Here is a 72,089-nt window from a genome sequence, read left to right on the forward strand (position 1 = left end):
CAACTTTTTAATGTAGGATAATTTAAGTACAAGTAGATCTCCTACCTTTCTTTTACCGACTAAAAAATAAGAAAAACAACAATCATACCTTAGTGATCATGGCATGGAAGGGTAAAAGTAAAACCAAGATTTCATAAATCAATATCGAGATTCGTATTGATTTCTACTCGATACAGTACGATACGATATCATATCATATTGATCCGTATCGATATTAAAAAAATAAAAAAAAATTCATCCACCACCACTAAAAAAAGAGAAAAAGAAAATCATACTGAACTGTATCGAATCAGATCCGTACCGCATCGAATCGGACTGAATCATCTGGTTTCACACAGTTCGAGCCTGTACCATACCAAACCGACCGATATGATCCTGTTCGGATTATATACTGAAAAATCGATCTAAACTGTATTGATTTTCTATCACTATAATACGGTGCAGAGTGTACTGATCGATTCGGATTAATATAGAATATCATGAGCAAAACAGTAGAACAATAATTGAATCCTATTCTTCTTCGACCTTTCAAATGCGAGCTGACTTCCAGGTTTACTTCATCCTTTCAGTCAATTTGCAACCTTGTGTGGAAACACATGCTTCTGGACTTTACCATCAACAGAGACGGGATCTAAATCATCTACTAAAGAGGATAATTTCAGTAGCTTTAGTTCCTCGATCTCAAGCACTGGTACTCTGATGGGGGGAAAAGAAAATGAGCTATCATCTTAAACGTATGACCTTCAACAACCAGTCACTAGTCACACTGCCATCGGCAGCAGAGTAATTCTAATGGTGAATATGGTCGCATATTGCTTCTGTTTGAGTCAGATCAACAAGAAGAATCTGTATTTTCTTGCTATTCAATAGGTGAGAGGAAAACAAAAGACTGAAAATGAGATAAGAGTTCAACTCCTTTGTATTTTCATAGAAAGCTCACTAATCAGTCACAGCGACCCTTCAAGGTAACTTTTCATTTTCAGATCTCATTTCTATCCCATCATCCTTGACCGACTTATGAAGAGAAGGCTCTGTTTTATTAGGAAGCCAAGTATTTCGTGAGCAAAGATTCATAAGCTTCTGCATCTGGATGGTCAAGCTGCTTTAAAATCTTACAAAATGATTCCACTCTGTCCACATCTTTTATTTCCTCAAATACTTCAAAAATTCATTCACCAACTCTTTCTTTGGTTTCCTCCCTTTTTTTTTGCCAAATTTGCAGCATCCTCCAAACACTTTAAAGCCAAATCCATTTCTTGGCTCTTCAAGTAGTAACTAGCAAACAACTGGGAAGTCCAGAAATCAGAATGAGCACTCTTCTGCATAGCCTTTTCCCAAAGAGTTAAAGCTTCATGGACCATCTCCTTCCTTAGGTAAGTCCCTATCAAGACATTCACCAACCTCACATCATAAGTAACACAAGCAGATTCCCACTCCTCAAAGCATTGCTTCAGTTCATCAATATTATCTAGTTTATTTAGACCTGCAGCATGATAAGATAGCTCATATTGGTGGTCCTTGTGAAGGCAACCTTCAAAGATTTCCACACCCTATTGACCCAATATCATTCATGGCAGCATAGCTGTTCATCAGCATACGGTATGTAAAATCATCTGGAGAGATATCATTTGCCTTCATTTCTTTGAATAGCTCTATAACCTTCTCGTGCTGGCCTAACTTAAAGTACAGGGTCATTAGATTGTTTTGTACCGGAGTAGTGGAAGCAAAGTTCAGTTCTTTCATCTTCTCATAGAGAGAAATAGCCTTGTCTGCTATTTTTCCTGGATATAGCTGTTTGGCAGAGCTCCACAGGTCTGCTGGTTCCTGGCCGAGTCCGGAAGACTTGAAAAATACTCCTCTGCTGTATCTATCCCCTTTACTTTTGATATAATATTCAGACGTACTGCATGGTCACCAAAAGAAAACTTCATTCCTCTACTTTCCATCCAATACATCAGCTGTGAATGTAAGACATTTAGTAATACGAATGGTTGTCCAAGCAGATAAAGTTTGCAGAATTACAATCATCGCTCATTGAAGGCAGACAGAGCAAAAGAAAATGATAATTATAGCCTTCTACAAGTTTTTTGTCCTTTTTATTTTTTCCTTTCAATTAAATACTGTTATTTGAATCAGAATGCCATAATGGAGGAAACAAAAACATAAATTGATAGGACCATTTTCTTATAAGAACATTGATTATCAAATTAAGTCATGTAAACATGGCACTGGTCCAATTTACTATTGGCATGCATTAGGAAAGACAAACCCATTCATATGGCTTGGGTTAATGGAGCATGATAAACTCCTCTAAAGTCTCAACATGTTTTACAACAAGCTCTTAACCCAACACCAACAATCTATAAATTTGTATCCAAGCTGTAGAAATCTAACATCAGCATATAGCACAAAAATTGAACTGTATATTAATATGGATCATTAAAGGAAAAATCTAAAGCCTTGGCTAAGTATAGATAGCTTTAATTTAAAAAAAAAAAAAAGACTAGAAAATGCTATCGAAATCCACAAAAATAGATGAGTTGTTCAAATTTTTTGAAGTCATAATTTTAGGGACAACATTTTAAACTAAAGAATATGAATAAAAAAAATATTAAGAAAAAATTATAATGACATCATTTAAACTTTAACCTATTTACATTTGAACATAAAAAAAAAAAAAATCAAATGAACCTTAAAACTTTAAAAATTACCAAAAAAACCCAGCCGTCTGTCTCAGGCCTAATAATATTAACAGAAAATATAAAATGACTAAAATATCCTCAGTTTACACTGATTTTTTCGACAACGTTCTCTTTTTTTTTCATTCGAACCTTTCTCGAGCCCTCACGGATGCTATCTCCTCCCTACTCTCCTCACTGCCACCTTCCACCAGTCTTCGCGTCGCCTTCCTCCCAATTATCCCCGGTGTTGGCCTTTCTGAGCCCTCTCAAACCCATCCGAAGCCCTCGTGGATGCCTACTCCTCTTTGCTCTCCTCACTGCCACATTTCGTCGGTTTCCGCCATCGCCTTCCTCCAATCATTACTAGCGTCGGCCTTTCTGAGCTCTCTCGAAGCTATCTCAAGTCCTCGCAGACACCCACCTCCCCACTATTCTCCTTGCCACCTCCCACAGGCTCTGCCGTTGCCTTTCTCCCAATCATCACCGCATCGACCTCCCCCCTCCAATCTCCTCAAGTGTTTTCCTTCCCACAGATTTCTGAAAAATAGAGACATCGACCTCCTCCCTACTCTCCTCGCCGCCACCTTTCGTCGGTCTCCACCATCGTCACCGACATCGTCCTTCCTCTCCGATCTCCCTCGTGTGCTTTCCTTCCCATAGATCTTTGAAAAAAAAAAAAAGAGAAGAAAAAAAAAATGATTAATCTATGTGGAAAAAGGTTATGCCTTTTAATTTTTCCACTCTTCTTTTGTTTTTGTTGATTTTTTTATATTTTTTTTAATTTTTTCACTATTTTTTCAGTCTCAATCGGACCACATGTTGGGCTCTACACCCCAAAGTCAAAAAATTTTGGAAAAAGTATTTATGACATTTTATAAAATTTAACCTCTCATCCTTGCGTCATAGTGTTGCCTAGGGAGATTGACGGTTAGATCTCTTTGCAATATTCATAAAGTTTTAGGAGCCGTTTGAAATTTTTTTTTTGGAATGTAAATGTAAAAGATCAAACTTTTAAGGATGTCGCTGTAATTTTTTTAAATGTTAATTTTGCCATCAAATATCAAATTGATGTTGTACAAAATTGCGGGGCACATTTAACAGTTAAAAAACAGATTTTATGGTATCAATATGAGATATTAATTTTACCTCTTCAGCAAGATTATGAATGTTGAAAAAATGTTAATTGAAGAATACTACGATGATGAAATCTGTATAAGCAAAAGTTACACAAAAAAATTCCAACAATTAAGATGAAATCAAAGTCATGAGTCATCCCGGAGCTATGGAAGGAAATGTTTAAACAATGATTAAGAAAAGTATCTACGCTTTTATTTTAACCCACTGGGCTACATGCCAGGTTGATCAGCTGACCTGTGTTATTTTCATACAAAATGAAGCCCGTCATGGAAAACATAAATGATTGAATTTGGAATAGCTTTTAAATGAAATCAAGAAAGACCATATGGGAATATGAGAAAGAAGGGTACGAACATATATGATATGGTATAGGACCTGTATGCAGAACCAATGGCATCTGCGAGACCTACCAGCACAAAGTAAGAGGAGTTTCCAAATGCAAGAGGCTTGTGCCAGGTACTGTACGGACTATAAGGACGACCGGTGGCGCGTGTTTTTAACAAGTGATATACCGGTGTCCAAGACGGAAGGATACACACTTTAAAGAAGTATTCCAGGAAGAAGCTCTAGCAAAAAAAAAAAAAAAAAAATCAAGATCAGCCAATTCAAAGAAAAGCAGAAGGAAGCAATGCTAATGGGCATTTGCCGGAGGATGTTAAGAGACACAAACCCAGAGTATATATATTGGAGTATTTGTCTCTCTGAAACAAAATAATGGAGATTCGCTATTGGAATCACCGACAGGGATAAAATAAGTCAAAGTTTACCCATGACAATTCGGTACCTCGGTTTTAATTAACAAGCATCGTACAGACTCAGACTTGTTTGGAAATTTTATTCCTCCATCATCAACTATGATAATATGAGACGTAGATTCTGGCGAGCCCATTTACGATTTGGAAGAAGGAAAAAAATAGGGAATTTTTGGTCTGGAGATGGTGAAACGGTGGGTGGAACTCACCTCGAGGGCGTGCTGGTGGCGGTTGTACCTGCGGAGCTCCCTGACGAATCTCTTGATCTCCGCGACCGTCACCACCCATCCCTCATTCAGCCATCCGTTCATCGTCTCCGTCACGCTGCCTTCCTGAGCGTCGCCCAGCGCCGACAGCCGCCGATACAATGGCCTCCACATTGCCAACCCTCCGCCCTTCGTTCCGGCTGCCGCCGCCGCTGGGGCCGTCCATTGCCTTGTCGCCACCGTTATACCCCACGCTATTGCCCGGATCAACGGCTTCGCCATGATCGATTAATCACTGGTTGTAGGGCTTACGGAGGGTTGGAAAAACCTGTAAATTTGAGGATATATTCTTTGTGCACCGCGGGAGAAATTCTTTGCGCACCGCGGCGGGCGGTGCAGAAAATCCGACTGTTATTTCGTCGGATTGATCCACATAATCATCATTTTTTAATATTTATTTAATATTAATAAATTAATTTTTTTATTTAAAAATTTTATATGATAAAAATATTTTTATTTTTTGAAAAAAATTATGACATCCCGTAACATATTATAATCTACAATATTATAATATAATTCAAGATATCACAATATAGAAGAAATATTTTTATCTAACAACTTTCTAACGTATATTTAATATATGCAGATCGACTTTTTTATTTAAAAATTGTGAATGATAAAAAAAAATTATTTTTTAAAAAAAAATTATGATACATATTATAATATGGATATAGAATATCATAATTTTATCAAAAAATATGAATATTTTCATCATATAAAATTTTTAAACGAAAAAGTCAACATGTGCATATTAAATGTGCAATAGAAAATAGTGACTATATGGATCAATCGGACAAAATAATGCGCTCTACATCGAATTTTTTACACCGCCTGTGATGCACAAAAAATTTACAAATGGATTATGGGGTTTCCATTCGGAATAGCTATGCGTTTGTTTTGAGGAGGCCCAACTCAATCCCTGAGGAGTCTGGGGTCAAGAGAGAGATCAGTCAGGCTTAGTCCACAAAAAAATTATTGGTTAGAATATTTTACCACATGTATCTCACACCATTTTTTTTTTTTTTTTCTAACTAATAATTTCTCAACAAACAATCCATCTCTGAACAAATAAATTGAGCATGCGGCCATACGCCTGCAAAGTTGATATAACTTTTCATTTTTATTTTTTTTAATATTAAAAGAATACTTAATGAATTAATGTTAACTATAGTTTAAAACAAATGTGACATGATGTACATACTTTGTATTTCAGTCTTGTTTATCTATTTTGTTATTGATATAAAACTTGGGTTACCAATTTTGCTCCTTTGACTTTGTAGCTTATATTTAGAGTTGTTGCTTTCACCTCATTCAGTTATCATCAATGTAATCCAGTGAAGTGATTATAATATTGGAAAAGTTGCACTCTATTTTTCTTTTCACCATATAACTCTACATAAAGCACATGCGCTGGATCCTAGCAGAGACAAATATTCAATTGCATATAAGAGAAAAAATAGATAAATGTGATTACCATCTAAATTAAAAATTTCATTTATTATTTAAAATTTGAGAGACATAATTTCACTTTTATGCAATGTGTGAGAGGACTCATGTCCAATCCATTTTTTGGTGGGGAGCTACTGCCATCGCTGAGGCAGGCGGAGAACTTGTTTGCAGCTAGTAGATCAGAATGCACTTGAGGAGCTTAATAGAGAGGGTGTGGAATTGGAAAACTACATAGGTATTCGTTTGGTGAAAGAAAAATTGGTAGACCAAGAAAGTTTAACATAACACTATTCATTAATAAAAATAATGGCATTTGAAAATACATCCTACTTACTGTCCATAGCACCTTATATTAAATTTGACATATATGTCAAATAGACTATCTGATGATAATTTAAATTTTTTTTTTCTTTTTTTTTTTTTTTTGGAAGAAGAAGAAGAAGAAGAAGAAGAAGAGGTGACCGGTTCACCATCATTTCATTAGGGGGTCAGTATTATGTCATCAGAGTAGTAATGAAATGATGAGAAGAAGAAAGAAGGAGCCACAGCAACAAACGGCTCTTTCAAAGCCCAAAAGAAGCAGCAACAAAACACAAATGGCACTTTTTTCCATGTATACAATATGCAGTTTCATCATCTAAGAAGTCGGAAGATCACTCAATTATTTAATATAATTCAATTCATATTTTAACTTAACGTTGCAGTAATTTATTTGACTTGTAAGAAAGCTTATTGCTTATATTTAGAGGAGAATTTGGAAGAAAGAGGGTCTCTGTTGGAGATATTCCGTCGAATATCTCACGGGCATATGCCAGATCAGAACACTCAATGTACACGGAAATTAGGATATTTAAGATGAAGATGTCAGCATTGAAGTTGTGGATGGCGAGAGCCTGGGAATCAGTAGCGGATCTATGTTAAAAAATTTAAGATCAATTGTCTCCATATAAAAATTTAAAAATATTAAACATATATATATATATATATATATATATATATATATATATATATATATATATATATATATATATATATATATATATTATTAAAAAAAATTAAAATTGACCTCATGAAATTTATGAATTAACTTCATAATTCATATAAAATTTTGAAAGTAGAGAATAAAAAAAATTATATAATAAAAATAATTATGACCCACGGTTTTTCTTTTTAATAACTTAATATACCACTATCATGTACCATTTTAAAAATATAAAAAGTCGTAGAGAATAATTGTAAAAATAAAAAATTTTAATGTGTTTTTGTTGATATAGAAATAATACTATACTTTATTTAGTTTTTAATATTTTATTATTTATTATTTATTTTATATTGATCTTACAAAATAAAATTTTTGGATCCGCTACTGTTGGGAATGGAGCTTAGCGCCTGAGAGGGAATGAGCAGTGGTGTAGGTCTTGAGGAGAAGAAGATAAAAAAGTAGGGTGAGATGAGGGGGGGCATAGCGGGCCAAAGGTAGTGCATGGCATCATAGTGGTGAAAAGATGGGCGATAACACAGGAGAAGGAGGTAAAGTGGAGGATGGCAACACTATGAATCAAGAGGATTTCGAGGAAAGAGTTGGGCGAGGGACCTATGCAAAGAACAGGAGTTGATAAGTGTAGGGTGGAGTAGTATTCGTCAAGATGGTGAGGGAGACGGTGCGGGTGGAGAGAGAGGAAGATCTTTGTTTTTTTCAAAAAAAAAAAAACTTATTTGAGAGTGTTACAACTCTTTCTATGACCATTTCAAACCGTAAATTTATTTAAAAGTAGATTGGTCTATACCTACAACTGGAGCTACGTATACTCCACTTGTAAGATTATAAGCAACTGTCTCAATACTGTACTAAAGACGCAAGCACTTCTTAGATATATATCCTGTAGAGGTTGCAGTTGTTTAAAATCTACTTTTTTTTCTCCTTTTCAATTTTCTCCCATTCTCTATTTGTGTGTGTATTTCGCATCTTTAAAGTTGACATAATTTTATGTTTAAATCTTTTACTAATAGTTATATGTTTTATATGAAACAGATTTGTGACTATCCACATCCAAGGGATCATGAATTCAAAATTTCAAGATATGCAATTATTTAGGTGTCATCATTTTATTGCCGCTGAGGATCAATCTAGTTCAGGTTGTTGACATGGAGCTAATGATTGAGAGGTGCAGATGGCTATCCAAGAAGTTGAGAAGCTCGCTGCAGGAACCAGGGGAGTTTATAGTGGTCAGATCTGCCGTCGGATCTCTGAGAATATTTTGAAATATCACAAGTAAAAAAAAATCTACTTGCTCGAGGTTTTCTAACAAGAGAATCTCCGATGCTTAAGTTAGTCTTCTTCAATGAAATAGAGAAGATTTTGAGTGAAAATATATGAAGAGAGAGAAAAAAAGGGAAAGCCAGAGTCCATGTGGGAGGTTTGAGTGGTGGTTAGAGAGAGAAAGAGAGAACTCTATTAATTTAGGAGAAGTTGATCCCTCGAGGACTCTGCTTAGCTTGGAACTATGAGACCTTTGAGAGATTTCTTCTGACACTCGCCCCCTTGAGCTCACGAGTAGGACTCAGTGATTCGGTAAACTTCAAACTCAATAGACGTCAATTTAGCTTGAACTCCTTTGAAAGATTTTCAGGAAGTGGTTTATATAGGCGAGGGCCTGAATCCATTGCGATCGATGTCTTAGGATGTGCGATGAAGTTTGTTGGAGATAACTGCTCGCATGTTTAAAAGATATAATATGATATAGTGAGATGCAGAGTTCACAATTAAAGAGACCATTCTGCCATTTGTGGGCCAATTATTATCAAATGGGAGAGAGATCTCGACCTCCGCCTACCTTTGAAATGACCATGTGGTAGAAATTGATTCGTCGAGGTGAAGGACTGCATGGCCGATTCAAATCAGGCTGGGACTGCCATTTCAGATGGTTCAAATCTAAGGTGCATTACCATCTATACATTCATGTTTAATGCTTTCACAACTTGAGCTTCTGTTGTGTGGGAGCCTAATTGGGGAGCGACATAAGCCTTACCCATATGGGGATGAGCTGAGATGTTTAAATTTAAGGATTAAGTCAAATGAGATTGGATTAGATTGAGACTGATGCATCAAAATCCATGCCTTGTTTTACCAGTTGAAAAGTTTTACCACCTACCAGAATGAGTAAAATAATAGGTGATCTAAAACAACACTTAAGATGTCCTGAGGTGCGTTTAGATGTATTAAAAAATCATGAGATTTTATACTTCTGAAATTACTTATCATTGACATGAGGTGCTTGACTCGAGTCTGATCATGTAACAATTGGATTTGCGTTGGGTAAAGCATGGTAGGGAAAAGAATCGAATTCGTCGGTACGATTAAAACTGGATCGAGGTCTTGAGTAAGTGCTATTATTTTCCATCTAATCTCAAACTTAATATAAACCACTTTGTCAATAACCACTTGTGCAAAACCAATATTACCAGATTTAAGCACGTGACGTGCACCTGAAAATTTCGCGCTACCATGAAGCAATTTTTTTACCAAAAACATCAAGAAAGGGTCCATATTAGCCTCCATTATCCGTTGTGGAAGGCGGCTCTAATGGAGACCCTCGCTATCCTTCGCGCTCCTTCTCTCCCCGTTTCCTCCCGCTCGCCTCTCGAACGCCATGACCGCTCCGGTGGAAACCGTAGGTTTCGTGTTGCCTGTTCTCCTGTTCGATCTCAAGCGGTTCGTTTCTTTTGTCCCTCCTTCCATCCCATTGAGTGATTTCTTGATGGAAATTCTCATCGTTCTCTCCTTTTCCTTTCAGATTGATACGCCGAAATCCGAATACAAGCCTGGTATCTTTGATGATCTGCTTCTGGTGTATTTTAGGAAGAAAATGGTGGAGGTGAGCTCGATACTCTTGCAGGCGATGTCCGATTAGAATTCCTCAAATTTTGAATTAGATCTGGAACTATTTTATGATAATTAAATAGATTATGCTTTCGTAATTTTCTCTGTATGGTAGGATTTCGGATGTGAAGTTTCGAATTTTTGAAATCTATTTTTGTTCAAAATTTCTACACAATAGACACCCTGAAAACTATCTTCTACCGTGAAATTAAGGTCCGAGTTGAGTACCTTTCTCGCAGTAATGTTTGCATTCTTATTTCATTAAATGTAAAAAAGTGATAGACGGTAACGAATACGAGATTTTGCCCCTTCAAGTGGATTATTGGTTGAAAACTAAATAAGCAAACTCCACATCAATTAGAAAACTAATCGGTTTGCTGGTATTCTCATTTTGGGATAGCGTAGTGGTTCCAGGACAACATGTCCATTTAGTTTTTTTTTTTTTTTCCCATCAATTGATAGCATTTCTGGACTCATCTGCTGTGCACAATATTTTACAAGATTGTCTCTGACCTGTACATGGTCTGTCGTAGTTGGCACTCTGCATGATATATGTTTTCTTTGTGCTAATACCTTGCATGCAACTACATGGGCAGACACACAGCCTTGTTAATGGATATTCTAGCTGTAGGAATATGCTGGGGAAACCTTTTTTCCTTCTAATATAGAGTATCTAGAATTCCAATGTATTGATGAAATATGCATTTAAGAACCTTCGTTTACAGGTTTGACCCATATAATCACATCACATAGAATCTTGTAAATCATATTTTGATAACTTTTACTGGAACAAACAGCTTCATGTTAATAGCTGAAGATCACAAACTGATATCTAAATATAAGTATGAAGAAATGCAATTATACCAAAAAAGTATGCATTTTACAAATTTTAGGCCTGATAAATGTAAAAAATTTAGTCGCCAGAGCAGTATCTGCCAATTAATGAACACTTACTGATGCATGATCTCCTAAGATATGCAGATAGGTCATGCCAGTGAGATCACTGCATCATTTTTGTGCTACTATTTCTAAGGCATGGCACATACCTTTATGTTAATCTTGATTTTCATTCCATGCAACAAACTACGATTCCAGACTTTATTTCAGATTCTGTATAACCATATCCAGCAAATTCATGTTCACTCCATGAATGCAAATACCTTATCAATGGCTACTCTCCATCATCTAAGAAACATAAGTTGAAACCAAGCATTGTGAGGAAGAGAGCCAAAAAATACGAAAAACTAAATTTTGTGACTAGATAAGAAAAGAATAACTGCTTTGAGCAAGACTTGTTTATTTGATGTTTCCAAAACATTGTATTCAGGAAATTATTTTTGAAAGGATGCGAGCTGTTGTAGTTGGATTTGATTGCTATACTTTTGAAGTTGTGGCTGCTATATTCAGATTCTGCAAAACTTTAGTTTCATTAGGTTGTCTTGCTGTTGGTAGGGTTTTTCATTGTCACATTTCGTCTAGAAGAAAACCTTTGCTACCATCATCATAACCAGATGCCACTTTAAATTTCTTAGAAATTTTTAAAACACATATTTGAAATTGATCTTCTAGGGGGCATTGTTGAGCTTAATTTATTGAAAGCATATAACATTTGAGAAGAATGAAAGGGCATTGTAAAGCTCTAGGCCTATTATATGGCAACAGGGATTGTTAAAGATGCTTTTCATCAGAAAGGGACACTAACAGAAACTTTAGTCATCATCTCTTATTTAGCATAACCTAGCCAAAGGAGAATCCCAAAAAGAATACTTATTTCATTTTTGTCCCCTTGTTTTACTTGTGATGGCATTTTTTTAGTTTGATTTTAGGTTAGTCTATAAAATTCTCTTCAACTGTTCTAGATATTGCAACAAGGTGTTATATATTCTTTCATGTTGGGAACACAAGAAATGAGTTGCTGTACAGTATATAACAGCAGCCACTCTATTTCTTGTTTGCTAACTTCTGTTTCTCTGGGTTATTTCCTTGTTCTCTGCAATGTTTTTCTTTGTTATGCAATTGCATATGCTTGCTGGTAAATTGAGGTCATGCAACCTTTTTTCTTTTGCCTTACCTCTGAAAATAAATGATGGTCTTACAATGTGTTCATGTTTTAAAAGCTGTAGGAGGTTGGATGGGATTCTGAGAAGCCTGGATATGCTGGACTGATTGATGTTGCAAATCGTCTTATGATGAAGGGCAAAAGCAATTTGGAGACCGAGCAATCAACGGTATTTCAAAAAACTTCTCTCTCTCCTTCTATATGTGTGCATATACATGTGTATATGCATGCGCATATGTTTATGTAACATGTGTATATGCATGCGCATATGTTTATGTAACATGTATCCATCAATCTATCAATCTAGCTGTCCTATAAGCATGTTTATATCAATATATATGCATGTGCATGAGCATTCACGTGCATGTGCGAGTGTGTGGATGAAGCAAAAAATATGTTATTTCTGCATGTGATGTTTATGTAGGTCTTTACTCAAACTTTTGAATGCATTTATGATTAGATATTTCTGTTTTAACACAAAAACAGACCAATAACTTCCCCTGCACTCTTACGTACTTGTGCATACATAGAGGCATTTGCACGCATACAAGCATGAAATAATGCACGCTGCCATGCATAAATATGTGCTCTCTATTTCAATGAATGATATGCTAGAGTCATGCTTATTTTTTTGTGTGTATTCACTTCACTGGTTTTATAAATTTATATTATATATCAGGCACGTCTTTACATATATCACATAAAGTTTATTATATATCAAGCACATTAAATGATAGTCAACTAAATGTTCACTTGGTCTTGACGAGTTATATAATTTTTTGTTTTGCCACTGTTTTCCCAACATGTTTATAAGTTGGTTTCATGTTTTCAGATGATGATGAGTGCTTTCTTTTCTGAGGTACTTTAGGTTTTTTTTATTAGTAGTATTAGGTTTTTGAGATAACAACTGGATCTTGGCACATTTGAGGGCTTGTTTGAATGATTGGATGGAAAATCTAATGGGATTCGTGAGCTGGGACAGTGCAACCAGCAAAATCATTGGATTATAGGCCGGGCTAGGCCTATATTCATAAATATTGAGCAGGTCTTTTTTTCCCCCTATAGGATTTGGGCCAACCCACTCCAAAGGTACTCCTAGATATTTATGAATATAGATCTAACCAAGCCCCCAATTATTTTAAAGATTATACTAGCCCAACCCATGAATCCCGTTGGATTTTCAGCCCAATTGTCCAAACAAGCCCTGTGATGCCATGAAATCCTAAATCATTTAGCAATGCCCAATATGATTTAGAATATAGAAATTTAACCAATACATAGACATGGATTAGGAGGGTGTTAGAGGATAACTTGTAAAAACCTTTCAAATTTCCTTGTATATTTGCTTTTCATCTTAGTGACAGTCTTAGTGAGGAAGATGTCTTTAATTTCTGGTTGATGGTTGGAAAAAAAAATAAGGAAAATACTTACGAATGGATGGATCTTTAGTAACAAAAAATAATTTGGACATGTTAGCAATTTGAACAGCCTGGCATTAAACAGGAAGCATTAACTTGGTCAGTATCTGGTAAAGCTAAACCCAGCTTAATGGTTAGGGCCTTTTGCTTCCATAGATATGTTATGGGCTAGATGCTTAGAATAGTGGTAAAATATTAAAAATATAGCATGCAGACTTGTGGTAGCATGGTAAAGTAAAATGGTCCAAAGAGCAAGGGAGAAAAAAAGGAAATTTGAATTAGCAATCTTGTACCTTGTACTGAAATTCCACATAATGATAGATTTTATCCATTAAGACTTAATGTTTATATAGAGAATAGCTTAAAATTCATCTTGGAAAAGCTTTTGAAAGAATAAAATCAATTTCATGTATGTCAAACATTGCAAAAAGAGGGTTTTGTGGACATCCATTAAAAGAAGTTTAAACAAACAGGGAAAATGTTGATTTACCATATGTATCAATAGAAGAAGGAATATGTAATTTAGAAAAATTGGGGGAAAGAAGAAAAGAAAGAGAATAATTGGAAATATTAGGTACATGATATGTTGACCATGTGCTACCATGAATGGGTAGAGTTGGGAGGTACCCTCCCATTACCAACTAAAGGCTACACTAGACAAAAAGGGTCGAGCACTAGCAGAACGATAGATGCTTGTCATGACCGGTATCTCCACTGCTAGTCTCAAATGAGTGATGTGCTCGACCAGGTCTTTGGTCCCATCATGGATATATCACTAGGGCATAACACATCCAAATGAAGACGGACGAATGCAGTGGTAGTAGGTCAGGTTTATGATAGTCTTGGTTAGGATTGCAGCCTAACACGTCTCATTCTCTTGAAATAATCTTCTGGATTTTCTACTCTCTTAACTGAGTGTTTGGAGGTTAAGGCTCATCCAGCTATTCCATGTCGCACTTGCCCACCCACCTAGGACCTAAGGGAAGAGGGGTGTATCAACTCTCTCTCTCTCTCTCTCTCTCTCTCTAGTGCACCTTTCTTTAGTTTTGTTCTTCTTCTTCATCCATTTGGGACAGGGCAGGCAACCCACAGACAAGGAACATACTTCTTCTACTCTTCATGTATATACAGGATATTCTTTTATGGGTACATACAGCTTCCTGTAGAGCTTTGCTGTCTTTGTAATCCGAAGGAGGTTTAAAAGTATGATTCTTCTATATCAACTCTAAAATAATCATCTGTCTTTGCTCTTTGAATTTCGCATGGAGCCTAGAATTCCTTGTATTTATCTTAACACCCAAGTCATCCTAAATTGGTAATGGTTATGGAGACCTTTCATTCTCCGATCAATTGTCAGCAAGTTCTTGCGCCTTCAGCTTCTGGTTTATCTCAAGAAGCTAAATGTTCAACTTCTCGATTTCTGGATCAAGAAAAGTTTCAGTTTGGTCTCATACTTTTTGCTACCTTTTGTTATAACTAGGGAAGCCCCCCACTTCTGAATTCTAAAATGAAGCTCATTGCAATAGGCAGGTGTGTCAGCCAGTTAGAATGTGTGTATTTCCATTGGTTGAAACCATAATTCATGCAGATTATTGAGGCTTAATAACAATATAAGGTTCAAGATCTTCATAATATGAAGATTATCCTATTTTTTTTATTTCTTCTTTGACCTTATATTTGAGAAAAAAAAAGGGACACAAACTAAACAAACCCCTCCCTCAAAAAAAAAAAAAAACAGAAAAGAAAAGAGAGAAAAAAAGAAAAAGAAAGAAAAGTAATAAACAACAGTAAACCAAAAGAAAAGGGCATGCAAATAACAGTCATGATTTCAATTATTAGTTTATATGCCCTACGGCCGCTGCACTATACTTCTCAAATTTTGATAAATTTTCTACCTTTTCCTTCATAGACATGTGATCTTTATCTGTTTATTATATTTTATATGGCTTGCCTTTAAAGAGCATACTGATGATTAACATTACTCTAGCACTTTGTGTTTATGCTTTTTTTTTTTTTTTGATCTTTTCCATGTGTGTGCATGCGCTTGCATGTTTGTGTGCATTTGTTTTTGTTGTTTATTTATCATTCCGTTGTTAAGCATCTGACTGTTATTCTGGATGACAGGTCCGCATGCTACAATCATTGTTTCCTCCATTCTTACTCATGCTTTTTAAGAAGCTTATAGCACCTATAGGTGGTGGCCGAATAGCCTCCATGATGGTTGGTGAGTTATTGTAAATTCAATTTATCAATGATTACTGGTTTTCAATTTCAATAGTTTATGTTCTTTGCTTTCCTGTTCAATACTTCGTTATGTTAAAAATGTTTAGTTCATTAGCTGTTCTTAATATTGGAACATAAGTAGCATGGTTTCCTACTTGAGCTTGATATGCATCTTCAATATACCATTTTGTGGTGGTTACTTAACATTACTTTGTGTTCTGAAGCAAGAGCAACTGCACTTTCTTGTCAGTGGCTGATGGGCCCATGCTCAGTCAATTCAGTTGATCTGCCTGATGGGTCCTCTTGCACCAGTGGGGTACCATATTTATCTGAAATTTGCAGTTTTTGTACATTCATCCAATCCTGCTCTTGATTTATTTTGTCTACTTTTATCGGTTGGTTACGCTTGTACTCCATTCATGTAGGTGTTTGTAGACAGGTGCAAGTATCTGGAAGAAAGTAAATGCATCGGAATTTGTATTAACACATGTAAACTGCCAACCCAGGTTAGTGCTGATTTATATATTTTCAATTTATGATTTGTATTAATTTATCTATGTCTTTTTTAACCATAAAATGAAATATGAAATTGCCTATTTCCATGTATCTCTAGCAAAATATGAAACTGCCAACCCAGGTTAGTGCTGATTTACACTGGGACTTGACTTCAGAATAAGTATTTCATTTTTCTTATACTTCTGGAAGTTGATCATATTACTAATAGAAGTTCATGCTCTGATGAGAGAGTCAATAGTCTCAAGGTTGCTTTTGTTTCTTATTCCTTCTTCCCAGCCCCCTCACCACCATCATCTGGTGATTGAAGGACACATTAAGTTGTCAAGGTCCTCAAGGATAAGTATGTGTACTGCCATTTTAAGCACAGTGTAGCATTGTAAAGCTGTTTGTGTGTATGGTTTTCAAGAGAAACAATATTGTTGGTGACAAGTCGCTAGGCCACTGGGGCAGTAACCCCGATGTTAACGGTGTTGCCTCTAGAAGGAAGGTTCCACTATCAAATCAGTGTGGTGTAGTGCAATTCAGTGATTAGTTCCCAGTGTGCAAATGCTTGGTCTGGCCCAATTGATAATGGTTTATGGATGGTAGTTCAGTGGGCAAGCATTGTCAAGTGCTTGGTTCAGAGGGTGCAGATTAGCGCAATTCTGCATGATTTGACACAATTCAGAAGCAATCTGACATGGTCCATCATGGTAACATGGTTCGAGTTTAGGTTAGTACTGAATCAGGCCAAATGTGGATATCAAGTGACAACTTGCTGCCAAATGACAGACTGGTTATGTTGCTTTATATATTGCAGGGGCATGTTAGCAGAAGAAAAATGGATATTATACACCTAAAAGGTGCAACTCAATATATATAGCCATCGGCATGCCTTTTCACATATTAGGAACCATTTCATAATTTGAGATGCCTTTCGTAGCTAGCTATCGACCTAATGGCAGTCCTCTTTTTTTTTTCATCTAGGCTTAGAACCAGCATTGGCAGTGTTATCGATTTGCATCTAATATTAAATGCTTCTCGTAGGATTCAGATATTGAAACATGTTGCAACTGGCGTCAAGCTTGTATATAAATATGGCATCAGTGTGGCCAAGTGACAATCTTCAGGAAGATACACTGTAGTTCAGTTAACCACAAGATGCTGTTAGTTATGTGCTTAAGTACAGTGGTGGTAACCTCCTCCTTTCCAAGTTTTATTGTTTGGACTGCTACTGTGGGGTGTGTGATTGTCATGGAGAGAAATTTTTGAAGTGCTATACCTTCACATGTCAGATATCATCAAAGATTTGCTTGGAAATGAGCTTTGTTAAGTGTTCCAAGAGACGGAAAAGATGCCAATCTGATGTAATGAAATAATTTCAATAAGATTAAATATTAAATTGTGTATCTGATATTTTTGCCTCCTTTTTTTGGAGGTAGGAGCATTACGAACCTTTAGGTCCTCTCTCCCCTCCCCCCATTGTTTATCCTCCTAGAATACTCTCATGTTCTTGGCTATATAATACTAGGCTATCTTTCATTGCCCATTATGACACCAAAGGAGCTGGCAGCCTTCCAACCTAGAGGTTCATGCATTGTTAGAACTTGGATGATCTTCTGGTAGGTTAACTGCATGAAAAGGGCATGGGATCAATCCATATAATGTATGTACTGTATTTTATATTACTGTTTTTTAGATTTTCTCCTCAAGATATTTGTGGATGGTAGAAATGTAATGTTTTACTAAATCCTGTAATATGTTGTGAAAAAATAACAAAGCTTTCTCATTTGTCAAAAAAAAAAAAAAAAAAAGAGGAAGAAGAATTTTCTTCCTTTGGGCAAGATGTATGAAGAATGAGTCGGTCTTTGAAGCATGTCCAAGGAATTTCAATACTGTGAATTTCAGCATGTTAGAACATATAATATATGTTACTTAAATTTATTTTTTCTTTGATTAGTATTTATTTGATAATTATGAGATGTCTGCTTTCAGACTTTCTTCAAGGAATGCATGGGAGTCTCACTACATATGGACCCAAACTTCACTGACTATAGCTGCCAGGTAAATTGATTTACATTGTTGTCTACCTCATTGGTAACCAAATTTCTTTGTCAAAATAAATGTTGTGTAGCAAGACTTCTAGATACTGCATCTTTGTAAGAGTTATTGATCACAGTCCCATTTGACATTGTTATGGGTGGTAGAGCTTTTACCCATAGAGTTTTGGATGGTAGAATTTTTGTTAATAAAGCTTTTAACAAAAAGTTGTTTGATATTTACTAACTATATTTTTTAAATGTTGTGGAACTTTAACATCTATCTGGTAAGCAAATTGAAAAGATGCTTTTAGTATCAGAAAATGATAATAAATGGCAGTATATAGTGCCTTCAATTTTCTAAATATTCATATCATCAAAAATTGTTACTAAAATATTCTTAATCTATAAATTATTTATTTTGATATTTCATCTAAATGATATAATAAGTAATAAATTTTTATACTCATTTAAAAATATAAAAATATTATTATATTATTATAATAATATTATTGATAATAATATATTATATTAATATTACATTGTAATACCGAAATTTATTATTATAAAGTATGTAAACTTATATATTATTTTTTATTTTAATTTAAATAATATAGTAAATATATAATTATTTTTTACAGATGTGATCACCAAGTAAAATGGAATATCATGATAGCAAATTGGATGGTTCTTGATTTTAATAGCAATATAAATATTTGACTTTGTTCTATACTCCTTTCTTCCTATAATTCATCAATCTCTGAACAATCAAAAGGAAGTAGATTCTCAGCATCATAATAATCTTGAAATGATCACACATTGAAAAGATACCAACTAAATGTTTATGGCAAACAAAAGGGTACTAAATTAATCTTTTTAAAAAAAATCTGTTGCAGAGATTGAAACCCAAATCTCTCGGGTGAGCCTCCAAAAAAATGCTTCCTAACATATTCTAAAAGATTTTTGCCCAAATCAAATTTTCCCTTATAGATCTTTTTCTGCTTTTTGGAGTAGCCAGAAAATTGTTTAAAATTTTTACGAAATACCTTAAAATCATTCAGAAATGCTTCTAGTCCTTCAGGAAGCGCTTTTTGGCTCTTAAAATTCAATGCCAAATGACGCCTGCATGTCATGTTGGACGTGGCTTCCTAGCAGAAGAAATACCTTTTTCACCTCATTTGTGAATTGGGTAGTCTTGATAGTTTATCTAAACATACCTCCTTGCAAACATGTTGAGCCATCTTATGCAAATCCACTTCACTGTTATCAGAGCGAGCCACAATTATAGATATGCACCAGTTGGATTAGTTGTTGATGAATCTGCAGAGCCATCTGTGTGCGCACCCGTGCTTGCGCATTTTTTTCTCTGTTTTTCTTGGGTAGAGGATGTGGAAGCTATCACTACCAGTTAATAATTCAGGTTTTGGTTTGGCAGTTCAACTTTGGAAATCTGCCGCCATCACCAGCCACTGACAAAGCCCTCCAAGAGCCTTGCCTGGCTATATGCCCGAATGCCAGCCGTCGAAGAGAACTTGGCAGTAGAAGTGGTGACATTGACCAATGCCCAAAGGTATAAAATAGATTCAGAAGCCTGTCCTTCCATTGTTTTTGTCATTCACATGTAGCACAGCGATGCTGTAAATGTAAGATTACGACTGCAAGACGATTTTAACATAGATCAAAAAGGATGTGTGGGGACCTTATCCATTCTGCTTTCAGCCCATCATGTTTACCTGTCCATCATGGGTAACGGTTTTCTACTTAAACGCTAATGGCTCTATGCGTGGTAGTCCATTGCCGCTTGGCTTACTTCAAACTGATGAATATAGTTATCATTGCAAAGGACATTCTCTGTATGATTTCTATTCCTGTTTTGATGGCCGCATAAACCAGGTCGTGGATACAATCCGCATCCAAAGACAGCAGCTGTAGACACAAGTTAAACAGTTATGCCACACAAATAGGAAGCTTTATCCCTGAAATTAGTATATTAGAATCTTTCTCAGGGATACTCCCACCATCTCAATATTTTTGGAATTACACAAGCCAAAGATTCTTTGGTCAGAAACATTTTTCATTTCCACACCAACTCCCAAGGTTTATGCTCTAAATAGTCTGGCATCCAAACAGCCAAGCAAATTGTTTGTTGAGCATTGCTGCGAAAAACAGCACTTCACCCATCTTGGAAAAAGAAAATTCTGGTGAGCATGAATAGCAAATCAGAAGTCTAGCTTTTGGGCTAACATTAACTGTGCGTTATGGATTCCAACAAAATAACGAATCTCCCAGCTTAAAAGCAGACACGTTCCACCTGCAAAATGAATCACGTAGATACAACTTCGATCGTCCCTTAAAATACTCTCAACCAATGTAAGATACGAACTTCCCGAAACCTCTATCCAAAATATAATGTCAACAGAGCTGGCTTCAAATCTACTAAAGTGACATCCAACCAATTAAAACCGAAGACTTGAAACGAACGCAAACAAATGGAAATACTTCACTATAAAGCAGACTCATGAAAGGCACCATTTGATACAATGCTAAAGATAGCCCGCAATATCAGCAATTTAACCATCAATGAAAGAGCATTTGTCGCCATTAAATATGCAGCCAAGGTACTGTCACAGCCCTCCCACTGCTCAATTAAAATTCATACATACGAAGCAACCACCGAACATGGGGAATAGGAGGTACCAACTTCATTATCTTCACCATTTTGAACGTCTTTTGAGCAAGGAAGCAGGATTACCATTTTGAACATGTTAATTTACTGGTTTCACAGACATATTCATATCTAATTGAGCTCCTGTGCATACATAGTCAACTGAATTGATAATCAGCTTAATTAACCTAAGCCTTGTTGGGTCTGATTATTGAGATTTTGCATGCTGATAGGCACCTCAAAGACTATAATTCTTCTGCAGGAGTAATAATTACAAATCTCTTTGCAAATCTCTGTTATTCATAAACAAAGAGTGCTACTAGGAAATAAAAGAAACCATGAGTTGGTCTGCTCATCTACCACTTCGGTGCACTGGATAGAGTCACGTAGTCTGATAGCAGCTAGACATTCACCATCTTATGCTGTATTGCTTCTTGGACATTGACCCCTACATATCATCATCACTGCATTAGATTCCCAGCCCTTGTTTCCTGCTGTTTAGAACTTAAACCATCACATTTTCCATTTTATGATTAATGTTGGTCCCTTCAACACAAAAATACTGCAAGCAGTTCTAATTACGGCAATACTCTGTTGTAAAGTTACCATGGCCAACAAGAAAATAATAATTAAATCCTGATTAAATTACATTAAAATTACCTTTTCCTTGAAGATAGATTACAATGCTAATGTAGACAAGCAGCAGAGAACAACAGTAAAATACCAAGGACAGGTAACAAAAGAAGTATAGTTGGAAGTATTTTATAGCTACTAGGATAATAGCCCAAGAAGAGTCAATTATACATTGAAAATGTATGGTTAAATAAAGGCAACTGACCTTTTAATTTTTAAAAGATATTTTTTTCCCTTAACAGAATAATATCGAACACCTTGTAGTTTTGTGGGATTTTATCTTTTCTTCAAGAGCTCCCCCAAACTATAACTCAGCTACCTGTTGCATTATCACAAGGAAGTTTGGATATGTAGTGGTAAACCATGCCTCACAGGTTCAAGAATAAATATGAAAGCAACAGAAAGAATTCAGTCAATGCAAAGGAAAAAGTTTCAGAAGAATTTTGCAAATCATGCTTCGCATTAGCTCTTAATTGTTTAAATACAATAATCAAATTAGAAGATACCCACTCATTTTTCATGGTGTCAACAATCCTGTAATTCTGCTATGTTTCTGATGATCAAAAGATAGCATTTACTATTACAACCACTGAAAAAGGAACTGCTGCTACCGCAAGAAATTTTTTGCATGTTAGAGAGAGAGAGAGGGAGGGAGGGAGGGAAATTGAAACAATTAATTCATTTATCAAGTAAAACATAAATCAAAATGTTTTAACTGCGTACTCATTGCCTTTCACTTTGCAAAAGCTAAAAGCACAAATATCCTGTCAGGTCTTTAAGCCCGCACGCACTAGTGAATGCTGATTAAAGATGCAAAACTTGAGGAATTATATCTCTACCACAAGCACATGAAGCTATAGTGAACATGCTAAATGCAAATAATAAATCTAAAAGATTTAACAAATACATTATCCTTAGCATTAACCAAGAACTGACCATGAAAACAAAAGAGAGAAACTCTTTGTTTATCTTACAGGGAACCTAAAACCTGATAAATATAAAAGCTTCCTTGCGACATATAATATCCACTTGCTCAATTGGATAAAAAGCAGAAAAAAAAAAGGATCTTTAAGAGCTAAGCCACAAGTTCGCAAGGTGAGATGAACACTCTTATAATTACATGACCAGTGAGGTGTGGTGTTTAATTTGGTCAAACCTCTTTTAATCAATCAGAATATCATACCCTCTCAGATAGCTGGAAGAACACCACTTGGATTTTGCCTATGCTCCAGGAAAACTCTGTTATGAAAGCAATGCCCGCAAACAAACAGAAGACAAGCATCAGTCAGCATGCCCATTAGGAAACAAAAGCATGCTACCAGATAGTGCAATGATTGTTTACAATGAAACTTTAATCACTTTATCATTGAATTTCTGCAAGGGACGCATGCATGGGATTTTGGTTTGATGATGGGACCGGCATAGCAAGGAGGGACAAGATAAGGATGAAAATCAACAGCTATTGAGCAATAGACAAAGGCAAAGATTTCACCAAGACATAATGAATATAAGCATAAATGCAAGTCTTGATCTATCAAGAATCGAACAAGTAGAAAGTATCCTCATACATTGGAGTAAGGTTAACGATCCCATCCAGATGGCCGCTTTCTTTCCCGGGGCCTATCTCTAGAACTGCAATGATGAAAATATATAATCATAAACAAAGACGAGAATAATAAAATAAATAAGAAATTTCTAGCGATTGGTAAATAGTTATATTGCTAGAGCTACATTTTCCAACCACAACCATGGCCTGCCAAAAACCATTAAAAAAGGAAGCAATGAGGAAATTGTGCAAATCAACTTCAGATGGCTAACCTTTCAGAGTTCTTCTGATTTCCATTTTCACTTGTGTTTCCTCCTGACTTAGAGGCAGGAGTAAAAGAGGCAGCTTGCTGTAATCTATATGCCTCTCCACCAATTAAACCACCAGAAACAAAACCACGTAGAACTGGTCTCCCGCTGGAAGATATACTACATTGGTTTCTACCATCACTCTGAGGACTGGATGTGGCAGCAACAAAATTGCTTTTAAACTGTGCCATCATCCCTGTCCTCAGGGAATTAACAGTAGCTGATCGACTTGGAACAGATTGTGATGTTACATTTGCAGACTCAGGATTATAACCAATACCCAGCCCATAATCAACTCCACGCACACCTCGCCCACTGCCACTTCCACCTTTTCCTCTGCCTCCCCCCTTCTTTCCACCTGAGACAAGTTCCCTTCATGTTACTAAACAACACAAGAAAGCTGAAAATTTAAAGTTACACAGTATACAAATCACTGAAACATTTACATTCGTGGACTGACATACATCAACAGAAAACACTCACTACACTCACCTTTTCTTGCATCACGTTTGGCCTTGAACCTCCCATCCTGAAATTTTACGGAAGTTTTGATTAACAGTCTCGAAGCAAAATCAAAAAAATAGCATCACAACCTTTTATTTCAAGTATGTGGTTCTAGAAAACCAAAAGCTTCATGTTTATTCTAAAGAAGAACCTAAGAGTACAATTAGCATAGCACTAGTACGAACGATAAGAAAAATATAAGACATAGACACAGAACTGTGTTCAAAGTTCAAAGGAGTAGCATTGAGATGTTATGTGCATCTAAAAGTTCAGAATATGGAAGAAAAGAAAGAGAAGGATCATTCATGCAGATTTTGAATGCATCCACAGAAAAAAAAATGGTGCACCTGCATAAGATGCAGAAACAAAAAAGACAACTCAGTAAAAGAACAAAGGAGAAACGGACCTACAAGCTCTTACTCAGATACTAGATGTAGTAATACTAAAAACTGAGTTTGCAAAACCTTACCTTCATAGCAAGATTCATCAGTTCAGAAGACACATTTTGACCAGCAGCAACTAAGCTGTTGACCAATTCACCAGCAAAGCGTGCCTCTTTCTGTGTGATAAGAGTGTATGCAATCCCATCTTTATCTCCAGCACGGCCTGTTCTTCCAATACGATGAACATGCATATCCATGTCTCGAGCAATATCAAAATTAACAACTGACTTGATTGATTTTATGTCAAGTCCACGTGCAGCAACATCAGTCGCCACTAGGACATGGTATGTTCCAGATTTGAACTTCTGTAAAATGTCCATTCGAGAAGCCTGGTCTTTGTCCCCATGAAGGGCCGCAACTTTGAATCCTTTTTGAATCAACTGGCTTTCAATCTCATCTACTGTAGCCTTTTTAGATGCAAATACAAGAACATCTCCTTCATCAATCATCTCAGGTAATTTTTCAAGAAGCCAAGGCATTTTCTCAGCATCAGAAGGAATTACATTAACAACTTGAGTGATGTCCTCGTTGGCCATCCCAACCTCCCCAACTGCCACTCTTATAGGATCAGTGAGAATCTCTCTGGCCAGTCGTTCAACTTTGTTGGGCATGGTTGCAGAAAAAAGTAGTGTCTGCCGATCAGGTCTTATCTGACCAACAATAGATCGTACCTGTGGTTCAAAGCCAAGATCAAACATCCGGTCTGCTTCATCAAGTACTAGGTATGTTGCCCTTAACATTGTCAGTGCCTTCATTTTCAGCAAGTCAATCAGTCTTCCAGGAGTGGCAATAACTATCTCGCAACCTGCCTTGAGTTCCTTGAATTGATCGAGTTTGGACATTCCACCATAGACAGCAGCAACCCGTATTCCATAAGGTTTTGCAAACTTCTTTGCTTCTAGATATATTTGATGTGCTAATTCTCTTGTGGGGGCACATATTACACCTATAGGGCCCTCTTCTTTTTGCAGTTCAGGCTGATCCATGATATGAACAATCATAGGAAGTACAAAAGCAGCAGTTTTCCCTGAACCAGTTTTTGCAATGCCAATAACATCTCTTCCAGAAAGCACGATTGGTAGAGCCTGGCACTGTATTGGTGTTGGTTTTTCATAACCCTGCTTCGCAATAGCATTCATTAATGCAATAGAGAACCCACAATCCTCGAAGGCTTTAATGGGTCTTGGTACATCAAAACCTGAAGTACGTATGGCTAAGCTTTTCCGATATTCAGCAACATCCTGCTCGCTCATCCCTGGAGGTAGAGAAGAAAAGAACACAGTCAATGACAGTTCATTCCATATCCAAATCACATTAGTCTCCACATAAATCCAAAAGAAACCGAAATTCACGGCCAAGAAATTATGTTTTCAACAAGAATATCCCCTAACAAGCAGATATTTGAATGCAGAGTTACTGCACAGTAGATTGAATCAAAAGGTCACTTATGAGAAAACCGACAAATAGATATAAAAAACACATACAACAAATAAGTAATGGTAAGTATCTTATTTCGTTCATCGAAAGTACATAAACTAAACTTGTCTATGATGGTCCCCTTACAAACCCATATCTGCAAGTGCCTTTGCATGATTACAATCTAAAAGCAAATACTATCATTCAAGGTTATGACTTGCTCTCAGATATATCTATAGCTTGGAATGATCGGAGACACTTATATCAAAAAAAATTATAAACCATATGTACAAATCATAACAGAAAGGAAAAAGGCTACAAATATGACTCCCTGAGGCAAAAGCAACAAAAATAACTCAACTGGGAAATTGCAGAGATCTTTTAACAAATAATTACCAAAACCCATAAAGTGCCGAACCAATCAACCATACCATGTGGTGTACCTTTGTAATTGTGTGCCAGCAAATATTGATAAATATCACCTCCAAACACATGGATACAAGCCTATAAGTAACATTGCAGAGTTATAACCTACTTCTCTGCTTCAAACCTATACCCAACCATCTAGAACAACTTTTCTTCTTACTTCCACTGTCTTGAACTCCTAATTGTTCTTCTATTATTTATGAGGCTTTTGAAGGACAATATTCAAAAAGCACATGGTATTTATAAAATATCCTCATATCATATCTGTCGAAGCTAAGAAACCATTATAAAGCATAATGTCAAAGCTTGTTTCAAAACTGTTAGTATGTGAGCTACCCATAGTAGCCACTGCATGGGTACAACATTTAAATTTTGTTTAGATGTGTAAACATGGTTACATGTTCCTCTGTAGTTCATAATAAATGAATAGATACATATGTATGTATGTATGCATGATGAATTTTGAGATTATGTTTTTAATGTGCAAAACAATCATGAAATTTGAGTTTTCATGGCATAATACAAGAATAGATATGTATGTCTATACATGAATAGATATGTCTGATAGCTTGAGATTCTAGATTCTTTGAACAACTATATATAATGTCTATACCATTATAACCTCCAGAAGACAACAGTACATCACATGATACTTTCATTCTTGATCATTACATGAACAAGGAAAGGAACAAAAAATAACTCAACCCATGATCTCAATATGTCAACTTTCAGTAGGTAATGAAATCTTGCTGAAGTTGATGTATGTCAGGATTGCAGTTATTAGCAGTTGAATAATATGCTACCTAAAAAGAGTTAACATGATATGCACATGCATGGCAATTACAGATTGCACCTGATATTTATTTTCTAAAACAGTCTAGAGACAAACATCAGAATGGCTTAAGAATTCTTACGAAGTTTCATATCTTGGTGTGTGCTATTGCTTAAGGTAGCACACAGTCCAACAGCTCCAAAAATATAAAGCTTCTGGTTACAATTTAAAGTTTTCGAGAGAGAAAACCAACAACAAAGCCTTATCAGTTATGACATTGAAACAGAATCAAATGTGAAAAATAAGTCCAATCAAGAAGGCTTAAACAAGCATCAGGAATTCTACAACTGGCTGTCAGCCTGTGTGAACCCTCCCAAAATGTGTCACCACTTCACATATATCCAATAAATATGGAAAACAAAAAAAAAATAAAAAAATATAAAGCAATATTTTGCAAGATATGGGGAGCTCAGCATGTGATGAGGATCAGCTCATCATTAATGTCATTATTGTGATTGAAATGGCAAAGAAAGCATTTATATGCTTCATCATTTAAACATTTCACATGTACATACAATAACACCACAACTCCACCACCTTGTACCAAGGCCCATACTGTTTTGTCCTAAATTGGAATGATATCAAAACAAGACTATCCTGCCTAGCCCTGTACTTCTGTGTCCTGGATCAGGATGGTACTGGGACACTACCATCCCATCTAGCATCCCGGTATTGTACCATGATGCCCTTTCCCTTTTTTTCTTTTTTCTTTTTTCTTTTTGTTATTTTGGTCTGTTCAATCTCTTTTGAACATTCTTTTGGTCCTAAATGAATATTGATATGTTTTTTAGTCAACGACTGGTGTATGGTACCACTATACCAATAACCATGGAAGAGGCCAGATCACTAAGAAGCCAGCAGGATCTCTTCTCCCTTCCTCTTTGTTTCTCACTCCCTCCCTCTCTCTTCCTTAGTCCTTGCTTGCAGTCTCATCCAATTCAACCAAGACAGGCTGGAAGTCTTGGCCTATTAACAGGCCACAGGCCCATGTCCTGCATGTACCCAATCCCAAATTTCTGTCAAAATGGTACAGTACTAATGGCATTATCCTATTCCAGTGGAACCAAAATCCTTCCTCATGAGTCTGTATCTTCAAGTCCCTTGCTCCAACAAATTAGTTGCAGTCAAAGTCGAATCCTTGGCCATGCTTTGGATAAAGTTGATTCTCTGAAGCAATCAACTAAGACTGTTCAAAAGCAACCAAGAAGCTTTTCCATGGTTGCTCCTGGAAAGTCTATGATTGCACGTTTAAGGGTGCAAACAAGCTGAGCTAACCCAAATATCAAGTTGCTCAGGCTTGGCTTGACATCTTAAAAGGACTGGTTGAACTTGACTCAAGCTCGAGGCGAGCTCAAGAAAGGTTGTTCAAGCTTGGCTCATATAGGCTCTGCTTCAAGCTCTCCCTAATTTTTCCCTAAGATCAGCATGTTCAGGCTCGGTTGTTTATGAGCCAAGCTTTCATTTCCTAGCTGAGCTAAACCTGAGCTGCTCATGAGCACTTTAGGAACATATCCAAGATGCCCCCTTTTTTTCCATTTGTCATCTATTTTTCTTATAGCTACAAACCAAGATTCTTAGGAGGTATATATTTTTGAAGAAAATTATAGAAGCAGAATATAACATAAAGGGAAGTAAAATTATGACTTGTCTACAATCTACTCAACCCAGACCAAAGAAAATCTTTAGTGTTATTATAACATGCCAAAACACACATGAGGGCCAATAATTTATCAGGCAACATTTACAAAAATGGGAAGCAAGCATATCTTTTGGTGTTGAGCAAGCAAACATGTTTCGCTGTGTTCACGTTAAACTCCCACAGCATTCATCAAGTATTCTCATTGGAAAACAACCCACCAGTGCTATAGAGACCTCACTGATATTACCAAGATTATATATTAGAAAGACACTCGCTGTAATGTATAAGAGAGACAATCCCATCCCAAACGCTAATGTAGAGAACGCCAAAAATTTGTAACACCGGCAAAGAGAATACATGTTCGGATTAGGGGAAAATAAACGCAGCAATATCAGAAAGAATATAGACAAATAGGAACCCAACAATCAAAACAGTATAAAATGGTACCAACTCACCTGAAATTGAAGGCTTTTCTTCATAAAAATCCTTGTCGAACGACTCGTACTCTATAGCGCTATGATCCAACGCTGGAATAGGCTCAATCTTCTTCTTATCCAAAACAATCGGGTTATCATCCGAATCATATTCAATCAGCCCGGCATCCACCGCCTTCGCCGCAGCATACACCTCCTCGTCCGAATCATACCCGGCGCGAAGCGCCTCCGATGCCAGCGTCAGGCCGACGTCCTTCTTGGCCCTCAAGAAGCTCTCCACGGGGTCGTCCTCCTCGTCGTCCGGGTACTTGTCCCCTTTGTCCTTCGGCTTCGCGGAGGGCGGCGGCGGCGCACGGATCTCCTCGTGGATGCCCTCCATGAAGGCGTCGAGGGGGTCGATCTCGCCGTCGGCAGCGTCAGGCTGGCGGTCGGGTGCGTCGGGCTGGTCGTAGTCGATGTTGTCGAGGTCGTGATCCTCATAGTTGTCGTTCCCGCCGCCGCTGCGAGAGGAAGGTGGGACGTAGAGGCGTTGCGGGGCTTGGGACCGCTCGAAGCTGTAAGTCGCCGGCCGGTTGATGCCGAAGCCTTCGAACCCGAATTTCCTCTTCGACATCTCGATCTCAAACTCGCCCGCGAAGAATAACAGAAGGATTAGGGTTTCGATTTGGGATAGAGGCCGAGATTGGAGAAAACCTAACTCTGGATCGTTCCCGGGAGATTGGAAAGGGTATAAAGAGGAGCAGCCCTAGAATTATCGGAGAGCAGCCGGAGGGAAGAGCCAGAGTTTGGGTTGGCGCTTCGCTGACCAACTATGGGCTTATATTGCTGCCTGCTTCCCGGCGAGGATAATGGAAGTAGACCGACCGGGAGTGTTCTAACATAATGGGCCGGTTGTACGATCGGACCGGGCCGAAGGTAGGTTAGGTCGGATCAGAGCTTCATCATATCGGGCGTCGGTTCGGGTTGAGCCGGTTTAGACGAGAGGTTACCAGATATCTCCCAATGGTGCCACGGTCCAAGCCGTTTGCGGCAAAAAGAAAAACAAAGCCACAGGATCCGCCTCCTCCTCCTGCTCCGTTTTATTTTTTTTATTTTAAGTTTAAGAAAAACGGTGGGAGCTCCGGCTGGTAGAACAGTACAAGTCTGACGCTTGAGGCAACGGTACTAAAATTTGTGGAGGTATTTGATTTACGATTAAAATTAAAATAAAAATTAAAATTAAAATAATTTTAAAATTAAAATATTAAATTTTTTGAAGCATGTGATCCATGATTGGAATCGAATTTAAAATAAAAATTTTAGACCCCCACTCTCTTCAATCAAACACCTTCTGAACTCAAAACCTCATCCCTTGCGGAGGAGATAAATTTATGAAGAGCACCAAACATGACGATCACAATGGTCACAACAAAATAATATTGTCCAATTAGAATTTTAGCCGACTGCTCCTAAAATCTACAACTAGGACATCAATGTATAAAACATATTTGGGTTAGCAACTAAGGCTGCAAATGGATCGGGTTGATCCATGATCCGACCCGATCCGACTCGATTAGACCCGATCCGAACCCATTTAAAAGATCCATGGAATCGGATCGGGTTCAAAAATTGGATCCATTTTTTTTTCCGGGTCGAGTTTGGATTTTCTGAATTTGTACCCAATCCGTGAAAATTTTTGGATTAATTTGGATCTAAAGATGTATGATCCGATTCGATCCGACCCAATCCGGATCCAAATATAGGATCCAAATCTAGTTTAACTATTTAAGTGGCTCACCCAAAACCAGCATTAAGAAAATTATCTCACAGGATTTCCTATAAGTCCATAGTTTATTATTTCACAGAATCTCAGTCTTCATTTGCTCCGGATCTCGGTCTTCCTCTTCCCTGTTAAATCCCAAATTTTTCCCGTCTGTTCTCCGATCTCCATGGGAAAAAGTTTTTCCAAATTTGTTCAGATCTCGGTTCTCCGATCGGCATCTCCCTCAAGCTTTCTCCGATTCTCTCTGTCTCAGCATCTCCCTCAAGCTTTCTCTCCATCTCGGGCTTTCATCTCGGCGTCTCTCTCTCAGGTATGAACTCCTCCCCAACGTCCTCCTCCCCACCGTCCTCCTCCAACTCCGCAACTGTGGCCTCCTTGCATCTGCCATGATTAGTCTACTGCGCCTGCGGCGGCCCCTTCACCTTCGTGGCCTTCCGCCGCTGCCGTGGACCGACACATCCCCGCCGCCGACGTCCGATCCACGCGCATGCAACCCCCCTACCCCATCACCGTAGGCAACCCCCCTACACCCCTCGGGGCTCCCCCATCGCCGCAGGCAACCCTACCCCCCTCCTCCTCCACCATCGGAGACCGATGCCCTTACGCCCCCATCCAACTCCTCCGCCTTCCTCTTCCTCTACTCGGACACACCCCCTTGGGGCTTCACCTTCCTCCTCCTCTACCCTCGGATGCTCCTCCCTCTCCCGACGATACCCGTCGCTTGCGCTTCTCCGATTCCGACCGTCACTTCCTCGGCTTCGTCGCTGTCCTCTCCCACTCCATTCATGGCCGCAAGCTCTCAGAACTGGTTGTAGCAGACTTTTATTTTTATTTATTTAATTATTTTAGATTTTTAGTTTCCATGTTCTTTCAGACCCGATTGTAGTAGACTTTTAGTTTCGTTTATTTTAGACCCACTCTCTCTCCCAAGATATATTTTAGATTTTAGTTTTCATGTTCTTTTATGTGTCTGAAGATATAGGTTGATATAGGTTTTGTTTTATTTTGTATTTCTAATGTAATTAGTTATAATTTATGCTTGTTTATTTTTATTTAATTTTATGTGAAATAGGTTTATGTCTGTGATGGGTAGCAATGAAAATATAGTTGAAGTTTCAAGTACACTTGATTGTAGTAGTTCACAATCGGTAGAGCCCTCTAATATAGATAGCTCTAAAACGAGCAAAAAAAGGAGGTCGGAGATATGGAATCATTATTCTGAGGTAGAAAATCAGAAAGACAAGGCTAAATGTAATTATTGTCATGTTATTTTTTCAGTTGATCCTAAAAATGGGACAAGTCATCTTCACAAACATACAAAGAACTGTAAGTCAAAAAAAAGTCTTGATAAGAGACAGAAACAGCTAATAGGTAATATAACATCAAAAGATGGTGTTGCATTGAATGAGTTAACTCCTTATTCATTTGATCAAGAGAAAAGCCATGAGGACCTTGTAAGAATGATAATTCTACAAGAGATTCCATTTACAACAGTTGAACATCCGATTTTTCGAATGTTTGTTAGAAATCTTAGACCTGAATTTCATATTGTGTCAAGGACAACATTGGCATCCGATTGCTTGAAAGCATATGAAAGGGAAAAAAGGACTATATGAGTTGTTTAAAGTAAATTATGGAAGAATTAGCTTAACATCTGACATGTGGACATCAAATCAGACATTGGGATATATGTGTCTCACTGCACATTACATCACTAATGATTGGAAACTTAAAAAGCATATTATCAATTTTAAGATGATGCCTTCACCACATACAAGCTTAGTCATTAGTGATTATATTGCAAGCTGCATTTCATCTTGAAATATTGAAAGAAGGTTAGGTTCAATCACCCTTGATAATTTGTCAGCAAATACAGTTGTGGCCACAGAACTTTAAAGACAATTTAGAAGAGACTTACTTTTAGATGGTAGGTTCTTTCATGTGCATTGTTGTGCATATATTCTTAATTTGATTGTGAAGGATGGGTTGAAGGTAGTGGAGGGTGCTATTGTTAGGATTTGAGAGGTTGTTAAATTTATAAAGTCATCTCAAGCAAGATTGAAAATATTTATGGGAATTATCAAATAATTAAAAATGAATGGCAAGAAAAGAATATGCATAGATGTACCTACTTGTTGGAATTCTACATATCTCATGCTAAATGATGTTAGATGTGTACCCTAGATGCCAGATTGACTGACACATTTCTGTACAAATCTAAGGATAAATTTATAATTTTGACTATAAGTCAATAAATGGGTTATTCTTCTATCACATTGTGTACATTGTGTCTGTGATACATCCTTTGAGTTAGTAGGAATGTCAATTCATATTTTCAAGAGTTGAAAATTTAAGGCATGAATTTACATAACTAACTCATAAACAGCTCCTGACCATAGGATCATCACGAGGATGGTGATCGATCCGGAAGGTTGGTGTACGATCGCTTCCTTAGGGTAGATGTGTCTTGAGTCTACGGTATGGAGACACCGAAGCGAGAGTATAGGTATTCGTTGAGAACGAGAGTACTGAGCGTGACCATATCGAGCAGTCATAAGAAAGTCTACCTTCTCATCGATGACTAGCTCGATGCTGCAGTTGTGTGTCTAGTTCTTTGACCTAAGTTGCATCGACAGTTCACCTTGAGTGTGTTATAGTTTGACTACACCATAACTCAGTCTCCTAGCCATTCGAAACTCTGAGATGTATGTTGGCTGTAACATATTCATTGTAGAAACTAGATCGTACCAAGATGGGATCTATTAACCTCGGTAGATGAGAGGAGTAGTCCTATGGTGATCGAAAGATCGAGTCCTTAAGCCCATGGCCATGGTAGAGTGAAATAATGGAAAAGCATTTTTCATTGAAGTTTCACATCGGACTCGAATCGATCGATTAATTCATATGACTGATGTTGGGTTTGACGAGTTCACCTTAACCCTAATTTAGTCGGGACTCATGATAGAGGAACTCAATCACACAGGTAGCTGCACTGAGAGGTTCATCTTCATTTCTGATGGGTTGCCACCAAATACTGCTAGGTGTCACTGGTGGATTTTGAGAGCAATTAGAATGATCTTGATGATCGATCATTCTAATTGTCTGAATCAGAAGAGTTCTGATCCATCGAAAAGAGTTTCGATGATGTCGATGATGAGATCACGACATGTCTCATTACCATACGAAAATGAATCTAACTGGATCACACAAACAAGAGTTAGGATCTGGATGTCATCAATTGAGCTAGCCCAGTTCGATTGATTTGGATTAGATCCAATTAGGTTCAAGAAAATCGTGCTAGCACACGATTGAGCCTAACTTTCTCCTCGTGTAATTTTTTCTATCTCGATTGAGCCAAATATGATTTGACTCACCCAAAGAACCTTGAGAAGGTTTCTCTCGATCTAAATAAAGCTTGTTCAGCTCAGAAAAGTCTTGTCTTAATTCATGAGATGAATTTAAGATAATACCTGCTAATTCCTGTCATCTGCCATTTTCATTTTAGGACATCTGTCAAATATTGACATATGGGTCTTAAACTGAAGGCCACTTGGCAAGAGCTCATTGAAAGATTTTTGTGGAGTGTCCACATGCCAAATCCATATTAAATTGGGTGCCATAATCAGATTATGGCGTGAGCCCAATTGGATTAAGTGGGCGCCCCAAGTGGATAAGGATGGAGAGTCTTGATCAACATGGACTAGTTGGCGCCAACCTTTCTTTGTGCTTATCCAAAGTTGGCGCCAACTCTTGGAGAGAGGATGGGGTTCTTATCTGATGTGATTAGATGATATCACTCCATCAATCAAAATTTTTTTGGATTAAATAAAATTTTTTGATTGGTTGAATGATGTGGCACTGCGCAGCACAGCAGGATCTATATAAACCCTGTCTGCGCCTAAGATTTCATGTGATTGCCCCAAACCCATCAAAGCTGCCAGCCCCTTTCCTCCTCTCCATGTCCCATCTATAACTCTCCCTCTCCTCTTCACGTCCAAGGAGTTGGACGTCCATCTGGCAAAGGTCTAAGGCGTGGTGATGCCTTGAACAGGAAGGCTGCAGGACTTCTTCGACAGGCTGCTGCTCCAACTTCAGGAAGACTTTTGAAGATCTTCCTAATCAGATTTAGTTCTGATTTTTGAAGCAGAGATTTATGAGGAGAAGATGATCTAGATCCTACTCGAGTGGATACTGGTAGAGGCCAGACGATTGCGTGGCTAAATCAGAACCTCAAACTTGCTGTGATCATCTACAGGGTAATCAGATTATCCTTGAGGTATTTAATATTTTCTCATATTTTTAGATTTATTTTTGAATTAATATCAGATAATAAAATTAGATTTAGATATTTAGATCTGAAATAAATATAGGATAATTTTTTTTTAAAATTATTCTGTCTCAGATTTGATGAAATCTGGAAGATCCTACAAGGAAAAAGACAGTTTTTTCTTCAACTAGTATCAGAGCCAGGTTTATGGCTCAGTTTCAGATCTAATTTAGATCTGATTTTAATTTTAATTTATCTGATATTAAAAAATTTTAGATGTCACATCAGATGTGATAGGATCTGAAATGAAAATATTTAAAATTAAATTTGAGAAAATCTAACATGCATGAGATGCATGACTAGACTAGGAATAGTTTGATCTATGAATAGTCTTGTAAGTTTATGTTTTAATGAGATTAAAATATAATTTAGATTTAATTTATTCTCTATTTTTGATGATATAAATGTTATATATTCAGATCAAAAAATAAAAAATAAAAATTTAGATAATACATAAGATTGATCTGTTGCATGCCTAGACTAGTTATAGAATTGTTCTAGTAACTATCTAGAATAAATTTTATGTTGAATAGTTCAATTTAAATTTTATTTTTTGGATATTACATATGATGTATTAAATCTGAAAGCATGTTAATTAGATCAATTTTTGATACATGAGATGTATACAAAGCATGTATTAGTTAGATCTTAAATTGTATATGTGATATGTAAATTTAGATCTAACTAGTTTTGTAGTTAAATTTATATTTCTAATTAAGGTATTCCTCATGGTCGTCCGGTCATAAGAATAAGGTAGGATTTAAAGACCCTCTCCTCCCATTCAATGGGTGTTCTTATGACGTGTAGGGGTGCTGCGCGTTCATTTTTAATCAGAAATCAAAACTTACTTTTCTGTAAAACTCTAGATCCTGAAACTTTAGAATTTATTTTACATATTTTGTTTATGAACCCAAGACTTAATTAATGAATCAAGCTTATGAAATTAAATTAGGTCTAAAATTGAGAATTTCAGATCTAAATCATTTTCATAAAATTGGGTTCGGGCTTAGGTTACTCAATTAGGTCTAGCGGTTGATCAAACCGAATCAACAGTTGGTTAGGTGGGATCATGAAAGCTAATAATTGACCAGCCTAATAGGATTATGTCTGGGTCAAGGTCAAATCACATTTAGATGTGACTCGATCAAGTTAAGACCTAATTTGACTCAGTGGTTAGAGCCTGGATTGTAGGCTAACCCAATTAGTTCTGATTCGACAATTTGGTGTCTAAGGTTAGTTGGACAGATGCGACCGACTGATTTTTAATTAGGAGCTACTCGACTCAAATACGTTCTTGTCAAGTTAATGGCATATCCCTTCCACCGGTCTCACTTACCTGGCCATATGTGTCGACCTAGTTCTGATTTGAGGTGGCTAACAATTCGAGCTAACCCATGCCACTAGGTTAGTCATAATTATTATGACTATGTCAAGTCAAGTTTAAATAGACCTAAATCAAATCTCTCTAAAAAAATATTAAGTCTAGATCTTCCACCATTGTGGATGTGCGGGCCCTTTTCGGGGTTAATTGTTCTCGGCTGGTTACAGTGGCTCAGTTGCACCGGAAAGACGCAACCATATCCATTAGGCATTGGATGCTACGAATTAGAGGATGGATTGGGCTCAATATTTCAGATACGATGAGAGACCCAATCAAGAATCTAGTTCGTGTAAATGGTGGGTTTGACTTAACTAAGGATTGGTGCAATATTCTGGGCACGGTGAGCTTCATGAATTAGAGACCAAGTTTTGGGTGCATCATGATTAGAAAATTATTGGACAAGAGTTGTCCACTCATCGGTTGACCCATCACCAATAACTGTTAGGTGAGGTGGTGAGCCAGTCGGTGAGACCGCACCACCCACTAGAAATCACTGATCACAGAGATTTTCACATCTCTACCAAGGGAGTGTAGGGATCTGAGAAAATAGTGAGAGCCTAATTTATTTAAAAATAAAATTTTTAAACAAATTGATTAAGTCTGATTACAAAATCTAACTAGAAACTGTTGACTCTCTACAGGAAACATGTCTGCATCCAACCCCCTGACCAAAATACTAGACACCTACAGATTGACTGGACCCAATTTCAAAGACTGGTTAAGGAACTACAGAATTATTTTGGATTTCAAAAAATTGACTCATATCTTGAACCAGGACCCACCTACCATGCCAGCACGTCCGACTGCTACACAAAGAGCGTCTCTAGAAAAGTGGATGGATAATGATAGCAAAGCAAGGTACTATATGTTGGGTACAATGTCTGATGACTTGCAGCACCAACATGAGAACATTTTGACTACCCACCAAATGTTGGCTCACCTACAAGAGTTGTTTGGTGAACAAAGTCGCGCAGCCAAGTATCAAGTCTGTCAAAGATTTTTTAAGGCTAAAATATGTGATGGGCAGTCAGTCTAAGATCATTGTTTGACAATGATCCAGGATCTTGAGGAGCTTGAGAAGCTCGGTGTCATCTTAGACAAAGATTTTCAGACTGATATGATCCTTCAGTTCTTGTCTGATGTATATGATCAGTTCATCATGAACTTTCATATGCATAAGATGCAGTGTACCTTGACCGAGTTAATGAACATGCTGGTTATGGTTAAGCTTTCTATGAAGGGTTCAAAAGGCTCAGTTCTTACTGTGGAGCAGACTTCTTTCAAGAAAAAGTCTTTTGGAAAGAAAAAGAAGTCTGCGAAAAAGCAGAAGGTGGATGGGAAGAAGAGGAAGCGAAACTGTCCTCAGTACCTGGCCACCCTGAAGAACAAGAAGGATGGTCCTTCTGGAGGTATGCTCGTTATAGAATTTAATCTTATAATTTTTTCTGCATCCAGTTGGATACTTGACTCTGGTTCTAGTGCTCATTTGTGCACTTCTATGCGGGGTCTTGAGGACAGCAGGAGGCTGAGGGATGGGGATATGATCCTACGCATCGAAAACGGAGCAAGAGTTGCTGTTGTGACCATGGAAACCTACCCTCTGTGATTACCATTAGGATTAGATTTAGTTCTTAGAGACTGTTATTATGTGCCTGCAGTAAGCAGAAATTTGATTTCTGTTTCATGTTTAGCACAAGAAGGCTATGTGATTAGCCTTCATAAGAATCATTATAATATATTTTATGAAAATAATAAAGTTACAAATGATTTTCTTATTAATGATCTCTATCAACTACATATTGATGTATCTGTATTTAATATCAAGCAAAATGTGAATGCCATAGGAATTAAAAGGCCTAGAGATAGTCTAAATGATAGGTATCTGTGGCACCTAAGGCTAGGTCATATAGCGGAAGACAGGGTTAACAAATTGGAGAAATCTGAGCTATTGAGTCCGTTGACTTTAGAGTCATATCCAGTTTGTGAATCATGCCTTCAAGGCAAAATGACCAAGCTCCTTTTTGTGTGACATGGGGAAAGGGCCACAGACCTACTTGCCCTAGTACATACGAATGTGTGCGGCCCATTTGATGTGCCAGCTAGAGGCAACTATGTCTACTTCATTACCTTCACCGATGATATGTCTAGGTACGGATATGTGTTTCTAATGAAACACAAATATGAAGCCTTTGAAAAATTCAAAGAATTTAGACATGAGGTAGAAAAACAAACAGAAAAACCTATTAAGGTTCTTCGATCAGATCGAAGAGGTGAATACCTTAGTCGGAAGTTTCTAGACTATCTTAAGGATAATGGCATAGTCTCTCAATGGACTCCATCTAGAATGCCATAACTCAACGGGATTTCAGAACGGAAAAATCGGATCCTATTAGATATGGTCCGTTCCATGATGAGCTTCACGGACCTCCCTGAGTTTCTTTAGGGACATTGTCTCATGACAGCAATATATGTATTGAATATGGTTTCCTCTAAAACCATTCCTACCACACCGTATGAGATATGGCATGGTAAGAAGTCAAGTCTGAGTCATCTCAGAATTTGGGGTTATCCGGCTCATGTCAAGAGACAGCAGGCGGATAAGTCAGAGTTCAGATCTTTTAGAGCTCGGTTCATAGGATATCCTAAAGAGTCATCAGGATACTATTTCTATATTCCAGAAGATCACAATGTGATTGTGAATCGACATGCTATTTTTTTTTAAAAACAGTTTATTCAAGATGCTATTTCTACTCGTTGGAATTCTACATATCTCATGCTAAATGATGCTATACAATTTAAAGAAGTATTTATGCGACTTGAGGCTCGAGATCCTAATTTTGAAAATGCACTGACTTAAGAAGATTGGTCTCAAGGCACCATTATTTGCAACTTTTTAAAGATTTTCCATCACATATCTGAATTGTTTTCACAAACAAAAATACAACTGCAAATTTATATTTCTATGAGATTTGGAGAATACAAATGCTTCTAATTCAAGAATCTAGGAGTTCAAATGCAGTTGTAATGAAGATGACCTTAAAAATGCAAGAAAAATTTGATAAGTATTGGAAAGATTGCTCTCACATTCTTGCTGTCGGGGTTGTTCTTGATCCAAGACATAAGATGAAGCTTATTAAGTATTGCTTTAAGAAAATCTATAGTAATGGTGATCGTGCTTCAATTGAGATCAATAAGGTGCGTGATGTTATTCAAAGTCCTTATGATTATTATACAATTTTGTATGGTGCACATGGCTCTCATGTTCAAGTGGAGGAGATGGTGTCTGCATTTCAAGATAGAGGAGATGAGAGTCTTTTCATGCAAGATTATGAAGAATTTATTCAGAAGAAAAAGTTACTCAACCATCTAAGTCAGAATTAGAGATCTATTTAGAAGAGAAGGTATTTTATGATATCTAATTTATATATCTATATTAAAATATAATTCAATATTGCCAATAAAATAACTTGCAATGTATTTTTTTAAAAAAAATAGGTTCATCTTCTAAGGGATCAAAATTTTGACATTCTAGACTATTGGAGAATTAACGAATCAAAATATCCAATATTGTCTAAGATGGTTCGTGATATATTGGCTATTTCAGTATCTACCGTTGCATTTGAGTCTGCCTTCAGCACTGCTGGAAGGATTTTGGATGATTTTCATAGTAGCCTATCCCCCAATATAGTTGAGGCCTTAATATGCACTCAAGATTGGCTTCGAGACACCTCGCCTTATATTGCAGGTTCAATTTCTAAAATATTCATAAACTTTATCATACATTATGGTATTAAAATTTTATAATTTTTACTTTCATTATTTTTTTATACATAGATACAAACTATAAGATTGAAGATTATGAAACGACTATTATCATTGATGCTGATGATTAGCTCATACTGGTAACAATTAACTTTATTATTATGTTTATATTGTTAATTTTTATTTTAAAAGTACTTGCATATTTCTTTGCCTTCTATATATTTTTATATTTTACTTTTCTTTGGTTGTTACAGGTGCTACATCATCTTGGGAGATCTTATTTACAGCTAGAGTGTGGATATCATTCTGATTCACTAATGTTTCTTTTAGTTTATCTTATATTTTCTCAAGCAAGATACTGTATTTTCATGATACTGTGTCTAATTTTGCTATATTGTTACAAGTTGGTGCCACACTCATATTGCTACCGCATTTTATCTAATTTGGTTGTTGAATGCTCAAGTTTAGTTTATGAATATTTTTTTTTTCTAAAGTAAAAATGAACATTGTAGCTTGATTATTCTAAAAAAAAAAAAATTATTCTAAACCACATCTCTTACTAACTTGCACATATCTAAATAAACCATTTTAACTACTTAGTGTGATATTTAATGATTTTGAAATCATATAATCTTTTTTTGATTTCTGCAAACATCATGACCTTGGAACACCTGGATAATGTTGTCCAGACAATACATATTGAAGAAGATTCAACCAGAATGGTGCATAAATCTAACTTCCTATGTGCATCCTCACTTCTTTTCTATATCTTTTTATAGCAACATAGAGGACATGGCACGGGATGGTGGTAGTATTTAGATGCTAAAGAAGTTCTTTTTAGTAAGTGGTTGACATGCATCTTTTCTTTCATTAGTGTCATATAAGATCTAATACGGTGCCTACTACTGTTATTTGCTGTCACAGAGATGCAAATAGAGCTAGGGCAATTATGCATGATTGACAATGTTGCAACGATATACCGACCCTTATATGACATGATCCAGGTGTGTTTTTAGCAGATATATTGTAAATTATATAATTTTTTAAATTCTAATTAAGTCTCGGATCTGTGAATTATATAGGGAATTATAAGTTGGATAAGTGAGACTGTGAGAGGAAAAACAACTTGCAAAAGCGTGAATTTGAGAATTACTCTTCATGGTGAGTGAATCGTGTTATTTTTTTTATTTCCATTATAGTAACTTCAAGTTTAAACTTTAACGGCCTGAAATTCTTTTTTTTTCCCCTTACTCAAAAGTGGGAGGTTTTAATACAACCATATGTTTTATAAATTTGAGGAAGAAAGGGCTTTCGTTTAATTCAGTTCATATTCATTTCCTATCGAGAAAACGTATAATGCACCTTCTTGGATGATTGGATGCTATATTTTGAGAAAAATAATCATTCTTTCCATCTCCATTTTGCTGGTTTTGTTCGGTATGACTGAGACCCTTCCGTTCTTCTTTTGAAGTTCTAGCAGATCGAAATGGAATTCAAGGACCGATACCGGCCGGCTCAGACACCTATATATGATTGTCTTCTGTTTGGTATGTATTCTGCTTTGGAGTTTTATTCTGAGACATACTATTTGAGCAAAGCAAATATTTACCAACTCTATGCTTTGTAACAATATATAGATCTCGACGATACTCTGTACCCTTATAGCTCTGGCATAGCAACGAGTGCCGCAAAAATATTGGAGGTGTGCATTCACTTCTCTGAATTTTGTTGATAGTTCCTCTGTATCATGTTTAGAAAGTTTACAGCGGACACGTCTGGCTCACAACCATTGCTATTATGTTCAGATTATATGGTCGATATGCTAGAGATTGAGGAGAGCAAGATCCCAGACATGTGTAATGTACTGTACAAGCACTACGGGACAACCATGGCCAGTCTAAAGGTATGATACATAATGTTTTCTCCTGTTTCAATATCTGAAATTACTATGCTGCTTGTTTCCTAATATGTTTTCTGCTATATGTTGCCCAGGCCATTGGCTACAATTTTGATTATGATGATTACCACAGGTAATGAATGCCACATCTTCCATCCTTGTGGGTCACTACATTCGATGCCTATAATTTTGTGATAGTCTATGTTATATTAACCATATATTTTGGTATTCAACAGTTTTGTTCATGGAAGATTACCTTATGACAAGCTGAAGCCAGATCCTGTCCTTAGACATCTTCTCCCGAGCCTGCCAATTCGCAAAGTGGTAAGTTTCTCAAACACTTGCATGGAATGGTAAATGCTCCTATTAAGATTTACTGTAATCTGATGCATGTATCTTTGGTACTGTTAAACAGATTTTCATTAATGCTGATAAGGTCCATGCAGCCAAAGTACTTAGCAAGCTGGGGTTGGAAGACTGTTTTGAAGGAATTATATGCTTTGAGACTCTGAATCCACCAACTGATCTGTCTTCGCCATCCGACGCACCAGCCACAGCAGACGTCTTCGACATCCTCAAGCACTTCTCTTAGCCAGATGCTGGTTCCGAGCTATCAAAGATATTCTTGTTTATATTATTGCATCATATACCTTTCACTGATATTCTTGTTTTTTATTTGCCTTTGTGGTCAAGGCAATTAAAGCTGCTACAAATGTAGAGACAGGAGAAGTTTATTTAAGTGGCATCTCAACTATTACACAGGGTTGACGTTAGTTTTGGCATCAAATTAATTGTATTGATTTCTAACCAATTCATAATTTATCTAGTAGATTATAAAGAAGGTGCAGGATTCTTTTATTTTATTATCTTTATTTATTTATTTTTTATCTATATGAATAATTTTTTGCTTTATAATACGTTATATTTAAAAATTAAACAGGATTGGATCTGAATCGGATTCGATCCGAACCGGATCCATATTTCATAGATTGGGGCTGGATTATATATAGATCCGATCCGACCCCAATGATCTAGTGGGTCAATAAATTTGACCATAGATCCGATCCGATCTGATTTTTTATCAGGATGGGTATGGGTCCAATATTAAAATTTGATTAAGTAATTGGATCAGGTCGGAATATGTCACACCTCCGGCTCGAGATCGCGAGCAAGAGGTCGCGGCAACCGCTGCATACTTATGAAGAACTCTCTCCATAAACATGCAAGGCATCTCAACACGATATCAATGCATCACAGCAGAATAAATTCAAATAATTATTATTCAATTTTAATTCAAGTAATTAAAATAAATATCTTACATCCGATAAAATTTTACTAAAAATAAAATAATAGATCTAAGTTCAATGAAGTTGACAATGCTAAATCTCGCCTCTAAAAGCTCTGTCTCAATATTTCTTTCCACGCTCGAAATTAATTATCTGAATCTGAAAAATAGAAAGAAAGAAAATGAGCTAGACAGCCCAGTAAGTAACAAATATCTCAACTAGATATTTCAGATATTATCTAATTTTCAAGAACAATATTGTAAATAAACATAAAAATATATTTCATGCTGATTTATGCAAATCCAATATTTTCAAATATTCACATATAATATAATCATAAATCCTATTCGATTCAAAACACTCATAACTCAACAGCCTCGACTATGACCAACGTTTAACCCCCATTGACGGGGTCCACAGAATACCAGCGCACAACCCCCACTGGTAGGGTCCACAAATACCAGCGCACAACCCCACTGACAGGCTCCACAAACACCAGCGCACAACCCCCACTGGCAGGGTCCACTGAGTACCAATGTATAATCTCCATTGGCGGGGCCCACTGAAACATAGTTAGGCTGAGAGCATAAATTCGATCTATATCAAAATACTTTTGTATCATAATATATCATAATTTTTCACTGAACATGTGCATAATCGACGTACCATAATATTTCAAAAGCACTTTTCTTTCAAAACATAATTTCATAAATCATGCATAATTTTAAAGAATAATTATTTATTTTCAGAATAAATATAAAATATCTCGAGAAGATGATTCATTACTTACCTTTCACGGAGCACTGAATGAATAGATCGACTAACTTCTAGGTGATTCTTCCGTGCCTATTATCCAAAATTATATTTTTACATTAATTTTTATTCAAAATTAAATCTAAACAAATCTCAAAATCAAAACCTCACTTAAAATCAGACTCTTCCTAAACTCGATCAAAATCATCAAAATGAAGCCTTTCACTACACTAATCCTAGAGGAATAACTTTAGAGAGAGAAATTCATCAAGAGAGAGAAAATTTTAAAGAGAGAAAGTCCAATTTCAGAGAGAGAAAGTAAGGGTTCAGACTGAAAGAAGAGAGAGAAGAGAGAGAAACTCTCTCTCATTTTTTTATTTTATTTTATTTTATTTTATTATATATATATATATTTTTTATTTTTTTCTTTTCTTTTCTTTTTTTCTTCTTTTTTTTCTTCTTTTTCTTTTTTTTTCTTTTCTTTTCTTTTCTCTTTTTCTTCTTTTTCTTTTCTTTTCCTTTCTCTTTTTCTTCTTTTTCTTCTTTTTTTTTTTTTTCTTCTTCTTCTTCTCTCGGGCTCCTTCCAGGCCGAACAGGGGACCGGCAGTCCCCTCCTTTGCCGGGCCATTCAGGCCGCGGCCGCCACGGCGGAGGCCGGCGGCAGAGGGGGGCCACTCCCCCGGTTACGGAGAGACATGACCGGCGGTCGATTGTGATCGCCGGCGTCAGAAAATCCAAGGGAAAAGAGACCAAAACAGGAGTCTTTTTTTTCGACCAAGAATCGGCGACTCCCGTCGCCGGCAGTCGCACACAAAGGCATGGGAAGAAGGGGAAAGAAGAGAGGAAGAGAAGGGGAACTCATCTCGGCCTCCGGTGACCCCCACCGGCGAGCAATCACGGTGAGAACAAGATGAGTGTCTGCGGCTCCAATCGGGAAAAACAGGGAGAAAGAGAGGGGTAGAGGGCCGATGTTCGGTTTCTAAGGAAAGGGGAGGTCTTTTTATAGAGGGCCCTAGGACTCTGAGAGGTCCTAGGACTCCCGATTCACCCAGGTCTCGTCGGAGAAGAAGACTCCTATCGAGAGTCTTCTTCCTGATTTTTTCCCTATTTTTGCTTCTTCTTGTTTTTTTTTTTTTTTGGGCTTGGGTCTTGCTAGATGGGCTTGGGCTTTGGGCTATAACATTTTTCACCCCTAAAAGAAATTTTGTCCTCAAAATTTTTCATACCTGTCACCATTGTATTGGAAGCCTTTGCATTCTGTTGAGTAAGCGCATAAACTCTTCCCTGGGTTTTAGAAATCTGTCTACCACCCTTATGTTGTTCTTCATAAGTTCTTTGGCCAACTTGATTTTCAGTATTTAGCGGACAGCTAGCAATTTTATGATTCATCCGACCACATTTGAAACAAGCACCTGTATTCCAATGGCAATCCTTGTCTGCATGATTTTTGCCATATCTGGAGCACTGCTTATTGTCAATCTGTTGAGTCTTATTATCTGTTGCTCCCTTAGCTGAACTTTTTATGTTTTTATTACTCTATCATTGTGTATCATTTGATTTTCTCTCTTTCTTTGCTTTCTTTCCCTTTTCATGCGTTCTTCATTGACTTCTCTTTCAATTATCAGTGCTTTGTTTACCACATCTGCATAAGTTGTCAATTCATATGGAACCACTTGTTTTCGAATCTCAGTTCTCAATCTCATCTCAAACTTGTGAACACGTTCTTGCTCACCATCCACTAATCTCGGAGCAAATTTTGCTAACTCTGTAAATTTTGCTTCATATTCAGTCACACTCATACCCTTTTGCTTCAAATAAATAAACTCTTGCTCTTTCTGGATCCTTATACTCCGAGGAAAATACTGATCATAGAATGCAATCCGAAATCTTTCCCAGGTAAGTATTTCGCCGTCTTGTTCATACTTGCGCTGTAGTCGCTGACACCAGTTGTATGCTTCTCCTTGTAGTAAATAAGCTGCATATCGAATCTTTTCTTCATCAAGACACTCTTGGACAGCGAAGGCCTTCTCCATCTCCATTATCCAGTTATCAGCCTCCAAAGGTTCAGTAGTCCCCTTGAAAGCTGGAGGAGCAAGCTTTTTAAATTCTGAAATGTTGTTCCGTTGTACTGGTTGCTCTCCATGTTGTGGTGGTGGATGCTGATGTTGTTGTGTATCTCGTTGTACCTGCTGTTGTTCAAGCATTTGCTGCTGTATTTGTTGTTGTGCTTGTACCATTCTGATTAAGGTCTGCATTAACTGAGCCATATCTGGTTCTTGACGTGCTCTCGAAGTACTCCCATTCGGATCTACGACTCCCTCCTCCTGAGGGGTGCCACTGATCAGATGGGGAGTGCTACCATCCTGTGGTTGTGATGTCTCTCTTGCAATTCCTTGAGTAGTTCTTGTCATTCTATGGGGAGGCATGATAACCTTGTAGTAGTAAAACCTTATTATATTCATTTATCTATTTGTTAGGATGGATTTATTATGATGCTCATACTTTAACGTCCCAATATTTCTAATGTTTACCCACCTACACTCATACTATGTCAAATTCTATGTGTCATAATTTATCCACTTATGCTCAGATACCATATTAATTGTCACGCCCCCGATCCGAGATCGCGAGCAGGAGGTCGCGGCAACCGCCGCATACTTATGAAGAACTCTCTCCATAAGCATGCAAGGCATCTCAACACGATATCAATTCATCACAGCAGAATAAATTTAAATAATTATTATTCAACTTTAATTCAAGTAATTAAAATAAATATCTTACATCCGATAAAATTTTACTAAAAATAAAACAATAGATCTAAGTTCAATGAAGTTGACAATGCTAAATCTCGCTGCTAAAAGCTCTGTCCCAATATTTCTTTTCACGCTCGAAATTAATTATCTGAATCTGAAAAATAGAAAGAAAGGAAATGAGCTAGACAGCCCAGTAAGTAACAAATATCTCAACTAGATATTTCAGATATTATCTAATTTCCAAGAACAATATTGTAAATAAACATAAAAATATATTTCATGCTGATTTAATGTAAATCCAATATTTTCAAATATTCACATATAATATAATCATAAATCCGATTTGATTTAAAACACTCGTAACTCAACAGCCTCGACTATGATCAACGTTTAACCCCCATTGGCGGGGTCACAGAATACCAGTACACAACCCCCACTGGTAGGGTCCACAAACACCAGCGCACAACCCCCACTGGCAGTGTCCACTGAGTACCAACGTATAATCCCCATTGGCGGGGCCCACTGAAACATAGTTAGGCTGAGAGCATAAATCCGATCTGTATCAAAATACTTTTATATCATAATATATCATAATTTTTCACTGAACATGTGCATAATCGACGTACTATAATATTTCAAAAGCACTTTTCTTTCAAAACATAATTTCATAAATCATGCATAATTTCAAAGAATAATTATTTATTTTCAGAATAAATATGAAATATCTCGAGAAGATGATTCATTACTTATCTTTTACGGAGCACTAAATGAATAGATCGACTAACTTATTCTTCCGTGCCTATTATCCAAAATTATATTTTTACATTAATTTTTATTCAAAATTAAATCTAAATAAATCCAAAATCAAAACCTCACTTAAAATCAGACTCTTCCCTAAACTCGATCAAAATCATCAAAATGAAGCCTTTCACTACGCTAATCCTAGAGGAATAACTTTAGAGAGAGAAATCCATCAAGAGAGAGAAAATTTTAGAGAGAGAAAGTAGAGAGAGAAAGTCCAATTTCAGAGAGAGAAATTAAGGGTTCAGACTGAAAGAAGAGAGAGAAGAGAGAGAAACTCTCTCTCATTTTTTTATTTTATTTTATTTATTTATATATATATATATAATTTATTTTTTTTTCTTTTTTTCTCTTTTTCTTCTTTTTTTTCTTCTTTTTTTTTTCTTTTCTTTTCTCTTTTTCTTCTTTTTCTTCTTTTTCTTTTCTTTTCCTTTCTCTTTTTCTTCTTTTTTTTTTCTTCTTCTTCTTCTCTCGGGCTCCTTCCAAGCCAAACAGGGGACCAGCAGTCCCCTCCTTTGCCGGGCCATTCAGGCCGCGGCCGCCACGGCGGAGGCCGGCGGCAGAGGGGGGCCACTCCCTCGGTTACAGAGAGACATGGCCGGTGGTCGATTGCGATCGCCGGCACCGGAAAATCCAAGGGAAAAGAGACCAAAATCGGGGTCTCTTTTTCCGATCAAGAATCGGCGACTCCCGTCGCCGGCAGTCGCGCACAAAGGCATGGGAAGAAGGGGAAAGAAGAGAGGAAGAGAAGGATAACTCACCTCGGCCTCCGGTGACCCCCACCGGCGAGCAATCACGGCGAGAACAAGATGAGTGTCCGCGACTCCAATCGGGAAAAACAGGAAGAAAGAGAGGGGTAGAGGGCCGATGTTCGGTTTCTAAGGAAAGGGGAGGTCTTTTTATAGAGGATCCTGGGACTTCCGATTCACCCAGGTCTCGTCGGAGAAGAAGACTCCTATCGGGAGTCTTCTTTCCGATTTTTTTCCTGTTTTTGCTTTTTTTTTTTTTTTTTTTTTTAAGCTTGGGTCTTGCTAGATGGGCTTGGGCTTTGGGCTATAACAGAATCACTCAGGATTCGATCCGACTCAACCCATTTACAAGCCTATTAGCAACAGCTGACAGTGTTTGAAAAGGCTTGCTGGACTTATTTACAACCTTGGAACTCCTTTCATAGCTTTGAGTTTCTTGTTCTATTAAGCTAGATTCGTGTCCTACTCCACCTAAAAACTCAATTCTTTCCTCTTGACTAAAACCATCAGTCCTACTTCTAACCCAGCATGATAGACTCGCACCTTCACCATGAAAGAGATTCAATATAAACCATTAAAAAGCATCAAGGCCAACACACATCCCAACCTCCAACAACCATCGCATCTTCTGAGTCATCTCACCCTCTCTTGTCCTTCAAAAAATAAAAATTAAAAATTAAAAAAGTGAACCAATGTTTGGAATAAAACTATGGATCAAATTGTCGAATGGAGTGAGGAAGCGCCATTTCCAATCACAGGCACATCAGTAAGATGAAACATAGAAGAAAAATGATACTGATAATGTTCCAAGTTTCCCTTTCTCGATCATCATCCCATGGCTGCTTTGTGAGATCAACAATCCATAAGAAAGCTTCTCAATTCTCTTTTTTTATGTCTATAGATTGCCCTTAACAGAATATAATGATGGAGAAATTTTTTGTGCACCATAGATAGTGTGAAAAATCTGACATAGAGTGTACCATTTCGTTCGATTGATCCACATAGTCACCACATTCTAATATGCATTTAATATCTGCAGATCGATTTTTTCATTTAAAAATTTTATATGATAAAAATACTTATATTTTTTGAAAAAAAATTATGACATCCTATAGCGTAATACAGTCTAGGATGTCATAATATAGTCTAAGATATTAGAATATGATAGGGACATTTTTATCTAAGCACTTTTCAATGCGCATTTAATACCTCCATGTCAGTTTTTTCGTTGAAAAATTTTGAATGACGAAAATATCCATATTCTTTAGAAAAAATTATGATATCTTGTGCATATTATGAACGTGGGATGTCATAATATGGACATAAAATATTATATTTTTTTCAAAGGATAGGAATATTTTCGTCATATAAAATTTTTAAATAAAAAAATTGATCTGCAGATATTAAATATGTGTTGAAAAATGATGACTACATGGATCAATCGGACGAGACGGTGCACTTCATATCGGATTTTCTACACCGGCCATGGTGCACAAAAAATTTTGCTATTACGGTGCCTCAAAAACTGCCTAATGTGTTAGATTTAAGGAGTTTCCAAGAAGAAAACAAATGGAATAGTAAGGATAAAGTTTGATTACCCCAGTGACTCGGGATTTTTGCGTATCCACATTTTCACCCACAAAGATAATCCGCAGGAAGTGCGTTGCATGAGGAGAGAAGGCAAAGCGCATGTTATGCATGGTAAGGATGCAATTTTTAGCTACAAAAACTAAATCCCATAAGCTTAATCAATTAGAACACACATAACCATAGCATTTATAGCATAATATATCGAATCTGGCATTTCTTTAGCAGAACTACGTCAAGTTTAAAACTTTCCTAAAATAACCACACACAGCATATTAGGTTTCATATTCTATTGACCAAAAACAGAGCCACTACTTATAAACATACAATTATAAAGGAACTCGAATAGATCACATAGCATGCACACAACAAAAGCTAAAGCAATGAAATTATCAAATCAAGTATAAAGTTGTGCAAAAAACATTGAATGTAATCAAATTGGTGCAGTCCATATAAGCTTCAGTCTACCTATCCAAGGCCACAAATACGCATATAACTTTATCTATCTAACAAAATAAACAATATTGCCGGCCCTGTGGGTGTTTCAACAAAATCTAATTGCAAAGTAGACCAGAACTACGAATTCCATCGCTCAACACTTTCTGTCATCGACGAAAATTCCCCATCCAATCTAAGTTGACATTCATATAAAAGCTTTATCAACAAAAGAAGGACATGCATATACAAGCATTCCCTGTATCAAGGACTTTCTTCCAAGACCTTTAAAGCAAGTAACCTATAAAGTCTTAGCTAATTAAAACACTTCCTGTGACCAGATCCTTTTTTTTTAATCAAATAATCCCTTCATGCATTCTAAACCCAGCCATGTCCACGACCAGCACCAAGGCATGACGTTCCAAAGGCCCTCGGGAACACTACTTTTATCAGCCGCCATCTAAAAGGTAGAGGTGGCAAAATATGATCCAATCCGCAAATCTGATCCATATTGGATCCACTGTAAATAAATTTAAATTTAGACTAAATAGATTTAGATCGTAAATAAGTCGATCCATTTGACTTGTTTAATAAATGGATCAGATTCAGATTTCAGATGGCCAAATTGTTTAATCCGTTTAACCTATTTAATTTTTGGGTTGGATCAAATTAGCTGGTGTATGGGCCATTCAAATAAATTGGACTAGTGGGCAACTGGGCTCAGCACTTATTCCCATTCCAAATTTCAATTTCCTACGGTACCCACCACCTCCCCTCCATAATCCGCATCAAATGACTCAAAAGTCAAATCCGATGCGGCTACTGGGGTTTTCTCATCCCCTCCAAGGATTCGCCGATTGGGGGGCTTCGTGTAGGGTACTGCCACATGGATACCAGGCCAGTGTGAGGACACCGACGGTAGCATCAGAGGAAGGGGAGGCAAACTGGAGGGGGAGGTGGTGGTGGAGGAAAGACCAATCGAGAAGGGTGAGAGAATGATGGAGACGATCGAGAAGGTGAAGCTATCACTTGCAGACGAGGGAGGCGGGGCTGTGGAGGGGATCTGGGAGGGTACTGATGATGTGGAGGAGAAGCTCATCGGAGAGGAGGGCAGTGAGGTCAGGGCCGACCACCACCAACAGCACTAGGGAGAGGGATCTAGGGTTAGGGTTTCGGCAGTGGCACTGGGATAGGGGGAGGGATCTAGGGTTAGAGGGTTTTCAACAGCGTTAAGGGTTAGGCCACGGGTAGAGCTGGAGGTGAGGGCTTCCATTCAGATCGTGGGTGGAGCTGGATGCATCTAGGGTTCTGATCAGACTACGAGCGAAGCTGGAGGCAAGGGCTTCCAGTCTAGCGAAGCTGGAGGCGATCGACAGCACTACGGTCAGGCGGAGCTTGAGGCAGTCGATAGCATGGTGGACGGGCGGAGAAGGATGCGGTCGACAGTGTGGTTGTCGGGTGGAGTGGGAGAAGGGTGGTCGAGCAGAGATCCGACAGGGCAGAGCCCTTTCAGGTTTTTATTTTTCTTTTAAATGGATCCGGTTGGTTCGGTTAATTTTTTTTAATGAATTATTATAAACGGATAGTAAACAGGTCGGGTCGGACAATCTGTTTATTAAGTAGGTCGGATTTGGATTTTAAAATCTGATCTGTTTAAATAAACAGGTCAGATTCGGGTTCAAAATTTTTTGAATCAATCCGTATCTGATCTGATCTATTTATATCTGATCCGAACCGATTTCCATCCTCTACTGGAAGACTAGAATTTGAGCCGAAACTTGCCTTTGCATCATCGTGTAAGAGCCTTGTATCCAGCCCCATCCATCCACAATCAACCCTTCCTCTTGCGTGAAACAACCTCAACCACATATCCCATCTGTCCCCACCTTGCCCATCCTTTCTGCCTATAAAATTTCTATATGGCAGCCCTCCACATGGATCCCTCCTCCAGAACCATCCGGTGTACGAAGGCAAAGAGCACCACCAAGACCGCCGCCCGAACGATCCAAAGGCCTTTCGCAGCCCACTGCATGGCAACCTCGGGGATGAGGTGCAGCGCCAATAGCTGTGTCCTAGTTTCACCCCTGTCATCCCTTTGTCAGCAGTGATCCCTTCCTTCAATTCTTGCATCAGGAATGGCCTACATTTAGCTTGGCCACCTCTTTGGAAGGATGCGTTGGATGGAAGAAACAGTAGAGCGAGGAGGAATTGGAGGAAAAATAATAAGCAATATTTGTAAAACCAAATCTTTATTATTTTTTCCTTAATTGAATAAGCGAATGAGTATAAGTATCATCATTCGGGATGCTGAGAATATTAATTTATCAATTGTGGGCAAAAACCTTTGCAGCGGAGAACAGCCAGGAAATGGGAAAGGCTAGAGACCCAATGGAAAAATTTTTCAATGAACATTATTGTGTATAAAGAGGGCTTCTTTAATCCTACATCGATGATGAGTCAAGAAAAAATATGGCTTATATGGATTGGAACCTTCTCTCCCAACGTGAGGTGCCTTTTAAAAGACAAAACCGTGAAGCTCTAAATGATCAAGACCCATTGAAGTCTAAAGACCCACTGAAGTCTAAAGATGGTCATGATTCAAAGCGGACAATACCTCACGTATGCAGAAGTGGAGACATAAGCCAACCATCTAAGCCATTCGATCCCTTGACCCATGACCACAACAAATATGAATATAAAAATTAAATAAACATCAAAATTAATATCCATATTTGTTCTACATGAATATGAATATAAATCAGATATTAGCCATATCCATACTTCCTTTAAACCAATGCAAATACAAATCAGATATTATTTTATCCATTTTCGACATCCAAATATGAATATAAGTTAAATATTATTGGAATATAAATTGAATTTCAATAAAATATGATAATAAAAACTAATGTAAATGATATAACTATAAAGGATCGAAACAAAGTCTGCTATTGAGATCGTAAACTACGCACAATAACTAGGTAATGACCTAAGGTGTAATCATTAAACTTGCACAAAGATTGTTTATACAGCTACTATTACTGAGATGGCCTGATCCAATTAGACCAGCCTATTAGAATTTGGCCCAAAACCCCACCCAAACAAAAAAAATAAAAAAATGCCAGCCCTCAACTGTCGCTATCGATCTTCCGACTGTGCTGCCGCACCCCACCGGAGCACTAGCCCTCACTCGTGTCCCTCTCCTATTCGGCCAAGAAAATAGAGAAGAAAAGAAGAAGAAAAAGAAGGAGAAAAGAAAAGGAAAGAATAGAAAAGGAAGAAAAAGAAAAAGAAAAGGATAGAGAAGGGATCTCTCTCTCTTATCTCTCTCCTTCTCTCTTATGTCTCTCTTTATCCTCTCTCTTTCTCTCTCTATCTGATCCATGAGCCCAGTACAAGCCTAAAATGAAAACAAGATGATCCTAAATTGCTTCAGTATTCATGCAGCCTGTCGAACCGATTATTCCGACCATATCTAGTATTTTTGAAACTCACTATTGATGAGTCTTGTTGATCGATCTTGATCTTGATTTTAATTCATACTTCATCATTTTTTGGTTAAGTCGCTTAGATCTGATTCTCGACTAGGAGGCTCTAAATTATCCCGATATCCAGATAGTCTGTCGAATAGATCACCTAATCTACAGTTTTCTTTTCTTATGATTGAATTTATCGAATAAATTATATTTTTAATATATTAAATAGGTTAGATAAATTTATCAGCGAAGTTTGAAGAGCTAGGATAGAAGAGGTAAGTAACCCTGATACTTTTTACTTATTTTTAAATTATCAATTATTTATGATAAAAAAATTATTCTATATTTTCATAAATAAGGATCGAGCATATGTATTATAAAATTCATGATTTATTGCAAGATAGTGATTTTATGAATATTTTAATATGAATGATTTGTTTATAAAATATGAACTTCACATTTATGAAATTGATATTTTGTTAAGAAAAAAATGATTTAATGATTGTTTTACTATTAAAAAATATTTATAGACTATAAGCTCTATAAAATTATCTAATATTTTATTTAGGAATGATGGAAGAAAAACTAATTTGATTAAATATGATTTAAGAATGCTTATTTTAAGAAATATAGAACGATCCTGCCAATGGATAATAGCAATTGGCATATGACCCTATCAGTGGATAATAGTAATTGGTAAATGACCCTACCAGTAGATAATAGTAATTGGTATACGATCCTATCAACGGATAACAGTAGTTGGTATACGACCCCGCTAAGAGATAATAGTAGTTGGTATATGATCACAGTCCTATCACGAATATAATAATGGCCTTAGCATTTAGTGAGAGAGAATTATTAAAAATTATGATATGACAAAATGATAAATGATTTATGACTTTATATACAAGGTTAACATAATTTATGAATTTATTTATGCTATACATTGAAAAATATATTTATATAAATTGCATGATTTATGCATATGCAATAGTATCATTGATTATGATATATTGTTATTATGCAGATTTGATGTTTCGATGATGATCATCTTCTCTAAATAATTTATCAATGCATATATAAACTTATGCTTGATCTGGATAAGAATGTGTAAGATTTACTTACTGAACTGGTGTAGCTCATATATATTTTTTTTCTTTTTCTATTCAGATGAATAAAATTAGGAATGAAGGATGATCCAGACTTGAGGATCTATGCTGGCGAGTTTGGAGATTTTGCAGCTAAATCGTAATTTATAAGATGATTATGGATTTGTGATGAATTATTTATGCATTGTGAGATATGAATTTGATATTGGATTTTGGATTTAGATGCTTTACACCAATATTAATTTAATTACTTAACGAGTGATGAGAACCTCTTATTATATTTTATTTATAATAGATTTTACCTGATTATGAATGATAGGCTTCGTATTATTGAGAGTGATACTCCTCAATAGTATGGCCGTGTTATATCCCAAATTTGGAGTGTGATATTTTATAATCTAAAGTATGGTAAATATGATATGAAGATAAAATATCTTCACCTATTTAGAAATGAAGGTAAGTCAAGTTTCGAGGATGAAACTTTTTTTAAGGGGGAAGAAAGAGATGGTCTGGTCCAATTGGACCAGCCCATTAGAATTTGGCCCAAAACCCCACCCAAATGAAAGAAACAAATTAAAAAACTGCCAATCGTCGACCATCGTTGTCAATCCTCTGGCTATACTGCCGTACCCCACTGGAGCACCAGCTCCCACCTATGTCCCTCCCTATTCGGCCAAAAAAATAAAGAAGAAAAGAAGAAGAAGAGAAGAAGAGGAAAGAAAAGAAAAGAAAAAAAAAGATTGAGAAGGAATTTCTCTCTCTCTTGTCTCTCTCCTTCTCTCTTATGTCTCTCCCTACCCTCTCTTTCTCTCTCTATCTGATCCATGAACCTAGTACGAACCTAAGATGAAAATAAGATGACTCAAAATCGCTTCGGTATTTATGTAGTCTATCAAATCGATTATTCCGATCATATCTAGTATCTTTAAAACCCGCTATTGATGAATCTAAGAATCTTATTGATCGATCTTAGTCTTGATTCTCATCCATACTTTATGATCTTTGATCAAGTCGCTTAGATCTGACCCTTGACTAGGAGACCTTGAATTGTCCCAATGCTCGGACAGGCTATCAAACAGACCATCCAATCTATAATTTTTTTTTCTTATGATTGAATTTATCATATAGAAATTAACTATATTTTTAATATATTAAATAAGTTTAATAAATTTATCAGTTTGAAGGACTAGGATGAAAGAGATAAGCAACCCAACACTTCTTACTCATTTTAAATTATCAATTATTTATAATTTTTTTTATATTTTTATAAAATAAGAATCAAACATATGCATCATAAAATTTATGATTTATCGTAAGATAGTAATTTTATGAATATTTTAATATGAATGAATTGTTTGTGAAATATGAACTCCATATTTATGAAATTGATATTTTATTATGAAAAAAATAATTTAATGATTATTTTACTATTAAAAAAATATTTATGGACCATAAGCTCTATAAAACTATTTTATATTTTATTTATGCACAATTGAAGAAAAAATAATTCGATTAAATATGATTTAAGAATACTTATTTTAAGAAATATGATAAAAGACTCTCAGATAGCTATGTACGATCCTGCCAATGGATAATAATAATTGGCATTTGATCCTATTGGTGGATAATAGTAATTGGCATATGAGCCTACTAATGGATAATAGTAATTGATATACAATCCTGCCAACAGATAATAATAGTTGGTATACGATCTTGCCAACAGATAATAATAGTATCTTATCATAGGTATAATAGTGACCTTAGTATTTAGTCCGACAAAATTATTAAGAATTATGATATAGCAAAATGAAAAATGATTTATGACCTTATATACGAAATTAACATAATTTATAAATTTACTTATGCTATGCATTGAAAAATATGTTGATGTAAATTGCATAATTTATGCATATGTAAGAGCATCATTGATTTATGATATATTGTCATTATGTAGATTTTATGTTCCGATGATAATTATCTTCTCTAAATGATTTATTGATGCACGTACAAATTTATGCTTGATTCGGATAAAAATGTATAAGGTTGACTTACTGAGCTGATATAGTTTATATTTTTTTTTTCTATCCAGCCGAATAAGATTAGAAATGAAAAATGATCTAGATTTGAAGATCTATCTAGCGAGCTTGAAGATTTTGCAACTAAATCCTAATTTATAAGATGATTATGAACTTATAGTATATTATTTATGAATTATAAGAAATGATTTTAATATTTGATTTTAGATTTAAAGTGCTCTGAACTAATTTTGATTTAATTACTTGATGAATGATGAAATTAAATTTTTTATTATATTTTATTTATGATAAATTTTAATTGATTATAAATGATAGATTTTGTGTTATTAAGATTAATACTTCTTGATAGCATGACCATATTATATCTTAGATTTGGACGTGTCAATTATTATTTGTGTATAATTCTTGTTTATACAAACCATCTTTGGCATAATTCTTATTCTGTGTAATAAGAGTATGAGATTATGACCAAACTAGAGATAGTTTAGACATTTTATCCAGGAACCATCAAAGTCTGAACTACTTGCTTTTAGAAGTATTATAGATTTAAATCTCAATAGTTCCTCACGCCTAGTCATAGTTCCTCACGTCAAATGCCCACTCATAGTTCCTCACGCCTACTTTGTCACGCTTTCATAACAGGGTATGCCGGCTTAAAACAGCAATAAATTCTAAAGAACACTTCACAACATTTTTTCATCTAAACATTATTATATAGAAATCGTAGTAAAAAATTAGAGGCATCAAAAAACTTGAAATTTTGCAAACATGGGAGAGTGATTGTTTCCATCACTATTCAGTGTCACTATAACAATGACTGCTAATATATATTTATGCAACATTCCGAATGCTTGGTGGAGTAAAATGGACCAAAATTTATCAGTACGCTCTTTTAAAAAAAAAAATACAAATGCCATGCCGCGCAGACTAAGCAACAGGACAGAACAATGCAAACTGACCAATTCGTATGTCAGTTGATTGGTTGTACATGAGTTAGATCTTTCTTTTCATCCAAGCCAGATGACCAGATCATCTAAACTTCTGAGAACGATGTTCACCTTAACCAGAGATGCAAGCAAGTGCAGAGCACTCTTACAAAATAGCAAATACTCTAATAAGGTTAAGGTTGCCGAGTGTCGGTGGAAGAACCGTATCCCAAATTAGCCACGTCCTTCCCATTCAGTTCAAGTTGATGAACCTATATGAGATCTAGGTGTTCAGTAGAAACATGACGGATTCTGGTAGGTGGTCGGAAAGCAATGCAACATATAGGTGTGAGTCAATCCCATCTACCTCAAAACAGGTCAAAAAAGATGTTCAAAGCTCAGCAGAGAGTGCGATTAAGGATTCAAAGATCTTTGGAAGCAAATCCACAAAATAAGTAGAAGCAAATCATACAAATTTTGTTGATCTTCTCACTGCCCTTTCTTCCGAATCCTAGAAGTAGAGTTCTGCTCTGAAAGGATCTTCAACACATTAACTAGTGACCGCAGCCTGTCCCATACATTCGAGCCATAAAGAGCTTCAACAAGTGATTCCTGAAACTCGAAGCCATTCTCCGCAACAGGATACTGTTAAACAAGTTAGAAGTGCATTAGCAAAATAGAACCCATACTTTATTTGGGGCAAGTTTTCTAATAGCAGACCTGGATGGGCTTCGGGATCTTTGTCTTAATGTACGGCCACCATTTATCCTCAACGACCGACTTAACAAGACAACAAGCTCGCAACCCTTCCACACCCGCAAATCTTCCAAAGCCGCTGTGCTTTACACCACCAAAAGGCAAAGACTACATTGAAGAGGGAAAACAAGTAAGCAGCCAGTGGTGTTGACTCCTAGATCTTCCGAGTGCAATGGAGGGAAATTAAACTAGATTTACAGCCATGTAAGATCATTAACTGGCCTAACTAGAGGAAAAGGTAAATATGTCACTACCACGCTAAGACTATGGACCAAAACTTGCTCCAGGGAAACCAAATATGGTACTCTTACCCTTGTTACCAAGTGCAAATCCATTTGCATACTGATCAACCACTTGCCATTGACACATTCATAGAGGAAATTTTAGTAATGCAATGTATCTACAGTGATAGAGGACCATCCAATATGAAAGAACACTTCTGTTAGGCACAAATGTAGAACTTAGGAAATTTTATTTTATTTGAGAATTAGAAAATTTTATTTGTATGTGGACTCTAGGACTAGAATTTTGTGGACTCTAGAATTAGAATTTCATGAGAACTCCAATATTTTATTTTTATACTGACTCTTATTAGGGTTTTGGTTTGTCTATACAAACCCATTACTATGTCAATTGAAAATATAGCTTGCACTATTGAGATTAGAGAATATTGAGAATGCCTCTTTTCTCTCTCCGTCTGCCTTCTTCTCTCTTCTTCTTTTACTTCTCCTCTTCTCCTCCTACTTCTCTTCTCTCCCTTCTTATTCTCCCTCTGTCCTGCGTCATATAAAGCTTTCCATAGAAACCTTATAAGGAGACTCATGGTTAAACTGATGTCCAACAGCATTTTCTGCAGCCAACAGCACATATCTACGTGAACAACCTCGGATTGCCGCAGCCATAAGCCACCAACCTACTGATTGTGCATGAACAGTTCATGTGACTTGATAAAATAGATACAATGCAGACAGCAGGAATAATATTTGGATTCAAAAAATCTGATTGAAGTTGATATTCCCTGTATCTAAGCAATGACCTATACAGAATAACATCAAAGCAAGCATAACCATAGTGCTACCTTCTGATAGCACAAGATATTTCAAAGGTGGAAAAACAATGTTTATAATGGGTTCTTATATTACAAAATTGCTGATTCTTAAAAGAAATATTTGAATTGAGGAATATTCTGCAGAATAATATAGTTAAAATAACATACCATGTATGTAACTTTAATATGTTCTGTTTTGTACCAATTCTTTAACTTTTTAATAAACCGCAACTTATACTACTAAACTTTAATAGCAGAAAGACCAGGCCACCACATTGAATGGAGCAAAGGCATATGCAATAAAGCTAATTCTTTTTTTTTTAAAAAAAGCAATATATCAAAGTTAAACACTTACAGAAATAATGGTGAATAAGGACCATATTACTGAACCCAAATGGTAATGACAAGGCTTAATTTATCAGAAGAAAATTTTACTGTGCTTAGTTATAGGTGAATATAGCATCATTGTGAATGGATTACTAGATTTCAGTATTGTATCTAGCTCAGGAAACAAGGCCAAACATAACAGACTGCATCTTTCAATTACCTGACACATATATGTTGATGCAAAATCATTGATTGCTGCAACTCCGCAATGCAACTGGGAAGCTATTTCAATGGCACGCTTCTGGTTGCTAGAAAACACAGCACAACCAAGTCCATATTTCGAGTCGTTTGCAAGTTTAATTGCCTCTTCATCAGAACTGAATTTCATGATTGGGATGATTGGTCCAAAAGCCTAAAGATCAAACAAATATGACTTTACAAAGAACATCACATGGAAAAAGTAATTTTTAAAAGCTTCACAATTTCTCAGCTACCTCCTCTTGCATCAATCTCATGGAGTGATCAACATTCACCAGAACAGTTGGAGGAAAGAACTGATCAACTGCATCTTCTCCCAAACTGCCAAAGCTTCCCCTGCCAACAATTTCAGCTCCTTCTCCAGTGCATCATTCACGAGATTTTGAAGTTTTTCAGCATGTTCTTGCATACATATTGCACCCATGTCATATCTGCCAGATAATGGTGGACCCTACACATACAAGATGGTCAACTAAAGATGAAATTCAATTTTATTTTAGATTCAACATTTCAATTGAATAACATGAACAGCTTAATTCAACCACCAACAGATTTAATGTGGTCTAGAAAATGTAGACACTGACGGCATTACACGAAGAAGCATTGACTCACCTAAGTATTTCTCAAAGGAAGCTTAGGTGCCTATCGTAAATGAAGGCAGTTAAATCCAAGAAAATGATAAACAAATCCAATTTTGAAGCCACAAAACATCGTTAAAATCTTGCTATCGCATGACTATGACATAAAGTGATTTAGTGGCAATTTATGCCTTATAACTCATTATCTACCAGTACAAGAACTGCCAAAAAGGAGAAGCAAAAGAAAATAAAGATATTTCAAATTGAATTCACCAAAATCAAGATAACTCAGTCAAGCAGCTGGAAACAATCTTCCAATCTCCTCAAATCATTAACTTCTTCAGCAACCACTTCAGAAGCAAGCCAACGTATGATATTTTTGTAGTAAACTACCATTGCAGGAAGGCTGGCGTTATTAGAAAGCATGAATAAGAACATATACTACCCAACGGTCATCTCTCTCAATAATACTGAGAATTAATATACGGATGGCTACAATTATTGACCTATATTTCATGTTAGTATTAGCGGTTTGACTTGCAGTATGACATCTTTAGAACATATGATGTAGAACATTTTAACATCAGCTAAGCTAGATGGATCTACTTACAACGGAAATGGATTTAACAAGGTTGACTACTTGAGCAACAAAAGTAGAATGGATGTTTCTGTGGACATAGAATCTTTCAGCACCAGCACAGTTCTGTCCACTAGATTGGAGAGCACCTCTAATTGCAACTTGCACAACCTACAAATGGAGAAAATGTCAAGCAACAGATCAGCAGTACTCTTCAAAGGATGCTTCACATAACAAAACGTAATACAGAGTTTATTTCAAAAGAGAAGAAAGCCAATAGAATACAGCCAATACAAAATGGTACAATCAAAAAAAAAAAGAAACATCAATACATGAGGCACATCTACATCCTCGCACACAATAAATGCATCTTTTCCACCAAGCTCCAGGGTGACAGGTATCAAGGTCTCTGCAGCCTTTTGCATGATCTGTAATATATGAAAAAATAAAAAAAATAAAAACCCAGCAAATAAAGACATGAATAGGAAAAGCAAAGTAAACAGATCAACAGTTCATAATGATGACAACTGATGGTGTTCCACAACCCTTAATCCACTGAGCCCAAACAACTATGTGAGGGTTACATTAATGAGATTAACTTTTATTTTTTATTTTTTTAAAATCCTCCAATGTTTGTTGTTAAATATCTTATAACCCTTCTCCAAGGGATCATGAAACATGAGATACTACTAAAACTAGGTTTTGGTACCCTTGAAGCTCTTCCCCGCCTTTATCCAGCCCAGAACTATATAAGTTCAGTGGTTCTGAAGCTAAGGGGAAAAAGAAATGAAATCAAATACTTGTAAAGATGTAGTGAGATACCCTCAACTTAAACTTCACAGTTTATCAATTAGCATAACTTGTAAATATTTGGCTAGAGGAAAACATATTCTCCATCTTCATAGAACTCTGAAGTCAGTTATTTTTGAGAACTGCAACAGCATGATGAGAATGCATTTCCTTATCATCAAAGTTAATGATCACAACTGAACAAATTGAAACTGTGGGCATCAAATGTAATCTTTAAGGAAGCTTTAGCTGACTCAATGGTTCAGAAAAACAAAAAAACGTTAACCACCAGGCAACTAGCCAGGAAATGATGTAGGCAATACCATTTTGCCCACTCCAGGTGATCCAACAAAAATGATTTTGTCAACTGAAGATACAAGAGCCTGTCCTGTTTCTGCAAATCTGCCAGGGAAAAGCAAAACATATTATCAAAAACAATTTCCTAATAATTCATTTGCAGCACAAAAATGAATTCTGAAAGTCTATGTATACCCTGTTAATAGATGAACCAAATTATCTGGTGCTCCTACAGCAGCAAGAGCTGCTTGAATGATTCGAAATAAAAGCACCCAGACCAACTTGCATGCTCTGAAACCTATTAAAAGAATGTCGTTCCATCAGATAAGAGGTCATGAACAAAAATGACTAAGGAATGATACTTAGGGGTGATAGAACTCCTATTAGAACATCCATGTAGAACATCCATGATGGAGCCAGTAATGTACCAGACTTGAATGACTACCTTTTAGGATATGCATCAACAAAATGAAATTTGTAATAAAGATATTTTAGATCGCCACTCCAGTATGGTCATGTAAATGGAGACAATAAAACTAACAATCAACAAGCCATCTGCATTTAAGATTCTGCATGAGCATGGACAGGACTGATCTGAAAATTTGCAATCCTGACCTATGCTATCAGGTTTCTGGTTCAAATGTAAAACAGCAGTAATATGCCTAGAAATGCAGAACCAACCAAACAATGAGAAACTGAAATTAAACACAAATTTGTCTAAAATCCAATACAAAGATCAATCAGAGCACTGCAGGTAGAGTTTCTTTTCCTATCTCAAGCTCATCAAAAGTAAGAAGCATCGTGGACTGGAAAAGGTTATCATCCTCAGTGGGCAGGATGTCATTGCAAAAGCCTGGCCAAAATGATCTTTTAATCTTAAATTTAAAAAAAATAAAATAAAATAAAAAATAAAAAGGCCCAAACCAAGCCAATTTTCTCTGCTTTGGGTACATTATTGGCTATCCCAGGTGCAGCAAGATGGCCATACTCTCAAAGAAGTATCTCAGCAGCTCCAGCACTGTAATGAAAAATACCTATTTAAATATCGTATATTTCCCACTAAAAAAACTGGTACTGTATAATGTTCACCTTGGGTGCTTGCTTCCTATTTTTTGAATTCATAGATAAGTTATTTTTAACACATCTTCCTGTGAGATGGTCCCAGATTAGAGTAAGCTGGTTTCTGAATTTCCACATGTCACATACTCCTTCAATAACAAATCAATCAGAGAGCTTGCATAGCAAATTTTATTCATGAGTCCAGCAGCAGAATAACAGTCCAAAACAGATAAAATAGGCTAATATCCCAAGGTAAGGCACGCTTCTAGCATAAGTGCATAACGAGAAACAAGAGATAATACCAAGGAATTTCCTTTATTATGCAGAAGTTTCGCGAGTGACTAACTTAAATCAGAGGGAAAAGCAAATCCTAATTGAAGTAAGATACCTTTATAACTGCAGCATTTCCTGAAAAGACTGCAGCCAGCATTGGGTTGAAAACATTGTGAAAGGGATAATTCCAGGAAACAATTGCCCCAACCACTCCTAGAGGATAAAATTCCACCTTTGCTCTCTTGTGTAACATCGATCTTCCAGAAGATCTGGACACCAGTGATGTTTGAAACAAAACTTAAAACTTTAATAAACTCAAATACACTTACTTATCATGCTAATTCAATAGCTCATTTTCCTTCTTAGAATGGAGAAAACAAGTACAATTATCTCGGCATCTAGAATCTTATTTTCATGATGCCTCCTTGATGAATTGTATGCAACACTGCATATAAGAAACAAACAAAAGTGTGATGTGTGTGTGCATAATGTGGACACAAAACATAAGCAAATGTACATTTTTCCTTTCTTTCATTTGCCTGTGAGTATATTGCTCATCTCATTTTGTAGATCTAGCATTTTTCAAGAAACCAAGCAGAAACTAAGCAAATAGAAGCACAGATTCAAAGATGACCAACTGCACCAATATTTTTAATAAATTATGCAATGTATGATCTTTTCTGTAGGTAGAATTGCAAGAAAATGCACACTTACTTTGAATACAGGGATTGAGGATCAATATCCAAAATCAAAACTGTGAGGTTATTTTCATAATCAGACATGAACTGCCATTATATGGTTGTAATACTAAAAGTTTGGAAAGTGGTTTTACTACTTGTATTGAAGATGGCATCTATATTATATAGATCTAGCATATTCCGATAAGTATCAGCAACAGATGCAGTCCTAGTGGTGGACAGGCAGAACTACTGTTAGCACTAGTGCATCTATATCAAATATATCGTAGATGTCCACAATAGTTAGCAGGACATAGTCATACCATTACACACTGCTGTCTTATTTTCATTGTCCCAGAAAACATACAGATGGTAGTAAAGGATGTACAATCTTTACTCCACCTGAAGGTTGGCACAATTGTAAAGAAATGCACTAGCGCCATGTTAATTTTGAGACAACAAATGTTTCTCCATTTGACTGAAACTGCAAGGACAAGTGAGTGCTTATCTGGTCTATGTTTATGTCTATACATGCATAGATTTATTCAATGCAAGCACCAAACTTAGGTTTCGTTCTAATGCAAAATAGCCTGCTACATGTAGGGACTAGGGCAGGTCATTCCATTGATTCCTTAAGATCTAACCATGATCAATTTATTTAGGAGTTCAGATGGACCTACATCCTTTTATTCCTTTTTTCATTTGACCTGTCTTTTACAGTTTATCTACTGTGAAGCATGGAGGGCTGTTTGGGGAGAGAGAAACGGCAGAATCTTAGAAATGAAGAAAATAAGGGAAGCCATCTAAGAAGACATAAGCAGAATTGTGGTCTTGTAGTCTTCTCAACAGGAGATTGGGAATATATCAAGTAAGTTCACAACAGATAGATAAGTATGCTTCCAGTCCCGTCCATGCAATCTTGTTAAAAAACAGAATGCAACCTACTCTTATTCTCTGAGCAAATATTCATGATGCCAAAATGAAAGATTATACGGATTAGGCTATCTTCTTTTGATCTTTAACCTCCAAGAATTTTAAAATGTAGTGTTGACTTTGAGCCTATAACCACTTTTGAGTAATTACTCAATATGGTGACATAGGGGCTTACAAGAAGAAAAATTGCAACTATGAAGTCACAGAAACAGGTAGTTTAGAACTTAAAGAGAAATTACTTAATACACAACCCAATTCAATGATGTTAACTGTCGATGAACTGATGTAGATGATGCATGCATCAAATAGGTAGTAAGACTGGAAGCAGATAATTACCACAAAAATTCTAAATATGCATTTTTGAATTAGAACCAGATTTTCCACTGAACCTGTATTCAGGCTTTAGCCACTTCTCACCCTCTGCTAAAAGCCAAGTGATCTTCTCACATGTTGTCATAATCTCTCCCAACGAAGCATCCACCATTGTTTTTCCTGTATCCCGAGAAGATATCCTATATAACATAAACGAGAATTGGATTTCTGCATCTTTGATATAGATACATTGGCATTAACATAAAAAACCACACAGAGAGAGAGAGAGAGAATAGATAGAGAATAAAGGTTTTTTAATGCATTAGTTTGTAAGCTGAAGAAGGCATTCATAACCCAAATGGAATATCCAAGAAGGCAATGGTATTGACAAGATAACAGTTGACAAAGAGATCCAAGAGAACTAATGAAGCAGTTGAAAAAAAAGGAAAAATGTTCCTGCAGTCCCAATTATTTTGGAAAAGAATCAAGGTTTGAAGTCCCTGAAAACATATATAGTTCTTTTCAAAGAAGAGAGTCAGCTACACATTCAAAATCAAACCACAACAAAAAGAGTTCTAAATGTAATCATAGTCCTTACTCGCATATAAGCTCCTGGTGCTCAATGATGTATTTCAGAAGGATTCGCAGAAACTGACGTCTTTGCTTGAAGCTACTCTCTGCCCATATCTTTTGTGCTTTTCTGGCTTGTGCCACATGCTCCTTAACCTATTCAAATGGATTTCAACCACACTTGGCACTTTCGAAAAATAAAATTGGAACAAAATATTCATAAACCAAGGAAAAGGGTGACTGTGAAGCCAAAAGAAATAATATTTTAAGGAAACAGCAAGAGAACTAGGATATGATATCCATTAGATACATAGGAGGATATTAGCTTATGCAGATGTCATTGACTATTTTGGTTGCAATTATTAGGCTCATCCATTTTTGCATCCGATACACCAGCTACATATTGGATGATTATCACATATCCATAATAAATTTGTTATTGGTATCACCATACCAGGCCAATAGACAATTCGTAAACAGTTTCGATGAAAAATATATATAATTGTTCTAAACATGAGATTAACTAAAAGAACCATGCCCCCCCCCAACAAAAAAAAAAAAAAAAACCGTGGGGAGAAAAAAGCCGGCAAAAGAAAGGGCTAGTAATGAAAGTTTAAGCTAATGTGGCTGGAAAAATAGAGTGATAACCATCATAATGCAACTCCAATTTGGTGGGTTGTACATATACTGAGGATATTACTGCCAGGTTTTAAATCCGTGGGACAAAGGTATTCTGCTATCTTCATGGAACAGGATGCACCGCTATCCTGTCCCGTCCCATAGTGTCCCGATCATGTATCCCGATAGATTTTTTCCATCTCTCTCCCCTTCTTCTTCCTTTCTTTCTTTTTTTCTTTCTTTTTCTTCTACCTTCCTTTCTTTTCTTTCTTTTTTCTTTCATTTTCTTATCCCTTTCTTTCTTTTTTCTTTTCCCTTTTTCTTATTCTTTCTTTCTCCTTTCTTCATTCTTTCCTTTCTTTTCTTTTCCCTTCCTTTCTTTCATTCATTTTTTTTACTTTTTATGTCATTTTTTCTTTTCTTCATCTTTCCTTTTTTTCTTTCATCTTTCTGTATGGATGCATTTCGGAGTCCCAATCTCATCCCAGTCCCATTTTCTCATAGAATGGACAAGACAGCTGGGATGCCCTCCTTTCCACCGAGATGTAAAATCTTGATTACTGCATGACTAATATTTTATTAGATGTATGCCTTAGAAGTCAAATTGGCCGACACTTGTAAAACTTTATTAGGACATATTTTGTAATATTGACTTATAAATTAATAAAATTGGATTTTTCTCCATTCATCTTGGGTTAATTGTGTTTATGAAGCGTCCATTGAGTTAATTGGAATAATAACACATGTTCTCAAAAGTTAAGAATTTAAGATAAATATCATTATAATTAATTCATAAATTGCTCTCGATCGTAGGATCATCATGGGACGGTGTTTGATCCGGAGAAATTGGTGCACGATTACTTTTTTAGGATAGATGAGCCTTGAATTTACAGTGTAGAGACATCGAAGCGAAATACAGATGCTTGTTAGGAACAAAGGTACCAAGCGCGATCAAACGCGAGTAGTCACTAGGATATTACCTTCTCATCGGTGACGTACTCGATGCTATGGTAGTGTAAATAGTTCTTATACCTGCGGTACCTCGGCTGTTCACAGTGAGGATGCTATAGTTTAACTACATCATAACTCATCTCCAACCATATGGAGCCTTGAGGTGCATGTTAGCTCCAATAGATTCATTGTAAGAATAGAGTGTGCACCAAGATGGGATCTATCAACCTCAGTAGATGAGGAGAAGCCCTATGTAGATCATGACACTGAGTCCTGAAACCCATGGCCATGGTAGTGTGAATGATGGAAAGACATTTCCATAAGTTTCACAACGGACTCGAGTCCATTAAATCTAACATATGACAATAAAGAGGTTTGACGAGTTATTCTTAACCTCCATTTTCTCGGGACTCATGATAGAAAAACCGAATCACACGGCAATCACACCTAGAGATTCATCCATTCAATTCTGATGGATTACCACTACATACTGCTAGATGTCACTGGTAGATTGTGGGATCAATTAGAATTATTTCGATGATCAATAATTCTAATTGACTGAATTGGAAAGAGTTCCAATCCATTGAAAAGAGTTTTGATGATGTTGATGATACAAATCACAATATATCCCCTACCAAACAGAATTAAACCTATGGAGTCATACAAACAAAGATTTTGGTCTAGAATTGCACAATTGAGCTCGTGTAGTCTAATTGGATTAGAATTAATTAAATCCTAATTTTGATTTAAGAAAATCATGCTAGCATATAATTAAACCCAATTTCTCTTTGATTTGGGTTCCCTATTGGATAGAGCTTGACCAAATCAAAGCAAGCTCGTTAAGACATCAAAAGTTGGAGTTCCCGAAGCCTTCTATGCGAGAATTAAGATAGGGCGCCCCACTTTTTCTACGTGAAATACTCGGGAGAAAAATGGGGCACCCAAATTCTTGACTGTGTCAAAGGGTGGGATGCCCAAATGGATGAAGATAGGGGCTAGCACTCCATTTAAATTTAAATAAGGTCCCATTTAAATTTAAATGAAACCCCATCTGAATTTAAATTTTTATTTGAATTCAAGAGAGTTCAAATTTGAAATGAGGGAGGATAAATGGGGTGCCTACAATCTTTGATCCCATCAAAGATGGCGCACGCCCCAAGTGATTTCTCATAAGTTTTATATGAAGAAATGAGAGGAAAAGGAAGGGGCGGCACCTAAACAGAGTCCTTCTCTTTAAGACGTTTGATCCGATCAAAGTCTTAAAGCTTAAGGACTCCTAGGTCTCTAAAGTCTAAATAAAGGCCGCCTGTCAAAGGGTTTGGCATCAAAAAATTCAGATCTCTCCTCTCCACTCTCCTCTCTACTCTATTCTACTCTCCCACACCCAAAGTAGTTGGGCTAATCCATCTGGTACGCTCGAAGAGTTGAGTACTGGTGATCTACGGAGGAAGAAAAAGACTGTGATCAAAGATTGATCGAGATTTGCCGAAGATCAGATCGAAGGCAGATCAAAGGAGCTTGCTGATCCATTTTGATGAAAGCAGATCGAAGTTAGAGAAAGCATCTTAATCCGAGTCCAAGTGGATATCCATAGAGGCCAGACACTTTTGCAGCTCGATGCGACACGATCATCGGACAGCGATGTATTACTATCTGCACAAAGGTGATGATGCGATCATCATTAGTTAAAATAGTTCTAAAATATACTTGATCAATCTGGCATAGATCGAGATGCGATCTCGATCGGATCACATGCCAGATAAAATTTTTGAATTCCGCTGCACCTTGATTTAATCGATCGGGTGTGCGATCTATCATTCATGTTTAGCTCTGAATCAATTTACTAATGTGGCTATGCTGAAGACAACCTTGATCATCATCAAATCCAAACATGCTTTATGTGACGGAGAATAAACAGAAATGACAAGCCTAATCCCATCTTATATATCCAGCATTATTAAAGCAAAAGGTCTTAATAACATTGCTGCACAACTGCACAAGAAACAAACAATACAACAATTATTAGTTCCCTTTTTCGATATATCCCCCAACCAGGGAAACATGTTCCAAGTCATCCCTATGTAACTAGATGAGCTTAAGAAGAGCGACCTCTTATAGATGTCAATAATAGTCTCTTCCTATGTATCCTCCTGCAATACTTATCTAACATTTCTTGCCCTTTATTAGTTACACAACCATGGCAATAAACATTTGATAAGAATATGTATCATTGATAAGAATAGTTCATAAGCTGTGGCATAGTGTTGTTTTTGATCAATCAAAAACCATGAAATTGTTTAACAACAATCTGATTTGGCACCTAAAAAAAAAAAAATGAAAACAGCAAAAACCTAATATATGGCCCAAGAAATAGGAGCTAGTCATTGGAGGAAAGGCAAGGCTCATTCCGTGCGACTCCACAGAAGAGTACATGCACCACAAAATGCAGCCAGCCTAAAAATGCTAGCTAGCTACCATAGTGGTAGCCTTATTTAAACGAGGGTTGCCTCTGCTTACTCTCCGGTGCGCTGCGACAACACATTTATCTCCCCTGCTTGCTTCTTTCCGTTCGACACTCCGCTCGCAGCCTCCCCACCCTTGCTTAGCATTCCACTGGTGACGCTGGAGGATTTTGAGAAATGCGCCCAACCGAAAGAAAAGAAGAAAGGATTTCTTCTTTTCTTTCATGTGAACGGCCCTATCTTGTAAAAGCAGTGAAAAAGGTAATGGTGCCCTTCATTTTATTCTCAATTTAACTCTTTATGGGATAAAACAGAATATAATTCTAAATGAGAAATCAAGAAAAAAGAATATTAGGATTTTCAAAAAAAAAAAAAAAAAAAGGTTGGGTCCAATCCAAGCAATGTACAGGCAGCTTTTTTGTTGAATCCATCCACGAGCTTACATGAGGATTAAATCAGTTCTGCAGTTGATTTTCTTGTGGTGGAAATTTTGCAAAGTTATTCTGATTCTCTTTCCAAACGTCCATCCAAACTAGAAACATAACTTAGAAAGTAAAGCCCATTAAATCAAGTTATGAATATCGAGAGATGAAAAAATCACCATCAAACAACCTCATCAGGTGTCAGTGCCGGAAAATACCCCAGGTACTTCATCGTTGCCGGCTCATAGCACTGCACCTTGTCAGTCTGCGCCATTTTTCCCTTCCGTGGTATCTACAACAAAACAAACAAAAAAATTCAGAAAAAGAAAAAAAAAAAGGACATTCAGGTAACCCAATTTAGATGCATTAACAATTTCAAAAAGAAAACTCGATGCAACCAAGAACATTCAGAAGAAATGAACATTAGGAGACCAAAAACATGAAATTTACAACATACAATAAATTCACATACTGAGCAACTCCTAAATTCCAGTAAAATCAACGCGACCAAAATCCTAAATATGGAAAGGTTATCAACCCCGGTCAACAACAATCTTATACTCCCGATCATAAATTTCCGGCAAGGAACAGCTCATGCCATCTTGTCACTTTTACTAGTTTAATCTCGTTTCCTCCTTCGGTGAGAGCTTAAATGCGTCCAGAACCTCATCTATTTATGCCCCGATGTTTCTATTTTCCATCAAAGAGCACAGAATCTTCGAAACTACAAGAAATGCTAACCAAACAGAGATGCGATCAAAACAAGAAACCCTCGAAACAAAACAATCAAGCAGCACCAGGGGCTACTCACATAAATATAGCTGTTGTCCTTGCTCTGGCTCCCATCTTCCAACACTGCCACAAATTCAAGCTGATTAACCCTCAAAAATTCCCCCA

The 72,089-nt window shown here is 36.6% G+C and overlaps 3 protein-coding genes and 3 pseudogenes across 13 annotated transcripts in view; 3 read left to right on the forward strand and 3 right to left on the reverse strand.

Moving 5' to 3' along the window:
• Positions 1 to 960: 960 nt before the first annotated feature.
• LOC105037101 (pentatricopeptide repeat-containing protein At4g01990, mitochondrial-like) lies at positions 961 to 5,076 on the reverse strand (annotated as a pseudogene).
• Positions 5,077 to 9,832: 4,756 nt separating this feature from the next.
• On the forward strand, positions 9,833 to 20,125 carry LOC105045019 (beta-carotene isomerase D27, chloroplastic). The gene is made up of 8 exons (XM_010923172.4): positions 9,833 to 9,997; positions 10,080 to 10,160; positions 12,289 to 12,393; positions 15,767 to 15,866; positions 16,090 to 16,181; positions 16,291 to 16,371; positions 18,356 to 18,424; positions 19,835 to 20,125. Exons 1-8 carry the CDS (start codon positions 9,869 to 9,871, stop codon positions 19,973 to 19,975), a joined length of 798 nt encoding a protein of 265 aa, XP_010921474.1. The 5' UTR covers positions 9,833 to 9,868; the 3' UTR covers positions 19,976 to 20,125.
• A 1,043-nt stretch (positions 20,126 to 21,168) lies between these two features.
• Positions 21,169 to 30,100, reverse strand: LOC105045020 (DEAD-box ATP-dependent RNA helicase 24). 11 transcript variants are annotated; one of them, XR_831987.3, is made up of 8 exons: positions 29,267 to 30,100; positions 24,525 to 25,753; positions 24,044 to 24,080; positions 23,516 to 23,909; positions 23,266 to 23,329; positions 22,881 to 22,936; positions 21,903 to 22,016; positions 21,169 to 21,512 (listed from the first exon to the last, which is right to left on the reverse strand). XR_831987.3 is itself a non-coding variant. In XM_010923175.3 (6 exons), the coding sequence occupies exons 1-5, from the start codon at positions 29,856 to 29,858 to the stop codon at positions 23,278 to 23,280; spliced, it is 2,304 nt and encodes a 767-aa protein (XP_010921477.1). In that variant the 5' UTR covers positions 29,859 to 30,100; the 3' UTR covers positions 21,169 to 21,512; positions 23,266 to 23,277. The 11 variants fall into 11 exon arrangements, 2 of the variants coding, with proteins under 2 accessions (XP_010921477.1, XP_010921475.1); XR_012141409.1 differs by having other exon boundaries at positions 21,169 to 21,558; XR_831983.4 differs by having other exon boundaries at positions 22,854 to 22,936.
• Positions 30,101 to 31,494: 1,394 nt separating this feature from the next.
• LOC114914181 (zinc finger BED domain-containing protein RICESLEEPER 2-like) lies at positions 31,495 to 40,883 on the forward strand (annotated as a pseudogene).
• Positions 40,884 to 41,963: 1,080 nt separating this feature from the next.
• Positions 41,964 to 43,092, forward strand: LOC105037279 (uncharacterized protein C24B11.05-like; annotated as a pseudogene).
• Positions 43,093 to 58,673: 15,581 nt separating this feature from the next.
• LOC105045021 (aldehyde dehydrogenase 22A1) overlaps positions 58,674 to 72,089 on the reverse strand; it is a 13,834-nt gene continuing 418 nt past the window's right edge. Inside the window, 15 exon segments of the mRNA XM_029264582.2 lie at positions 58,674 to 58,930; positions 59,006 to 59,149; positions 60,637 to 60,828; positions 60,911 to 61,032; positions 61,035 to 61,125; positions 61,863 to 62,000; positions 62,162 to 62,257; positions 62,942 to 63,020; positions 63,111 to 63,174; positions 63,177 to 63,213; positions 64,363 to 64,516; positions 66,247 to 66,369; positions 66,768 to 66,895; positions 71,383 to 71,484; positions 72,004 to 72,047. Coding sequence (XP_029120415.2) covers positions 58,775 to 58,930; positions 59,006 to 59,149; positions 60,637 to 60,828; positions 60,911 to 61,032; positions 61,035 to 61,125; positions 61,863 to 62,000; positions 62,162 to 62,257; positions 62,942 to 63,020; positions 63,111 to 63,174; positions 63,177 to 63,213; positions 64,363 to 64,516; positions 66,247 to 66,369; positions 66,768 to 66,895; positions 71,383 to 71,484; positions 72,004 to 72,047 — 1,670 coding nt within the window. The 3' untranslated portion in view covers positions 58,674 to 58,774.

Source organism: Elaeis guineensis, chromosome 5 (genome assembly GCF_000442705.2).
Source record: "Elaeis guineensis isolate ETL-2024a chromosome 5, EG11, whole genome shotgun sequence".
NCBI lineage: Eukaryota > Viridiplantae > Streptophyta > Magnoliopsida > Arecales > Arecaceae > Elaeis > Elaeis guineensis.

Excerpts from the sequence above, each read along its gene's own strand:
- LOC105045019 (XM_010923172.4), top strand. The coding sequence starts at position 9,869 with ATGGAGACCCTCGCTATCCTTCGCGCTCCTTCTCTCCCCGTTTCCTCC. Across the intron at positions 15,867-16,089 it reads AATAGCCTCCATGATGGTTG|CAAGAGCAACTGCACTTTCT; the intron begins GTGAGTTATTGT and ends TGTGTTCTGAAG. Across the intron at positions 16,372-18,355 it reads CATGTAAACTGCCAACCCAG|ACTTTCTTCAAGGAATGCAT; the intron begins GTTAGTGCTGAT and ends GTCTGCTTTCAG.
- LOC105045020 (XM_010923175.3), bottom strand. The coding sequence starts at position 29,858 with ATGTCGAAGAGGAAATTCGGGTTCGAAGGCTTCGGCATCAACCGGCCG. Across the intron at positions 25,754-29,266 it reads AGAAAAGCCTTCAATTTCAG|GGATGAGCGAGCAGGATGTT; the intron begins GTGAGTTGGTAC and ends CTCTACCTCCAG. Across the intron at positions 24,081-24,524 it reads TGATGAATCTTGCTATGAAG|GATGGGAGGTTCAAGGCCAA; the intron begins GTAAGGTTTTGC and ends GTAAAATTTCAG.